Source organism: Halichoerus grypus, chromosome X (genome assembly GCF_964656455.1).
Source record: "Halichoerus grypus chromosome X, mHalGry1.hap1.1, whole genome shotgun sequence".
Taxonomy (NCBI): Eukaryota; Metazoa; Chordata; class Mammalia; order Carnivora; family Phocidae; genus Halichoerus; species Halichoerus grypus.
The window spans coordinates 38,019,380-38,091,468 of NC_135727.1; the positions used below are offsets into that span (position 1 = coordinate 38,019,380).

Sequence of the window (72,089 nt, forward strand, 5' to 3'; positions counted from 1 at the left end):
TATCTGACAGCTTAATCACCGTGTGTGTATTTATACGGGTGAGGCAAAGGTCACTGTACAAAAGAGACCCACTAGAAGAACAGGTGTTGATCTTCAATCTTCTAAATATATTAGTCAAAGCAGAATGTCCACAGCAGGAAAAAACAGTCAGCATATCTATACAGAATCCTGCTTACACTACAATTTTAAGAACCAAATTTTAGTTTCTTTGTCAAACTTTAGGCCTTATTTTTGTAAGAAGGAACTGTCTGAATTTGGCACCCTGGTGTCCAGTGAAAGGTGATTTATAACTAAAATAGGCAAATGTCTTCATTTATTAAGGTCCTGAATAAAAAACCAAAGTGTTAGCTAATGAAGGAAATAATTGGCTCATTTGAAAGGTAAACAAAGGATAATTAATTTGCTGACTTATTTTCCATACTTGATAACTTCACATGTGACAGATATGTTTATTTATATTATATGGAGAAAGTGCATCTCACAAATTGTGTCTCTATTTATACAATGTACAGAAGCATCCAGGATAATATTGGAAGCCCAAGAGGAAAAACAACACTGGGAGGCAGTAGAGCCTAGTGGTTAAGAGCACAGACTTGTTTTTCAGTCAAGATCAAAGCCTAGGCTGTTGTAGGAAGTAATCCAATATCTCACCAATACACACAGACACAGACACACACACGTGCACCACAAACTCATACATTCCAGATATTAAAAATGCCAGATATTAAAGTATAAATGCATACTGGATCTTGAAAGGAAGAAAGGAAATCTCTACCTGGAGATCTTTGTACCAGAAACAAAGAAAACACCCAAAGTGGTAGGTAGGATTTGAAGACTTGTGTCTCAAAGGGATAAGTGAACCAGATACAGTTCTTAGGATCTGGAATTTTAATGCTCAAAAGAAGATAGAAGTCAGGGTTGCAAGTTCCGGGTATAGCAGAGTTAGATGTGATATAACTGGGGAAGATGAAAAACAGAGAAGTGGAAAAAGTATCTTCTTTGAAAAAAACCTAATCACCGGCCTGAGGATAGCAATTATGTGGTCCCCACCCCAAGTCATAGATAGAAACAAAGTCAACCTGAAAAACTCAAAGCCCTTAGACAATGTGACATGAAAGAGAAAGAAAAAAGCAAAGGAAAAGCATGGTAACCAGAAAACACAAAAGTAGTGTATCAATAGTCATAATAAATATAAATGGATTAGAAACACCTATTTGAGGACAGAGACACTCAGATTAGATATTAAAAATTCAGCTATATGTTGTCTATATGAAACAGACCTAAAACATCATGAATCAGAGAAGTTAAAATAAAAACGGGGGGGATGGAAAAAGACAGAATATGCAAAGTGGAATTTAAGGTGAAAAGCATTAATGAAGACAGAGAGACGCATCACTTAATGATTAACAAATAGTCATCCATTAAAAGAAAACAATTTCAGTACATCTAAAAATAGCTCCAAAATGTATGAAGTGGAAGTTGACAGAATTCAAACGAGAAATAACCAAATCCATAATCATAGTGAGAGATTTTAACACATCTCATTCAGGAACTGACAAAGTAGACAAAAGTTACAAGGGATAAACACATAAGATTTGAATAAGACAATAAAATTGAGCTATTAAGTAGATATGTAAAAAACACTGGCCAATCTGATAAGGCCACATACTGTATGATTTCAACCATGACATCCTTGAAAAGACAAAATTCTGGAGACAGTAAAAAGATCAGTGGTTGCCAGGGGATTGAAGAAAAGGAGGAATGAATAGGTGGAGCGCAAGGGATTTTTATGGCAGGGAACATTTTCTGTACAATACTATAATGGTAAACACATGTCATTATACATTGTCAAAACCCATAGAAATTGTGACACCAAGAGTGACCTCTAATATAAACTATGGACTTTGGGTGCTAATGTGTCAAAGTCGGTTCACTGAATGTAACAAATTTAACACTCTGGTGCAGGTTGTTGGTGTTGGGGGAGGCTATGTGTGTCAGCAGGAGGGAGTATATGGGAATTCGCTGTACATTCTACTTAAATTGCTGTGAACCTAAAACTTCTATAGAACATAAAAGTTATATTTAAAAAAAATCCTGCATCTACCAAATGAAAAACAAATACTTTTTAAGCACATAGGGGAAACTTGCAAAAACTGAACACATTCTAGGCCACAAAAATCTCAAAAAACAAAATATGAATATCATATTTCATTCTTCAACCATAATGCAATAAAATGAGAAATCAATAACCAAAAGAAGCCCCTCAAAAAGGCATAGGCTTCAAAGCTATAAATATGCACTTCTGAATTTTCATATGTTAGCAAATAAACATTCTTGAAAATTATCAAATATTTATAACTGATTGATAAAAGAAATACCACGTATCAAAAGCTATGGCATACAGCTTATTAGCAATTGACCAGAACTGCTTTATACCAGCTCCTAAACCTTGGTTTTAAATATTCAGGAATTTTGCCAGCCAGTTGTTACATAGCTTGAAATCAGCCATGGTGGGAGCATTTATACCATGAAAATCAGCAAATGCTACAAATCAAGGCTTCTTTTTTTCCTTTATCTTTTTTTTTTAGAGTCTGGCTAAAGTGGTAATTAGAAAGAAATATAAAGATATAAAGGCATTTATTACAAAAACAAGAAACCCTGAAAATTAATAAGTAAAATGGTCACCTCCAGAAGGTAGAAGAATAAGACAATCAAGCAGCCCTGTGCTGGTAAATGTTTAACAATCAGATTTTTTAGAGTGGTTTCACCATGAATGTTGGTTGATATTTTCATTTATGCTAATGAGTAAGACAAAAGTGAAGCAACAGAAACTGTTGTAGGAACTTCACTTACTTGTCAGTAATATGAGTAACTTTGCTGACTCAGAGAATAGTTTTCAAATACTGGAAGAATATTTCCTCCATATTTTGTGCAATTCAAAAATGCAATAGCTACAGACACAGCACAGTTTTTTAAAAAATTTTATTATGTTATGTTAGTCACCATACAATACATCATTAGTTTTTGATGTGGTGATCCACGATCCATTGTTCTCGTATAACACCCAGCGCTCCATGCAGTACGTGCCCTCCTTAATACCCATCACCAGGCTAAACCATCCCCCCACCCCCCTCCCCTCTAAAACCCTGTTTGTTTCTCAGAGTCCATAGTCTCTCATGGTTCATCTCTCCCTCCGATTTCCCTCCCTTCATTTTTCCCTTCCTTCTCCTAATGTCCTCCATGCTATTCCTTATGTTCCACAAATAAGTGAAACCATATGATAATTGACTTTCTCTGCTTGACTTATTTCATTTAGCATAATCTCCTCCACTCCCATCCATGTTGATGTAAAAGTTGGGTATTCATCCTTTCTGATGGCTGAGTAATATTCCATTGTATATATGGACCACATCTTCTTTTTTTTTTTTTTTTAATTTTATTATGTTATGTTAGCCACCATACAATACATCATTAGTTTTTGAGGTAGTGATCCACGATCCATTGTTTTCATATAACACCCAGTGCTCCATGCATTACGTGCCCCCCTTAATACCCATCACCGGGCTACATCTTCTTTATCCATTCGTCTGTTGAAGGGCATCTCGGCTCTTTCCACAGTTTGGCTATTGCGGACATCGCTGCTATGAACATTGGGGTGCATATGGCCCTTCTTTTCACTACATCTGTGTCTTTGGGGTAAATACCCAGGAGTGCAATTGCTGGGTCATAGGGTAGCTCTATTTTTAATTTTTTGAGGAACCTCCACACTGGTTTCTAAAGTGGCTGTACCAACTTGCATTCCCACCAACAGTGTAAGAAGGTTCCCCTTTCTCCCCATCCTCGCCAACATTTGTTGTTTCTTTCCCTGTCCATTTTTGCCATTCTAACTGGTGTAAGGTGGTATCTCAATGTGGTTTTGATTTGAATTTCCCTGATGGCTAATGATGATGAACATTTTTTCATGTGTCTGTTAGCCATTTGTATGTCTTCTTCAGAGAAGTGTCTGTCTTCTGCCCATTTTTTGACTTGATTATTTGTTTTTTGGGTGTTGAGTTTGAGAAGTTCTTTATAGATCTTGGATACCAGCCCTTTATCTGTAGTGTCATTTGCGAATATCTTCTCCCATTCTGTGGGTTGCCTCTTTGTTTTGTTGACTGTTTCCTTTGCTGTGCAGAAGCTTTTTATCTTGATGAAGTCCCAAAAGTTCAGACACAGCACAGTTTTAAATTCAACCTGCATTATTAAAATTTTCTTCAACACTTTCTTCAGTCTAGACAATCACCAACACAATAAGTCAAACCCTGATTTACAGCATATACAAATTTCGGTGGTTTAAATTGTGGTCAATTTCAAGCTGGGAATATAACATCACTGGGAAAAGATGCATAGTAGTAGCACGCCATTATACAGCATTTCCTTCATTCACATACAATAGAAGTAAATAGCCTCAAGAGCATACATAATAGTAAAATGTAGTAAACTAATTAAGAAGTAACAAGTTTTGAATGTTTATTAACTTTATTTTAATGTAATTTATTTAATTGTAATTTTATATAATTTAATTTTTAATAATGGCTGTTTTTAACAACCAGGTGGCAAATTTCATGAAAATGTAACAATTAGTTCTCATTAGCTGACATGAGCTGCTCCAGCACACCACTGGTAAACTCAAAGAATGTAGAAGGAAAGAAATAATGAAGGTGAAAGCAGAAATTAATAAAATATCAAATAGACAACTCTCGAGATGATTAACAAAACAAAAAGCTGGTTGTTGGCAAAGGTTAATGTGACAGTCAAATATTTGGTAAGACCAATAAAGAAAAAAGAAAAGGTCCAAATAGACAATATTAGGAATGTAAAATTGGACAAGTGTATACATATAGAGAGTTTTTAATCATTAAAGAATACTATGTATATTAATGGTTTATGCCAATGATTAGAAGGAATGGATAATTGTCTACAAAAATATAATTTAACCCAATTGACTCAAGAAGAAATAAAAAATATAAACAAAAAATACAAATACATCAACAACCATGAAAGAAATTGAAGTTGCAATTGAAAATATATCTCGGAAAAAAAAGATCTGTCCAGACAGTTTTTGTAGTTTTCATATGTGAATGAAGGTACTAAACCCTTAAGGAACTGGTAATTCCATCTTTACAAATTCTTCTATGGAATAGGAAAAGAGGGGAAGGTATGCATCTCATTTTATTAGTTGGTATAACTTTGATACTAAAACTGAACAAAAACGAGTAAGAAAATGTTGATCTGTCTCACAAAGAGAAATGAAAAACAAAATCCTAAATTAAGAAAAAATCTGCAAATCAAATCCATCAGTAGGAACACACAACAATCATCGTGACCAAGTTTATCCAGGAATACAAGGATAACTCGACATTAGGAAATCTGTCAAGTCTCTGCATTAGCAAATTCACTGAGCATTTACCTTTGTAGTTGCCATGTTGATCAGCTATCTTTACTAGAGCAGATTAATGTGGCCTCAGGTATAAGCTATGTGGCCAATGATTTAAAAAATGTGCTTTTTTCTATTTCATTCAGAAAAGGGTATCAGAAACAGATTACATTCATGTAGATTGGACAAAACATATATTTATATTATATATATTTACATATATCCACAGGTTTATGTGAACTCTTCTGCTCTCTGTCCTTAGACAATTTGAAGCGTATGCACCTTTCAGGACATCACACAGAAATATGGCATTGTTGACATCATGCTGATTAGGCAGGATAAACAGAGGTGACTAATATACTCAAGGACTTGTCAAGACATGTACTACATGCCATGAAAGACAAATCCTAGAAAGATTCAGAGACTTGCCAATTTTTAGGGGGTCAGTGATAAAGAACATGCTGGGATATCCCTTCCATAGCAAAAGAAATATGTAGCACCTTGCATTCTTTATCACAACACTTGATAGGTTTTTTTGGGCTCTAGAGCCAGCACATTCCACAGTGGCCCACACAGTTGGTGACATAAAAGGCTGACAGCTTTGAGTGGAGCTAGGAGAAAAATAAGGCTCTGCAGCAGGTCAAGGCTGAAAGACCCTATGTTACTGGAGATGCCAATGGTGGGAAAGGTTTATGGCAAATTCCAATGGCAAAACCACAGCGCAGGGCTCTGAGGTTCTGGAGGAAGACCATGCCACCTGTATTAATTAAACATTTTGAGAAACATCTCTTAGCATTATGCTGGATCCTGGTAGAGATGGAATGCTTAACTATGGGACATCAAGTGACAATGTATCCAGAACTGCTCATGAGCTGAGTTCTGTCATATTCACTGAGTCATAAAGTCAGTAAGTTCCAGCAGTTGTCCATCATAAGATAGAAATTGTCTTCTGGAATGGAGACAAAACAGGACTAGGGGACACAATTAAGCTGCATTAGCAGGCGGAGCAGACCCCTATGTCACCAACCAGGGTTGCGGTATTACTCCCCCTTCAGCTTGCTCCCATGACAGGCTGGGTATAGATACCTTAATAATAAAGAGATCACAATATGTACAACATCTCTGTGCAAAATCTTATAAAACTTTTTTGAAGGACATAAATTATCTAAATAAATCAGAAGATACATGACAGTTCTCTCAAGACTCATCCACAAATATAAATCAATGCCAAACAAAATTCCAATGGTACTTTTTGCTATCACTTGACAAATTTATTCTAAAATTTGTATGGAAAGATAAATGTCCAAAAATAGCCAAGAAAATCCTAGACTACCAAAGAACTTGCCAACAAAATAGCATGAATTTTTATAAAACCAAAGCAATTAAAACAATGTAGTTTGGCACAGGAATAGTCAAATAGATCAATAGAACAGAAAAGAAAGCCTAGTAATAGATTCATGTGTATACCAGAATTTCCTGTATGATACAGATGACTTTCCAGACCTGAGAAAGGACAAACTGTAAATGGGATTCAGATAATTGGTTTTACATATGGAAAAAATCAACTAGACTCCTTTCACCATACAGGGAAATAAATTCTAGATATATTTAAAATCCACATATGAAAGACAAAATTTTAATGTTAACTAATTGGTACTAAAACAAAAACTTAAAAAAAAAGAAAAACAAAATTTTAATTTATTAAAATAAAATATGAATAGATGAAAAGATGAATACTGTTATGACCTCAGGATTGCTTAAAACACAGAAAACTCCACAGATTAAGGAAATATTGATAGATTTGACCAATCAAATTTAAAAACTTCTATATAGTAATAGATAGCACATACTAAATAAAATGTCAAACAACAAACAGGAAAAGGTATTTGCAACATATGTAATAAAGAATTAGTATCCATAATATATAAAGAACTTCTGATCACCCAGAAAAATACAAGTATCGCAATAGAAAAAAAGGATGAACAAAGGTTATGAATAGGTAGTTCACTTGAGAGGAAATCTGACTGGCAAGAAGGAGGAGGAGAGGAAGAGAAATTCAAATTTATTTGTTATCAGGTAAAATAAATTTTAAAAAAGCATAAACGGGATGCCATTTAACACCCATCAGATTGATAAAGCTTTAAAAGTCTGGTAATACAAAGAGGATGAGAATGTAAGGCAATGCAGCCACTTTGAAGTACAATTTGGCATTGTCTAGTAAAATTTTAAAATATGCATGCCTTACAAATCAGCAATTCCACTTCTGCAAACATAACCTAGAGAAACTCTGGTACATATGCACCAGAAAAAAATGTAAAAGGATGTCTACTTCAGCACCATTTTTAATAGTGAAAAATAAGGGAAAAAACCTTATCATATATCAATATAGGAATCCAAGTATGAATTGTGGTATATTCATACAATAAAATGAATGAGTTAGATCTGTGTATATCGACATGTACAGATCTCAAAAACATAGTGTAGAAACTAACAATATCACTATTATATCAATTACATTTTTTTTTAATTTTAAGGTAAAATTTACATAACATAAAACAATCTTTTTCTTTTCTTTTTTTTTTATTATGTTATGTTAGTCACCATACAGTACTTCATTAGTTCCCGCTGTAGTGCAATCATTTTTTTTTTAAGATTTTATGTATTTAATTGAGAGAGAGAGAGAAAGCATGAGCAGGGGAAGTGGCAGAGAGAGAGGGAGAAGCAGGCTCCCCACTGAACAGGGAGCCCAACACAGGGCTCGATCCCAGGACCCTGAGATCACGACCTGAGCCGAAGGCAGATGTTTAACCAATTGAGCCACCAGGTGCCCCAAAATCAATCATTTTTAAGTGTACAAATGACATTTAGTATATTCTCAAAGTTGTGCAATTATAACCTCATTCTAGCTCCAAAATATTTTTATAACCCCAAAGGGAAGCCCATACTCATTAAGCAGTCACTCCTCCTCCCACCAGACCCCTGACAACCACTTATTGACTTTCTGACTCTATGTATTTGCCTATTCTGGACATTTCATATACATGGAATCATATAATATATGACCTTTTGTGTCTGGCTTCTTTCACTTCACATAACGTTTTCCAGGTTCATCCATGGTATAGCACGTATCATTTTGATTCCTTTTTATGGATGAATAATATTGCATTGTATAGATATACCACTTTTGCTTATCCATTCATTAGTTGATGGCTATTTAGGTTGTTTCCACATTTGGGCTATTTCAAATAGTGCTCTTATGAACATTCATGTACAACTGTTTGAACACCTATTATCAATTCTTTTCGATATATACCTAGGAATGGAATTGCCGGATCATGTTGTAATTCTATGTTGGACTTTGTAAGGAACCAAACTTATTTCCACAGTGGCTGCACCACTTTGCATTCCCACTAGCAACGTACAAGGGTTCCAATTTTCTCCAAAGTCTTGTTAACACTTATTATTCCCCCTTCCTTTTTTCTTATTATAGACTTCCTAGTAGGTGTGAAGAGATAGCACATAGTGGTTTCAATTTGTATTTTCCCAATGACTAATGATATTAACTTTTCATGTGATTTTTGGCCATTTTTCTATCTTCTTTGGAGAAATGTCTATTCAAGTCCTTTACCCAGTTTTTAAGTGAGTTGTTTGGATTTTTTTGTTGTTCAATTATATTTCTTCATATATTCTAGATATTAAACCCTCATCAGATATATGAGTTACAAATATTTTGTAACATTCTGTAGATTGTCTTTTCACTTTCTTTTTTTTACTATGTTCAGTTAGCCACTGTATGGTATACCATTAGTTTTTGATGTAGTGTTCAGTGATTCATTAGTTGAGTGTAACACCCAGTGCTCATCACCACACATGCCCTCCTTAATACCCATCACCTGGTTACCCCATCCCCCCACCCCCTCCCTTCTGAAACCCTCAGTTTGTTTCCTGGGGTCCAGGGTCTCTCATGGTTTGTCTCCCTCTCTGATTTCTCCCCCTTCAGATTTCCCTCCCTTCCCCTATGGTCCTCTGTGCCGTTGCTTCTGTTTCACAGATGAGTGAAACCATATGATAACTGTCTTTCTCTACTTGACTGACTTCATTAGCATAATCTCCCCCAGTTCCATCCATGTCGACGCAAATAGTGGGTATTCATCTTTTCTGACGGCCGAATAATATTTCATTTTATATATGTACCACATCTTCTTTATCCATTCATCTGTTGAAGGGCATCTCAGCTCCTTCCACAATTTGGCTATTGTGGACATTGCTGCTATGAACATTGGGGTTCATGTGCCCCTTCTTTTCACTACATCTGTATCTTTGGGGTAAATACCTAGTAGTGCAATTGCTGGGTCATAGGGTAGCTCTATTTTTAACATCTTGAGGAACCTCCATACTGTTTTCCAGAGTGGCTGTACCAGCTTCCATTCCCACCCACAGTGTAAGAGGGTTCCCCTTTCTCCACATCCTCACCAACATTTGTTGTCTCCTGTTTTGTTAATTTTTGCCATTCTAACTGGAGTAAGGTGGTATCTCATTGTGGTTTTGATTTGTATTTCCCTGATGGCTAGTGACGTTGAGCATTTTTTCATGTGTCTTTTAGCCATTTGTATGTCTTCTTTGGAGAAGTGTCTGTTCATGTCTTCTGCCCATTTTTTGACTGGGTTATTTGTTTTTTGAGTGTTGAGTTTGAGAAGTTCTTTATAGATCTTGGATATCAGCTCTTTTCACTTTCTAGGTAATGTCCTTTGATGTACAAAAGTTTTTAATTTTATGAAGTAAAATGTATCTACCTTTTCTTCATATCTGCTCCTTGTGCTTTGGAGGTCATATCTAAGAATCCATTGCCAAATCTAAGGTCATAAAAATTTATCTGTTTTCTTCTAAGAGTTTTAAAGTTTTAGCTCTTATACTTAGGCTGCTATTTTGAGTTACTTTTGTATATATTTTGAAGTAAGGATCCAACTTCATTATTTCGCATGTAGATACCCAATTGTCACAGCATCATTTGTTGAAAAAGCAATTACTGATATGAAATATAACAGTTATAACAGTATACTATACTAAAAGTTATGTAAATGTGGTCTCTCTCTCAGAATATCTTATTGTACTTTACTCACCCTTCTTGTGATGATATGAGATGGTAACATGCCCATGTGATGAGAGAAGTGAATGGCATAGGCATTGTGACACAGCATTAGGCTACTATTGACCTTCTGATGACACATCAAAAAGGGGATCATCTCCTGGTTCCTTAGTAACCTAGACCATGGGTAACTAAAAGCATAGAAAGCAAAACCAAAGGTAAGGGGTGGGGACTACCATATTTGAGTGTAATGTGCCTTAGTGTGGCTCTCTTTGAGTTTACCCTGCCTGGAGTTCATTGAGCTCTTATATATGTGTCTTCGTGTATTCGATTAAATCTGGGAAGTTTTTGGCCATTATTTCTTCAAATATTCTTTCTGCTGTCTTCTCTCTATCCTCTCCTTCTAGGGCTTCTATTACACAGATGTTGGTATACTTTATAGCATCCCATAGGTCTCTTAGGCTCTGGTCATTGTTCTTCATTCTTTTCCTCAGACTGGATAATTTTAATTGGCCTATCTTCAAGTTGGCTGATTCCTTCTTCTGTCACCTCAAATTTGCTGTTGAACTCCTGCAATAAATTTTTTGTGTCTTTTATTGTGACTTTCAGCTCTGAAATGTTGATTTGGTTGTTTTAAATAATTTTTATCTCTTTATCTTTAGTCTCTATTTGGTGAGACACTGTTATCCTGGTTTTCTTTAGTTCTTTTTCTATTATTTCCTCTAGCTTTTTGAGCATACTTAAAACAGTTGATTTGAGGTCTTTGTCTGTTAAGTCCTTTTGCCTGGGCCTCCTTTCAGACAGTTTCTATTAATTTCTTTATTTTTTCCTGTGAATGAGCATATTTTCTTTTTCTTTGCACGGTTCATAATTTTTTTTTGTTGAAACCTGGAAAATGTTTATGCTGGTAACAATATGAATCAACAAGAACACTCATTCATTGATGAAAGGAATGCAAAATGATGCAGCCATTTTGGAAGACAGTTTGTCAGTTTCTTACAAAGCTAAACCTACTCTTACAATACAATCCAGCAATCACTCTTCTTGGTATTTATCCAAATGAGTTGAAAGCTTATATCCACACAAAAACCTACACATAGATGCTTATAGCAGCTTTATTTATAATTTCCAAAATATGGAAGCAACCAAGTTGCCCTTCAGTAGGTGTGTGGATAAATGAACTATGGTACACCCAGACAATAGAACATTATTTAGCACGAAAAAGAAATGAGCGACCAACCCATGAAAAGAAATGGATGAACCTCAAATGCACATTATTAAGTGAAAGAAGCCAATCTGAAAAGGCTACATACTGTGTGATTCTAAATATATGACATTCCAGAAAAGGCAAAACTATGGGCACAGGAAAGGATCTGTGGTTGCCGGTGGTTGAAGACAGTGAGAGATGAACTGGTGGAGCACAGAATATTCTTAGGGCAGTAAAACTATTCTGTATAATACTGTAATGGTGGGTTCATAACATTATACATTTGTCCAAACCCACAAAATGTAAAACAAAGCTGGAATATAGAGTATGGACTTTGGGTGATAATGATATGTCGATGTAGAGTTATTGGTCATAAAAAATATACCACTCTGGTGGAAAATGTTAATAGTTAGAGAGGCTGTGTATACATGGCAGAAGGGGGTATATGGGAACTCTCTGTTCCCAACACTCAATTTTGGTGTGAACCTAAAACTGCTCTAAAAAATAAAGTCTATTTTTAAAAAACTTTAAAAATACAGAGAAAAGAATAAACAGCTTTGGAGACAGATAGGCCTAGAATTCCAGCTGAGTTAAATACTAGCTGTGTAACCTTGGACAATTTGCTTAAGTTCCTTGAGCCTCAGTTTTCGTATTTTGTAAATGAAGATACTTCATAGGTTTTCTGCAATAATTAAATAAGATAGCATCTGCACAGTACCTAGCACAAAGTACATTAGCAGTTATTGTTATTATCAGAGACTTATGGAGCTAAATGTGTCTTCAAATGGTTCAAAGACCTAGAACTACAATCTTTCCTGGTAACTTAATCCAGTATCTAGTTTCTCATCCAATTCAATGCTTTCTCTTTACAATGATGAAGCCTAATTACTCTAGCTTGGACCATTATAGAACTGAAGAACGAGTTTACCATCCTTGTAGTAACACCTCAAGAGCAGTGGGCTAGGTTCCTTTAGTAATTCATTTTTTAGTAATTTATTTTGCGTCTCCTGAAAGGATAATTCCTACCCTACCCCCCCACCTCCCAAGATTGCTGTAAAGACTGCATACAGTGATGTGCCTGATTATTGTTTGATAGCTTAAAGGGCTTTATAAATGTAAGGGATTCATAGTTACTTGAAGAAATGTATTAAATTATCTCTTCGCTGTCTGCATTCGAGCCTAATTAGTCTCTAACCCTGTCCATATTCCTCTGAAAATGTGGAGATCAGTAAAATATTATTTAATAAATTCCTTTATTTCACAAACATGAATTGAGGGCTGACTTCGTGTCAGGCACACTACTAGGTGCTAGGGGAACAAAGATTAATGAAGCATGGTCTCTGCCACCAAGAAACTTAAAGTCTAATAGCAAAACATGAAAAATAAATGTGTTATAATGTGGTAGGTGTTTGGGGACAGATATAGATATGCCAAAGGAACACAGATGAATAGAAAATTTATTCTAAGGGATGTTATGAAAGACTTCACAGAGAAACAGCATTAGTGCTGGACTTGGAATGAGATGGAGAAAAGAAGAATATTTTAGGCAGAGGGAGCCCTATAAGGAAATTCATGGAGGCATAAAATCACATGGCATGTATGGTGAAGATAATACTTAGGCTTGGTGGGACCTAAGGCAAATGAAGTAGACTAGGAAGGGGGAAGTAGTGAATTACATTTGGAAAATATCGACTTTAAGATGCCTATGGAACTTCTCTTTGAATGTTATAAACCAATAGGAACATAAATATAGAGAGATTTGAGAGTCATCAGTATCCAGGTATTAGCTAGATATGATGGGAGAGAGAGAGAGAGTGATCATGAATAATATTTGTGTTCTTCTTTGGGCAACTGGGTAGACAATGGTGCCCTCAGTGAGGTAAGGAACATGTAGGAGAAAGAGCAGAGGGAGCAGGAGATCATATGGTCTTTTGGACATGTTGATTTTCAGATACCCATGGGACATCCAAATGAGTATGTTCAGTTGGCATTTGGATATATAGATGTGATGTTCTAGGAGGAGATTTTGGTTGGAGATATAGAGGAAGTAGATAGAGTAATGGAAATGGGTGAAATTATTCAGGGATAGTGTGAAGATTCAGAATAGGTGTTAAGACAGAGCCACTGTGAATACCAACATTCAGCAACTAGGTGGAGGTAGGATATCCCACAAAATGGATCAAGGAAGAACTAGAGAGATATGATGAGAACCAGGAGAAGTGTCAGAAACCAAGAGAAGAGGATATTTCAAGGAGGGGAGGTCAACTGTGTGAAATGCCAAGGACTGAGAGATCAAGTAATATATGGACTGACAAGTGCCCATTGAATATTTATTGAATACCTAGTTTTCCCTTGCAATTTTCTGGGCACGAAAGACCCTGAAAATATCAAACCCGAAAGCTAGAAAAGACACTGACAGTCAGTGCCTTGTTTTTCACTCATGTGGTCACTAATATGCTTTCCCCAAGTTCACCAATTACTATGTGTGCCTCAACAGCTTGGTTTCCCCCTTGCCCCTGAACTGCCCAGACAAGGAAATCACCTGACTACTTGTTGGAACACTTGTAATCAATTCAAGCAAAATAAAGAAAAATCAAAAGCTTAGCCCCCTAATGGAACTGACCACATAGGCCTCCCCTGGGTGCAGAGGTTTATGTGCTGTGCCTGGACTACGTTAAAAAAAAAATTAAAACTGGGTTTGTAACAAAAGGGCTAAAGTGTCAAGTCACTAAAAGCAGAAAATTCCACTTGCAACACAGATGCCCTCTCTCACACTGGTTTATGATGAGAGAAAGTGAAAATTTATAATACGCTTTCCATAAAGTCGTGACAGCCATTGAGCTGGCACCTCTGGGGGCCAGCCTAAAGGTTCTACCTCATTATCCAGAGAGAGAGGGCAAAGGGAGAGAGTGCTTAGTCACAGAACAGGCTTTGTCTTTAAGAAGGCCACCTCTCACACCTGCACTTCTTGAGCTCTGTGACTTGGACTTTTTCAATATTTATAACAGAATTGAAGCAAAAAGTAAGTTGGTCTCTCAGCCCAAGTTCAACAGTTGTTATGTACCAACTGTGGATGAATTGTTTATAGTCCCTCTTCTGGCATCCTTGGAAGTTAAACAAGCTAGGATAAGCTGGATTATGCTGCAGTAAGAAGCAATCTCAAAATGTTAGTGGCTTATAGTAAACATTTATTTCTTGCTCATACTGCATGTCCAGAATAGGTTGGTAGGAGAGCAGTGAGAAGAATTCTACTCATTAGCAGATCTTAGTTGTCCTCACTCTGGGATCCTAGCTGATAGAGATGGGGCCATGTCAGATGTTGCCAATCAACACATCCTATGGAAAAGGGAAAGTGACAAAGCAAGCACTGGTTCTCCAAGCTTCCACCTAGAGGTAACACATACCCCTTATGTTCATATTTTATGCCTGATTTTAAAGGCATGGGGAGGCACAATTCTTCTGTAGTTAGAGACACTGCTGGGAGGGACACCAAATACAGGTGAGCAATATAAGAGTCTACCAGAGAAGCCATAATAAATATGTGTTAAACTTTGAATAGATTGCATAATAGGTACTCTCTGAACACAAAGGTATTGGTAGAAATTATCCACTGCCCCCAGCTGGTCACTGTGCCTTGGAATCCATCACTCAAGATTCATTCCCTGGGGTTCAAGGATTGCATTACCAGATGTCACAGGGTGGCAAAGTGCAAATGCCCGGGGTGGGACAGCACCATGATTTGTATCAAATTTAATATAGTATTCAGATTAGTTGGACTACAGCAAGCTGTTATTATTGGTAGCAGGGAGCACAGCAACCCTGAGGCATTTTATTCAATACCTACTATGTGGCAGGCACTATGCTAGGCTCTTTAACACACTGTATCTCCCTTTATCCCTGTGCCTATAGCAGTTTAAAGAGGGCACGTACTGCATGGAGCACTGGGTGTTATACGCAGACAATGAATCATGGAACACTACATCAAAAACTAATGATGTAATGTATGGTGAGTAACGTAACATAATAATAAAAAAAAGAAAAAAACAAGATAGTGCCAAAGGTCATAACCGTTTGTCCAGAAAGTGATAATGAGTGCCGGGGGAAGGTCCAGAACTTAAGGGTGCCACCTGGAGAGGACAATGAAGGGGGACAGCAGCAGGACACCAGGTGCTTGGGGTGAGGGGATGGTTTGCACCCCCTAAGGCAGGAGAAATCTACTCAAAGAAGAAATCCCAACCACAGGTTTGACCTACTTCACAATTACTCTGAGTCAACTCTTTATTATTCTGCACCAGAGATTGGGTGGTGGTCTTTTAAATGAGGGGAAGAAACAATCTGGCTTGCCAGAGCCGTGTCCTGGGAGCTGGAGAGGTTTCTTCTAGAAGACACTGTTAGTGGAATCTGGCCTGCCGATCAATCAGCCTTCTGCCCGTGGCTACGGGCACCCTTGTTTGATTATGGATTTATTGAATTATAAAGCCTGCCAGCATGTATTACACTGGCTGACTTTTAGCTTTGTATGCTGAATAGTGGATAACTCAGCAGGAAAATGATGTTTAAAAGCCATAAAGGTAGTGCAGTCTGATCCTGCCACACACAAGCACACACCCCAAACACGGATTGTAAAGTTAGTAAAGCTCAACAGGAGAATTTCTCTCCAAAGGGCAGCACCAGTGAGATATACTAAGCTGTTTAACAAATCCCACACCATGCATGCATTCATTTATTCATTCATTCGACGTATATTTATTGAGCACCTACTGTATTCCCAGCACAAAAAGACTTGACCCCCACTATCAGGGAGCTGGTGGAAGACGGACATTAATAAACACACAAGTTGATACATTATCACAAGTTAGGGTGAGTGCTGTGAAGAAACAAACGGAGGTGCCATGAGAGCAAAAGAGGAAGGTTCAATTTAGATAGGGGTGGTCAAGGAAGGCATCTCTGAGGAGCTGACATTAGGTTGAGACTTGAAGGATTTGAAGGAACCAACATGATAAATAGTAAGATATTTATGTGGTCTCAAAGTAGCTCTCCATAGGGGCGCCAGGGTGGCTCAGTTGTTAAGTGGCTGCCTTCGGCTCAGGTCATGATCCCAGGGTCCTGGGATCGAGCCCCGCGTTGGGCTCCCTGCTCAGCGGGGAGCCTGCTTCTTCCTCTCCCTCTGCCCCTCCCCCCGACTTGTGCTCGCTCTCACATGCACACTCTCCCTCTCTCAAATAAATAAATAAAATCTTAAAAAAAACTCTCCACAGATTGCATATTAGTTGCTAAGGAAAAGGTGGTAAATTTACAGTGGAGAAACCAGACATTTTGATCAGGTGATAAAATTATCATCACCAATGAGGAGCAGATTAACATTGTGTGCCCCCATATATGGTATCCCAAGGACACAACATCACTTACGTAGTATTCTGGCATAATCTGAATTTAATAATGAGGAAATATCCAACAAACCCCAAATGAGGCATATGTTATTTTTGAAAGGGGGTGTATTAGTGTGTTCAGGCTGCCATACAAAATGCCATAGACTTAGTGGCTTAGACAGCCGACATTTACCTTCTCACAGTTCTAGAGGCTAGAAGTCCAAGATCAAGGTGCCATCAGGGTTAATTTCTGGTGAGGCCTTTCTTCCTGGCTTGTAGATAGCCACTTTCTTGCTATGACCTCACATGGGCTTTCTTCTGTGCTCATGCAGAGAGAGAATTCTCTGGTATCTTTTCTTCTTTTTAAAAAAAAATTTTATTGAGGTATAATGTAATCAATTATATATAATATATTAATTTCAGGTGTATGACATAATGATTTGATATTTGTATATGCGGTGAAATGATCACCACAATAAGTCTAGTGACCATTGTCACCATACATAGTTCCAAATTCTTTTCTTTTGATGAGAACTTTTAAGATTTGCTCTTTTAGCAACTTTCAAATATGCAGTACAGTATTGTGAACTCTAGTCACCATGCTGTACATTACCTCCCCATGACTTATTTACTTTACACCTGGAAATGTGTACCTTTTGACTCCCTTCACCCATATCACTCATCCATGCCCCTTCTCTGGCAACCACCAATCTGTTCTCTGTATCTGTGAGCTTGGTATTTTGTTTTGTTTTTAGATTCCCCATATGAGTGAAATCATATGGTATTGTTCTCTCTCTGCCTGACTTATTTCTCTTATTTCTCCAAGGGCCATCCATGTTGCTGTAAATGGTAAGATTCTATTCTTTTTTTGTGGCTGAGTAATAGTCCTGTGTGTGTGTGTGTGTGTGTGTGTGTGTGTTTTCCATCTTCTTTATCCATTCATCCATCTATGGACACCTAGGTTGTTTCCATATTTTGGCTATTGTAAATACTGCTGTAATGAACATTTTCTTTCTCTTCTTATAAGGACACCGATCCTACTGGACTAGGGCTGTACCCTTATGATCTCATTTAATCTTAATTACTTTTTTATAGGCCATCCCCAAATATAGTCACATTGGTGGTTTGGGCTCCAGTATATATGAATTTGTTGGGGGTGGGGCACAATTCAGTCCATAGCAGGAGGCCTGTATTCTTCAAAATTGTCAATATCATAAAAGACAGAGAAAGGCTGAGAAATGATTTCAGAGTAGCAAAGAGACATGGCAATGAATTCAATGTGTGATTATAGACTGGATCCTGTACTGAAGGAGGGAAAATTCTATAAAGGACATTTTTGGGGGCGCCTGGGTGGCTCAGTTGTTAAGCGTCTGCCTTCGGCTCAGGTCATGATCCCAGGGTCCTGGGATCAAGCCCCGCATCGGGCTCCCTGCTCCGCGGGAAGCCTGCTTCTCCCTCTCCCACTCCCCCTGCTTGTGTTCCCTCTCTCACTGTGTCTCTCTCTGTCAAATAAATAAATAAAATCTTAAACAAAAAAAAGGACGTTTTTGGGTCAACTGACAAATTTGAGTACAGAGAGCAGATTAGATAAAAGAATCGCATCAATGTTAAATCCTTGTGATTAATAACTATAATGTGGGGGCACCTGTGTGGTACAGGCGGTTAAGCGCCTGACTCTTGGTTTTGGCTCAGGTCTTGATTTCAGGTCCCCGAGTCAGGCCCCCGCACTCAGCATGGAGTCTGCTTGAGATTCTCTCTCTCCCTCTCCCTCTTCCCCTCCCACTCCTACGCTTGCTCTCTCCCTCTTTCTCTCTCAAATAAATAAATAAATAAACAAATAAATAAATAAATAAATCGTTAAAAAAAGAGAAAGAAAAAAGAAACTAATCACATTTAAAAAAATAACTGTAGGGGCGCCTGGGTGGCTCAGTCATTAAGCATCTTCCTTCGGCTCAGGTCATGGTCCCAGGGTCCTGGGATCGAGCCCCGCATCGGGCTCCCTGCTCTGCGGGAAGCCTGCTTCTCCCTCTCCCACTCCTCCTGCTCGTGTTCCCTCTCTCACTGTGTCTCTCTCTGTCAGATAAATAAATAAAATCTTTAAAAAAATAACTATAATGTGATTATATAAGAGAATATCCCAATACTTTGGAAATACATGCTGAAGTGTTTAGGGGTAAAGGGCTATAAAATATGCAACTTACTTTCCAATGATTTTTTTTTAAATTTTAACATAAAGGGAGCAAATGATAAAATAAATGGGGGCAAAATGGCAACGTGAGGGGAATCTGACTAAAGGGTATATTATTCCATGAATCTGAAATTATTTTCCAATAAAAAGCTAAAAAACAAAAGGAGCCAACCATGTACAATGGGGTTAAGAACTTTCTTCCTTATAACATTCGTCCTTTTTCTTTAGGGTACTTAAGATAATTTGTAATTAGATATTTATTAGTGATTGACTATTTGCTAACTGCTCTAGAAGACTGTACGCTTCATAAAGGTCTCATCAGCCTGGACCACCACTGGATCTCCAGCGCTCAACACAGTGAATTGCAGGCTCTCTTACCCTGTCGGACTGCTATAACAAAAATACCATAAACGGGGCAGCTTATAAATAACAAACATTTATTCCTCACGGTTCTGGAAGCTGGGAAGTCTAAGATCAAGGCGCTGGCAGATTTGGTGTCTCGTGAGGAGCTGTTCCCTGAACACCTTCTTTTTGCCATGTCCTTCCGTGGTGGAAGGGGCAAGAGAGCTCTGTGGGGTCTCTTTTATAAGAGCACTAATCCCGTTCATAGGGGCTCCGCCCTTATGACCTAAGCACCTCCCAAAAGCTCCACCTCCTAATACACCACCTTGGACATTAGATTTCAACATACGAATTGAAGGGGGGAGGCACAAACATTCAGTCTGTTGCACAGGCAAAGAACACAGCAGGTGTGATGGTCCTGAAGGCAGGTAGGATGGGAGCAGTGTGGTGTGCATTTACATTCTGAAAGGACGCTCTATCACAAAAAGAAAGAGATAAGAAACACTAGCTTTTTGAAGAAATTACTCTTTCCCTCATCTAAAAATCGCAGATTTTTCTAAGCCAATGAGTAGTATATGGAAAATATAAGAGGAGTTACAGCTATTAGGAAAATAACACATTTTAATGGCAACGATTTTTTTGTGAATAACTAATGCATCTCGACTGTCCAGAATGTTCCCTAAAGTTTTCCCAATCTTAACCACTCCTTACCCATGTTACATTGGACTTTTTAATTTGAAAAACCGCAAATATTAGACAATAATAATAAAGTTGCAATCAGAATGCCAAACAACAAAAGGCACTGAGCAAAGTACTTATTTACCTGGTTCAGAGGCTACTGCAACAGTCCAGGCAAGAGAGATTGGTGGCTTGGGTTAGGGTGGAGACAACAGAAATGGGGTGGGAGTAGGAAAGAGAGGGCTTTGAGAGGGATTTTGGAGGTGTATTTGTTGTACACCTTGATTTGCTCCCTTTCCTGCAGGGCAACTAAGGAAGTTTGTTAGCATTTGGGGCTACAGGGAGAGGTTGGGTTGGCTGGGGTAGGAACCTCTTAAAAAACCCTCCTTCTTTCTCTCAACCTATTGAATTTCTAGTTTATATCTTCGTGGGGTTGAAAGAGGAAATAAGCATTTTGGCTGGATTGCAGGGCAGGCCTCATGAGAGACTAAAGAGAAACAAAAACTAGTAAACAGTGCACGTGAAGTGCTTCATTATCTACTAACTGTACTTAAATATTTCACTGTAATTTGGATATTCCATCTGAAGATAACTGAGAGTTGACTATACCTGCAATGAATACATTAGCTCAATAATGTGGTGAAGGGCTTATAGGCCTGCAAGACTTACGCATGTAGTCTCTAAAATGCACAAGGGAGAATGCCGCACCTTTGCCTTCCACTTATATCTCCCAGGGTGTCCAGACTTGGGGATGACCCACTCATTTCCACAGTCAAGATCCTAGTGAAATTGTGACCATGCAAATGGTTGTCTGGGTCCTGGGCAGAGCACAGCAAACAAACCTATACTAGCTCTAGAGACCAACGATGAGATGGGCCCAGGTTGTAGCCAAGGGAGAAAAATCCATCAATCAAGCAGTTAGTCAAATATTTATTGGGCACCTACTGCATACTAGTGAGATAACCTGCTTGTGGTTCTCAACTAGGGAGCGAGCATGTCTCCCAAAGGGCAGGTAGAAATGTATAGAAACTTTTTTTGGTGCAAAGAAGGGGGATGTTAATGACACTACTGGAATTTAGTGGGTGGGAACGAGGAATGCTAAATATTCTGCAATGTGTGAGCTGATCCCACACAATGGAACTATCCTACATAAAATGTCCATAGTGCTCCCAGGGAGAAACACTGTGCTAGGCTGGGGCATAGGGAGTATTCTGATGTGAATATTCCATTCTTGCTCTCAAGAGCTAATTGGTGCCAGAGGGCAGCCAATCCTTCTCTGTTTACACTTGGCCTCCTTGTTCTTTCTTTGGGAAGGAAAAAATTGTAACTTCCATTTTAATGATGAGGAAAGAGACAGATTGGCTAGACGTCACACCAGTTAATAAGTGGCAAAGCTGAGACCCAGTGTTTTGACTCCACAATTTCATTATGGAGTTCCCCAATGGGCAACCATAAAACGGTTAAGTTTTATACTTATATTTCCAATTTAAATCAGCTCTCAACTCTCAGCACTGCAGCAAATGAGTAATGTGGTTTTGGGTGACACTACTCCCTAGAGAATAAATAATAGTGTTAAGATTCATAAATGTTAGCTTTTTAATTGAAATTTTTGAGATAATCGTAGATTTACAGGCAGTTATAAGTAATAATGCAGAGAGATCCCATGTACATTTTACCCAGTTTTCCTGAGTGTTAACATCTTGAAAACCTATAGTATAAAATCAAAACCAGGATACTGACATTGATACAATCAGCTAATATTATTCATATTTTCCCTCATTCATATGTTTATATGTGTGTATGCATGTGCATTAAGTTCTATACAATTTTAGCATATGTATAGGGGTTTGTGTATCCAGCACCACAGTCAAGATACTGCAAGTTTTACCACGTCAAGGTTCCCTTCTGGTACCTATTTACAACCATGCCCAATACCCGTCCTCACCACTCCCTGTATCCTTAACCCCCAGAAACCTCCTATTTCTCCTCCAGTTTTAAAATTTGTCACATCAAAAATATTATACAAATGGAATCACATACTATGTAACTTTGGGGGATTGGCTTTATTCATTCAGCACAATTCCCTGGAGATTCATCCAAGTTGTTGCATGTAGTTCATTCCTTTATATTGCTGAGTAGTATTCCATGGTATGGATACACCACAGTTTGCTTAATCATTCACCTAATTAAAGACCTCTGAGATTATTTCAGTTTGTGGTGACTAAAAACAACGTTGCTATAAAGATTCATGTACAGGTTTTTATATTCATGCAATTTTTCATTTCTCTGGAATAAATGCTTAATAGTGCAATTGCTAGGTCATTGGTATGTTTGGTTTTTTAAGAAACTGTCCAACTGTTTTCAAGAGTGGCTATACCATTTTACATTTTCACCAGCAACGTATGGACGCTCCAGTCTCTCCACATCCTCCCCCCTATTTTTTTTCACTGTTTTTTTTTTTTTTTTGTATTCTCATAGATTTTTGTAGTGGCACCTCATTGTGGTCTTACTGGCATTTCCCTGATGGCTAATGATATCGAACATCTTTTAATGTACTTAGTTGACATCTGTATTTCTTCTTTGGTGAAATGTTTCTTCATGTCCTTTGCCCATTTTCCAATTGGATTGTCTGCTTTTTAATGTTGAGCTTTTAAGAGTTCTTTATATATTCTAGACACAAGTCCTTTGTGGCAAGTGTGGTTTGCAATTATTTTCTTCCAGTCTGTTGCTTGTCTTTCCATTCTTGTCATGTGTACTTTCACAGAACAAAAGCTTTTAATTTTGATGAGGTCCAATTCATCAATTTTCCCTTTTATGGATCATGTTTTGGTGTCAAGTCTGAGAACTCTTTGCCTAGCCCTAGATCCTAAAGATCTTTTCCCATTTTTTCCCTAAAAGTTTTATATTTTACTTTTAAGACTATGATCCATTTTGAGTTAATTTTTTATAAGGAATAAGTTTTAGGTCAAGGTTCATTTTTTTTTGCCTATGGATGTCCAGTGGCTCTGGCACCATTTGCTGAAAAGACTATTCTTCTTCAATTGAACTGCTTTTGTACCTTTGTTAACAATATATTGAGCTTAATTGCGTGGGTTGCTTATTCTGTTGCATTGGTCTATATTCCACCTATCCATGCATCAGCACCACACTATCTTGATTACTATGACCATATAGAAAATCTTAATATTGGATAGAATAATTCTTCCCACTTTATTCTACTTTTTAAAATTGTTTTAACCATGGGACGCCTGGGTAGCTCAGTCAGTTAAGCATCTGCTTTTGGCTCAGGTCATGATCCCAGGGTCCTGGGATCGAGTCCCGCATCGGGCTCCCTGCTCTGCGGGGAGCCTGCTTCTCCCTCTGCCTCTGCCTCTCTCTCTCTGTCTCTCATGAATAAATAAATAAAATCTTAAAAAAAATTGTTTTAACCACTCTAGGGCCTCTATCTTTCTATATAAATTTTAGAATAAGCTTTTTTATGTCTACAAAAAATCTTTTTGGGATTTTGATAAGATTTGCATAAAACATATAGGTAAATTTGAAGGGGATTGACATTTTTACTCTGTTGAGTCTTCCAATCCCTGAATATAGCATGTATTTCTATTTATGTAGGTCTTCTTTATTTCTTTCATTTGTGTTTTGTAATTTTAGCATATGAGTATTCTACATGTTTTGTTAATTTATGCTAAGTATTTAATTTTCTTTGGAGTGACTATACATAGTTTATGTTTTTAATTTAATTTTCTGCACGTTCATTTGTTAGTATGTAGAAATGCAATTGATTTATGGATGTTGATTTTTATGCTGCAACCTTGCCAAATTCACTTATTAGTTCTATGGAGTTTTTTTGTAGACTACTTGGGATTTTCTGCAAAGACAATTCAGTCACCTGTAAATAAGGGCAATTTTATTTCTTCCTTCCCAGTATGTATGCTTTTTATTTATTTTTTCTTGTTTTATTGCAGTGGCTAGAACTTCCAGTATGATGGTGAACAAGGGTGTTTATTGTGGAAAACTGACCTCTGCTCCAGAGCCAAAATATGTAATGCCAAGACAGAGTTTGGGTAAAAGGAAGAAAGATAGTTTATTACTTTGCCAGGCAGAGGAGGCTACAGCAGGCTAATGTCTCCAAGACTGCAAGCTGGTCTGGGGTAAAAGGCTAAGGGCTTTTACAGGAAAATATAGGATCTGGGCAGTTTCAGTAGGAATCTGGTATGTGTTGCCAGCTGAGTATGTCATGTCTTCAAGGTGGTCTCATGACTAGCACTGGCACCAGCCATCTGAGTCTTGTTACTAAGTAAACATTAGGTCAGCAAGATATTGATATTGGTACTGAGTTCCTGGAACAAAGGGTTCTGCAGAAGAACAAATGAAGGGAAGGGGGAGGCTTTAAGAATGAGGAAGAGAAAAATTTGTTGTTTAAAGTCAAGTCTTGCTAAAGCATTAGTGTGTTCATCTTAATTTCCATCCGTGTTTACATTTCTATAGCAGTTTCATGCTGGGACTAGAAATCCTTGCTTTGTTTCCAATCCTAGAAGGAAAGCATTCAATCTTTCATTATTAAGTATGATGTTAGTTGTAGATTTTGTGTGTAGATGTGTAGCTTTCTTTATTTGTTTTGCTTTGTTTCATAGATGCTCCTTATCAGGTTGAGGTAATTCTCCTTTATTCTTAACTTGCTGAGAGTTTTTACCATGAAATGTGTTGGATTTTGTCAAATGTTTTTTCTGCATCAATTGGTATGATCATATGATTTTTCTTCTTTAGCTTGTTGACCTGGTGGATTGTATAGATCGATTTTGAATATAGTTATTTTATGATTATTATGCCTAATAGCTATTGAACACTTACATTCCTATCTCATTTGAACCTTGCAACAGTCACGTGGAACAGATACTATTATTATCAGCCTGATTGTACACATGGAAAAATAAGCTCAGAGAGGTTAAGTGACTTGGGGCAAAGAGGGGAATTGAAACCAGGACTGTTTCATACCATTTCTCCTGTCTTCTCAGTCGGCTAGCCTCCCTATAGGTGCTGATCAGAAATCCCTTAGCATATGAGCTTCTACCATTGTGTAAGTAAACAGGGGAACTTGACTATACTAAGTGGGCTTTTAAAAAAGATAAAGATCCTCTCTCTCCTTTCCTGTTCTTAAACTTGAACAATAGTCTTCTTCTTGGAAGTCATCAAAACTCGTGTTGAATCAGGGCCAAAGCTCTTGGAAATGCCTTCTTGGGAACCATGGGGTGGGTGGGGGTAGCAGAAGGTGTAATGATCAAGCTCAATTGTTCTAAGTTCCAAAATCAGCATTGTAAGGGCGGCTGTCAGAGCCTCCCACCCCAGAAATGATACTGCCTATCAAGCTGCTCTTAAAAGTATTAATGTGTATGCAAAATCCATCTGACATTCTCCTTTAGTGACACACTGGAATCATGGACTCTCTGGTGACTCAGACGGGACTTTCACAGCAGAGTAAGAAAAGCTACTTCATGCAATTGTTTTCCCCAAATGGTTAAATTAAACATCTTTCCTTGTTGTTGGGGTTTTTTTCATTTTTTTCAAGTAAACAACCCCAGGATTTTTTTTCTCTAATCTCGTTATTACTATACCACAGACAAGAAAGGCATTTGACACAAACACTTTGGGAACAGAATTTACAGTGTTTATTAGATTTCCTTTTGTTTTCTTGGTTAATCCAAATAAACATTTCTCTCCTCTTTTAAAGGAAAAAAGTGTCTGGGGCCAACTTTTTTAGATTCTCTCTCTGTCTCTCTCTCTTTCAATCTCATTCTCTCTCCCTCCTTCCTACTCCCCCTCTCTTTTTTTCTCTCTCTTCCCAACATCTGACCCCTACCTCCAGCATCTCACAAGTTCTGCTCCCCTAACTCAGTGGGGTTTTTTTTCTTTTTAACTTTCAGATAGAAATTTCAGAGAAAACCACATTTCAGCTTCTTCAGTTCTTTTTTTCCCCAAAATTCCTCTAATGACTATGATTTGTGCTGTATTGCTCAGTAGATTCAAGTTTTGTACTTACCTTCCTTCTCCAGAAAACCTATGACCTCCACCAATTCAATAGCGGTAAGTGGTCATTTCACCCACAAGGGTCAGAGAAAGGGGTCATTTCTTGGTTTTTCCCTTCAGTGAGTCCAAAGCCTGAGAGATTTTCCTTGAATTATCTGAGAACCAAGGAAAATCTGCATCTGAGGGCCTCAGTCAGTTGAACAAGCTTCCATATGTTTACCTAAAGCAGAATTAAGAAAAATAAATAGATCAGGCTCCAGTATCCAGTTGTCTGTGATCCAAATTCTGTGGAAGTAAAAGGACCCTTTTCTGGAAAAATAATTGGGTCAGAGCTACCATCAAGCATTGGCAAAGCAAACCCAGCTGCCTTTCAGAGACTAATAGCCACCTCCCCTACTTACTCATTGAGTCAGATCTTTAGATCCCTTTTTCTCCCAATCACAAAAGTCTGACGGGGAAATTTGGGAGGAATAGGAAAGCACATCGACTGTCATTTTCCTAGGAGTGGAAACAACCTGAGCAGGTGTGGCCAAGGGAAGTAGGGGAGAGACCTTAGGGGCACAGGTCTTTGGGCCCTTGCAAGGGATGGGTGAAAAATCACCTTGTAGCAAGAGGAAGACCTCAGGGAAGGGAGACTGAGGCTTCTCAGAGTCTAATGTGGCCATATTACAAAATTGATTCAGATTCACCTTAGGCAGTCTCTAATCCTAAATATTGTGTCTTCCTTGGCCAAATGCTACTGCCCGCCATATACAGGCGATTCTCCAGACCTGTTTAGAAGTATTGGTATATCCTGGCCTACATACCTACTACAGATTCTATTTTTATCACAGAGAAGAGGTCTGTATGGAACAGCAATATGTGATTGAGTGGACCTTTAGCTGCTGGGACATTCTGAAAGACAAGAACACATTTCCCAGTCACCATTAGTCAGTATCCTCTTTATTGCTGGAAGACACAGAGATTTATTGTTGTGTGTCTCCAAGTGCTGATGGCTAAAGCACAATGGCTAGTCTGAACTGGGCTGAACTGGGATGGATTAGATTAAGCTAGAGCAGAGATAAGCATTATAAGGTATTCATAACACTAATGTTGGCTAGGATATCATCATCTCCTCCATTCCATTCACCTCTATCCCTCCAATTATAAAAATAATGGGGCAGAAGGTAACTAAATACACTTGAAGCTGGCAAAGAAAAAGCTAAGATGCAAAAATGGAGTGTTTCTAGAAAGGGGAAGAAAAAATAGAGAGAATGACAGGCCATCACATAGGAAGAGCCTCAGGACTTAAGAAATTAATTGTCCTTGGCTAGACAGGAATTGGCACCTAGGTTCCAAGAAGCCTGAGTAACAGATAAATCTGGTGATTGGAGAATGTTGGCTCAAAGACCAAGAGGAAAAGGGCCAACCTGATCAGGAGCATGAGTTGTCCTTAGGAGGTGAATTATACCAAAGGTTCTCCCAGAGCAGAAATACCCCTGGGATACTGCAATTTCTTTCTTTCTTTTTTTTTTAACATTTTATTTATTTATTAAAAAGAGAGAAAGAGAGAGCACAAGCAGGGGGAGAGGCAGAGGGAGAGGGAGAAGCAGACTCCCCGCTGAGCTGGGAGCCCAATGCGGGGCTCAATCCTAGGACCTGGAGATCATGACCTGAGCCGAAGGCAGGCGCATAACCATCTGAGCCACCCAGGCGCCCCTGCAATTTCAATAATGACCAGCCAACATTTATTGAGCTCCTACTATGTGCCAATGCTTGATTGAGGTAATAAGATACTAGACCATGAAATCATGATCCAGTGGTGGAATTTCGATCACAGTCCAAGGTAGTCACCACCTCCTAGTCACTGTGCTCAGTCCTAGGGATTTAGCAGTGAATAAAGCATTATGGCCTCTAAAGACAGCTATGTGTTTACCAAAAGCCTTTCCTTCTTTTTCTCATGCACATAACTAGCCTACACTTCCCTTCTTTATGGTTAGAGGTGGTGATGTGATTGAGTTCCAGCAAACAGAAAGTGAACAGAAGTGATATGTGCCACTTAACAAACCTAGCTCATAGAAAGCACCTAAGGTGTATGATCTTCTTTCTCCTCCCCCATTAATGGGCTGGATATGGACTCTCAAGAGGACATTGGAAGCCACATGTTAAAGATGCTAGTGCCTCCATCAGCGTGGTCCTGAATGACTTCATGAAACAGAATACATAACACTGATCCCCACCCTCCCAGCATCAATTGGACTTTATATGAGTGAGAAATAAACTACTTTGTTAAATGATTGAGACTGAGATTTGGGGACTTGTCTCTTACTGAAGTTAGCATTATATCAATTCCCAAATCAGTGGTCCTTGCCTCTGTGGAGCTTGCACTCTAGTGGGTATAAAGTAGAGGAATGTCCAGAGTTCTATGGAAACAGAGGAGGGAATGATCAACTTGGTCAAGAGTAATAGCAGAAGACATCACATAGACTGTAACATTTGAGATGAGTGCTGAAGGGGAAAAAGATTCCCCACAAGAGACAGTGAGTCAAGTTAAGGGCAGCATATGCGAAGGCCCCCCAAATGAGAGAACTTAAGTTGAATATGGCTGAAGAGTAGAAAGCAAGAGGGTTAGGGGAGGTCCATGGGGGTTCAAACACTGGTGAGAAATGAAAAAATGCCAGGCCACTATGTGGTCTATGCGATACCTGGCATCAGTATATTTGGAAACATACAGACGTTTAGAGTGGGCTAGCATGAGACAGTCTCCTTCGTAATATCAGTCCCAGGCAATTCCCAGACAAGAAGACAAAGGGCCAAGAAATGAAGGCTGCAACCTCAGTTCTTATTATTGGTAGGTCTGGATTTCTTGACTCCTATTCTGTACCCCATCCTTCAACATTCTTACCCCTATCCACTAGAGAAGGAGCCCAGTGAGTGGTCTTGCCTTCACCCCTCTCATTCACAAAAGTTGCTCTTCTGGGCAATAATCCACAGGCTGTCCTCTGCAGCTGCAACCCATGAACACCTTCCAGGAGGCGAGATCCCAAGAGCCAGGAGTCGAAGGGAAAGAGCAACCACCTGCATGTTTGGTTGTGTCTGACTAATTTCAAACGAATATTCCAATGCTTCATATCTTCCTGGATAGCTCTCCAACATTCTGCAATTAGCCTTAAATGGATATGCTCCACACAGGAAGATGAAATGAGAGTGACTCTGATCTGAGGGTGTAGACAAACAAGTGAAACTATAGACTGAACTGGAAGGGACTTTTAAGATCACCCCGGTTCAAATGCCTTGTGTAACAGATGAGAAAACTGAGGTTCAAGGAGGGGTCATGGCCTGCCTTACATCACAGAGTGAGTCAGTAGCACAGACAGGACCTCCAGGTCTCAACTCCCAGCCCAGTGCTCGTTCCAGCATACTCATCGAGCATTTAGACCAGTTGGAAGAAGTATGCTGAAAGTTACTGTTTAAGGAAATAGTGGGTGGATCCAAGGCAAGGAAGCTTAACATCCGGCCAAAATGTTACAGACAAGGGTCAGTCACATGCTTTTCTTGTATAGTCTTTCCACTGGGTTGCATGAGTCTGGGAACAACAGGCCAAGGAAAAATTAATTTGAACCTGTGCCTGGTCCACTCTGTAGTGGAAAGAGACAGTTGTCCCTGCGATCTGATTTGAGGGAGTGCTGAGGAGGCTCTCCTGTCCCAGGTGATCTTCCCCATCAGGCTGCTATTTCAGCTAAGTATTGCCTTTTCTGTAGGCTGCCTTTTAACAAGCCCTGAAGAGAAAATACTGGAGACTGTTTCCAGCCACTAAAATCTTAGTATGTATTAAGAATATATTTGATTTCCACAGTGTCTATCCATTCGTATTGAGGAAAGCAACAAATTACGTAAGCCAGGGCCTTGACCAATAGATCACAGAGTGGATTTCTTTAGAACTCTCCTTTTTTTTTTTTTTTTTTTAAAGCATTTCTGCTTTGGAAATTAATTGCAGTAAGAAAATGGCCCAGAAACCTGGATGGGGCCTAGAAATCCAGGTTTCCTCATACTGCAAGCTCCAGGGAGCTAAGTTGTATGCACACTTCACTCCTAATTACTGCCATCGAAAGGTCTCACTAATCATGCCCTTGAACTCGACACACAAGGAGTCCTCCCTTTACCTCTTTCCACACCTGGATTCACGACAATCACTCCTGCTCCTGGTGCCTGAGGTTGGTATAGTTGGTGGCAGCTGATAAAACTCTCTCCCTGTAACTTGTAAGGCAGGTAAAAACAGTCTCATGCTCCTCATTTTACAAGTGGGCAACCTGTGGCCCAGAGAGATTAAATGACTCGCTTGAAATCACATGAACAAGAGAGTTGTCTGGAATGCGAGTGCTTTTTCTCAAAATCATGCCTTCTTTCTCTACATTGGTATTTCCCAAAGTGTTCTCCACAGAGCACAAGTTCATTGAGAATTATGTTAATGGAAAGAGGTGTTCCATGATCTAATAAAGCATTTACTTCTTTTTCTACTTCTCTTATGGTGATACACTAGGAACATCAGCCGATTAGAGACTCTGAGATGTGATCTGTATAATCCAGGGTTTCCAAAAGGTATTTATGAATAAGAAGAGTTCACATTAATTGAGTACTTACAGTGCCAGGCCTCATGCTCAGTATTTTACAAGCAGTAGCTTATTCTATCCACCAACCATTCTTATGATCTTTGTATTGTGCTTATCCACATTTCACCAATGATGAAACCAAGGCCCAGAGAGAGAAAATGACTTTCCCAAGTTTACACAGTAAACACATGACCAAGAAATTTTAAACCCAGCCGTCTGACTATATGCAATATTTAGCCACCGAAATGTTCTCCCTACAAGCCCTCTTTACCACCCCCCCCACAGAACTAGCCTCTTGAAGAATCCATTTGGGGAATGTAGTTCCCCCATTCACCCATCTCTTAACCATAACCTTGCCTTTTTCTTACTACCTCAGCTCTCAACACCCAGAAAAAGGTGTTACTTTCAACCACTGTGTAAAGAAACTTACTTGCTGGAAAATAAGACAGATATTTGGCTACAAGGGGAGAAAGAAAGGTGTAGGGAGCATGAACACCGTGCCAGGAAAGTAACCAGAGACAGGGCCCTGAAAGATGAGACAGGGGGACATAAACAACCAAATAGACTTTTTTCACAGTTATGCTCTATAAGCTCAGAGGAAGAATCATAACAGAATTCTCAGTTGAATCGATCAAACTCATCTCTCTATGCAAAACTTAGTGATTTAAAACAATCACCATTTATTTGGCTCATAATTCTGTGGGTCACCTGGTGGTTCGCTGGACTGGGATTAGAGTAAGGCAAGTGAGGTGCCTAGGGCACAAAATTTAAGGAGGCACTCACTCTTAGGGTCATGCAATTGTCAACCCTGTACTTGTATGATTCTGCACGTGAGTGCCTCCTTAAATTTTATGTCCTAGGCACTTCATTTGCCTCACCTCGGTGCCAGTTGTGATGATTCTTCTGAACTAAGCCTGTTGGGGTGATCTCTGCTGTGTTCTTTTATGCTATGCTATGGTGGTCAGGTCACGAGTCAACTTACAGTTTGATGATCTAGGAGAGCCTCACTCACGTGTCTGACATTTTGTAGGCTAATGACTGGGGCAAAGGGGTGGGTGTACTGGACCTCCATATAGCTCTTCATTCAGCAGCCTGGGCACAAGCTTCTACATCTGGTGTTCTTTATAAATTCCTATGAGCAGTGGTATACACCCACCATGAGGCGGCTAATTGCAATGGCAGGGAAATGGACCAAGGAAGGCCAGTTCAATGGAAGGCAACAACTGAAACCACCTAGTAGTGGTTCTGCTACTGGGCGTGCACACACACATACCCACACACACACAGGTGCACACACACAGATTCACAATGCCAAAAAGACTGGCTAACAAGGTCAATTCAGTCAACAACCAGTCAATTTAATGAAGAGGAAAAATCTAAGTCAAAGGACATACTTGACTAAATTGGTCAGTCAATTCACTCCATTCAGTCAGGAGAAAAGCTCCAATAGACACAGCTCAGTTGTCTTTGGGGAGATGGAGAGCAATAATGAGGCACAGAACCCAAGGAAAGGGAGGTGAATTGCAACACAAAGAATTAGGTTAAATGTAAGGGAAAGTTTTTGACAACAAAGAGATGTCCAAATGGCTCCTTGAAAGAAAGGAATTTCACAAGCAGAAGACAATGGAAATTTTTCAGTAGAGAAACAAACTGGGAGAAAAATATTTGCAATGCACGCAACAGGCTAAGAGTTGATATCCCTATTTTTAAAGGCTCTTACAATTTGACATGAAAAAGACAACACATGCAATAGAAAAACAGCAGAGGGGCGCCTGGGTGGCTCAGGCGTTAAGCATCTGCCTTCAGCTCAGGTCATGATCCCAGGGTCCTGGGATTGAGCCCTGTGTTGGGGGTCCCTGCTCAGTGGGAAGCCTGCTTCTCCCTCTCCCACTCCCCTTGCTTGTGTTCTCTCTCTCGCTGTCTCTTTGTCAAATAAATAAATAAAATCTTAAAAAAAAAAAAAGAAAAACAGCAAAGGTTATGAACAGGTGAATCATAGCAGAAAATCTCGACTTGCTCACTCAGATTCCCAACAGAAAGTGTCTCAGAATGCAAATGGCAAAGCTGTATGTGACAAGGCAAAGTACCCTCACTTAATATCACAAGAAAATACTTTTTACCTTTCAGAGTATAAAAAGAAAAACTTAAGCGATTGATAGTATTCAATATTGGTGAGTACCCTCATACACTGCCAGTGGGAGTGGGAATTGTTGGAACTTTTTGTATTCTGGCAGTGGTTCTAAAAATCTTAAATACACATGCCCTTCGACTCAGTATTCTCACTGTGGGCAATGTCCTCTATAGAATTGAAAGTACAAGCTTATATGGAATTTAAAGCAGCATTATGTATAATGGCATAAAAGATGGAAACAATATAATATCCATCAATAAGGGGACGGAAGAATAAAGTCAAGCACATCTCTTTAACAGAATACTCTGCAGCTATTTTTTGAATGCATTAGATCTACAGTACTGACCCAGAGGAGAAACGTCCATAAGGTATTGGCAAGTAGAAATTGATTGTAGAATAATGTATATAGTGTGGTCACAAAAGGGGGGAAGCCTGTGTGTTTATGTGTGTATGCGCATATAGAACTGTATGGAAATACACACATCAAGCTAATAATACTGACCACATTAGGAGGATAAAATTGGAGGAAGAGGAAGATGGGAAACAACTCTCTTTTTCCCTTCATACACCGCTTTGCTTTTTGTTACCATGGAACCTATTACGTTTTTGAAGTAAAAAATATCAGTGTTTTTATTTAATATGGAGGAAATATCACCTTTTTTTTGGTTAGCAGAAATTAAAGTAAAAATACTTAAAGGCATGTTCCACATTTAATACCCCAAGGTCTATTAGGAAACAACAGATGGCACTTTCCCACTCTTAGAACCATTCTGTGCAAATCCAAGAGAAAGAATCCTTTCTCCCCACTGATTAGAAAGTCTGTCACAGTGGAAGCTGGGCTCTTGGGAAACTATGTTGTGGAATCCAGGTCAAAGGCCAGTGCTGATGCCCGTAGTCAAATGGCAGGGCATATGTTCATGGCACGGGCTGTGTGACTACAACTAAAAGATTAAAAAAAACCCAAAAAACAACTAGTTTCTTATGTGTCTCAAAACCAGTTCTAAAGGCATTTGCCAAAAAGGAAGTCTAGAAAGTTTGAGCAGTAGCGGCTTCTGTGGTGTAAGCGGGTAACCAAGTAAGGTCACGACTTAAAAGGCCAACACTCAACTGCTTCGAAGTTGTTCTCATCTGTCGGTGTAAGAGTGTTCTGGTGTGTTGATATAAAAAGCACTAAAGGCAGTCTAATTTTATGGGCACACCAGTTCTTTTCAGTGCAATAAATACCGAACCCTGGATATTTGTACTTTTATCTCTACCTTGGAGGAATGGCTTCAACTGTTGCCGGTGATGTAATGCAGAGCTATCCTGTTGGCACCTGCATTCTCAGGATCCTGAGCCCTGCATAGTGAAAACTGACCTCATATGGAAAGCCCAAAGGATGCTGTCATGCCTATTTCTACTACCCTCATTACCAAGAGAGGCCACCATTTTTGAGTGTCTCTTTACTGTGTGCCAGGCACTGTGTCAGGTGACAACAAAATCAACTCACCAAGAGCTTAAGTAAGTTGCCTAAGGCCATAGGGCTAGTATGATTAAGAGTTAGAGACTGAAACCCCTCTGATTCCAAAGCCCTTTGCTCTTAAGCTCTTTATTATATACCCTAAAGGGCCACAGTGGTCCTCCAGCTTCAGCTCTCAGTCCCATTTATGTCTTGATTCATCCATTAATTCATAGAATAATCCTACCAAATTTACTGAGCACCTACTATGTGTAAGGCAATGTACTGAGGATATAGAGAAAAATGAGATAGCATTCCCATCCTTGGGAAACTTACATTACGTTGTAGGATATAAATAAGAAGCCATGAGTGTAATGTAGTGGGACAATGTAATATACACAAGGAGTCAGGGATGCTTGGGAGCATGTATGAGAAAACCCCAGTCCTGGCTGGCAACAGGGGAAAGACAGCTGTTTTAGGTCCAGAGAAGGCTTGATTGGAAAGAGACCATCTCAACATGTCTAAAGGTCAGTCACAGATCCTGACATTTCTTTAGTACTTTAGTAAGATCTAGAAAGTATAAGATATAGGAAAGCCCCTAAAGGAGGAAAAGGTGGAGAAAGCCACGTGAAAAGAACACAATCTTCCTTTTCTTAAAAAAAAAAAAAAAAAGTGACAAAATGTTAAGTTCCAGAAATTAGTATGATGTGGTCACTCACTAGAAACTTCCACTAATGCAATTAGAAATAAAAGCAAAGCACTTGATGAATTGCCAGCAGGACAAAACCATCAGAGCATGGAAGTTGCTCGAACTGCTTGAAATATACGAACAGGGAACTGAGGGGTCAGCTTTTTGACATCTGAAGTATGTGAGAAAGATTCTCTATCAAACAGAGTAAGTACTCTCTAGGGTAGATTATTTGCAGTTTATTGTGATAAAAGGAACTAAGTGTATCTCCGAATGTATGGTTCCTTAAACCTTACTTCATATTACATCTTCTTAAGAAGACACAGAATATTGAAAGATAACAATTGATGCTGTTATTTTAATGAAGCGTTTTCTTTCATAGGATAAAGAGAGATTAGGTCATGTTAATCTAGCTTCTCTTAGTTTCACCTTAGAAGATGACCGTGGGGAGGGTCTAAATGCACAAAGCAGTCAAGTTGGCCCAGGAGGTTAATGAATGCTACTGAGGAGACCAAGGGTGTGGGTGTGGGCTCATTAGACACAGCGACATAGCCAGGTATAGGAAAACAAGAAAAAGGAGCCAGCTACATCCTGCGATCAGGTCAGCGGACACCAGCTTTGTGAAAATGGTACACCACTAACCCCTAGAATAAAGCATCCTGAGAACAAGTGATGCCTTGGATCTATAGCTCATGTGGAAAACTTTTTGTTCATCCACTGCATCAGGGGATCTACTCTGGAGGAGTTAATGACCAGATGGGATTTGCAGTTCAATTCCTTACAGGCTTATTTTGCCATTCTAAATAAAGGGGCGGGGGGAAGAATGTTCGAAGTAGTCAACATATACCAGTTATCTATTGCTGTGTAACAAATCATCCCAAAACTTAGTGATTTAAAACAACCACCATTTATTTGGCTCATAATTCTGTGGGTCACCTGGTGGTTCGCTGGACTGGGATTAGAGTAAGGCATGTGAGGTGCCTAGGGCACAAAATTTAAGGAGGCACTCACTCTTAGGGTCATGCAATTGTCAACCCTGTACTTGTATGATTCTGCAAGCGAGTGCCTCCTTAAATTTTATGTCCTAGGCACTTCATTTGCCTCACCTCGGTGCCAGTTGTGATGATTCTTCTGAACTAAGCCTGTTGGGGTGATCTCTGCTGTGTTCTTTTATGCTATGCTATGGTGGTCAGGTCATGAGTCAACTAACAGCTTGATGATCTAGGAGAGCCTCACTCATGTCTCTGACGTAGGCTAATAACTGGGGCAAAGGAGTGGGTGTACTGAGCCCCCATATACCTCTTCATTCGGCAGCCTGGGCAAAAGCTTCTTCATCTGGTGTTCTTTATAGATTCCTATAGGCAGTGAAAACGAGGAAGCCCCCACATGGGAGCAATTTTCAAGTCTCTGCTTGCACTACGTGTGCTACTGCCCAAATGGCCAAAGCAAATCACACAACCAACTCCAGAGTAAGTGCGGAAGGAGATTTTATGAGGGCATAGAACAGGGAGATATGAATAAATCAGGTGTCATTCCTATACCACAGTGCCCAAAGGTCAATTACAGAAATGGAAGAGAATGGTTGTATTGAACGTATCAACTGAGTAATTTGTAACCAGGAAAGGACCAGAGAAGGATTCTTTCCAGGCTGCATCAGCCAGTCAGCAAAGAACTCCCTCACTGAATAAGTGAAATTGGATCGATGTAATATATGCATGTTTCAAAAATGGGTTTCCCAAGGACATGTCCCATGTATGACGTGTGTCCTAAATCTCTACCTGGTAAGAAGCTTGAGAAGGACAACTTCAACACTCCTATAGGCACCACTGGAGAGATTAAGAATTCTATCCATGTAATTCCTCCTCTGAGAGAAGTTGGGAATCCTTGTTTTAGAGGAAAAGCAACCTTAACTCCTATCCCTAAATACATAAATACCATTTTGCCATTGGATGTAAGGACTACTTCTGTTTGAAACTCAACTGCTCTCCAAATCTGCATCTAATTGCATCAAGAAAGAAAAGCCACCATTTCCCTAATTGGTTATGGGTAGAATTTGGCAAATAAACTAATAAAAAGAAATATCTGGACATTTGCTACTCATTTGATCTCATCTCCTATTTATCTAACCCACTCTAATATCTATCTGGGACTTGGAGCCTGACACAGCCAACCACATTGTCCCAGGTCTGTCTCCAAGCAACTATACAGCCATTTTGAAAATGAGGAAAGATGCTTTGTTTCTGTCTTGGGAACTCTAAAGAGCAGAGTTCTGAAGAGCATGTTCCTTGCCTGCTAGGAGCTTTCATTCAAACACCAACAATACTGATGTGTGCAAATAGGAGGACAAGGGAACAGTGGGATGATTGTGGCATCGGTCACCTTACATGGTATACAAGCTTATCCCAAGACAAGTCAGTTGGAGCAAGTGTCAAAGACATCAGGTGTTTGTTCTGAAAAGTGTCAACAGTCTCGGTCACTCCTTCTTCCCTGGAAATCATTCCAGACACAAAGGATCTGAGAGGTTCATTTTAACTTGGTGGAATCCGGGAAGCACATTATTCACTGGTGAGATGAGCTGACTGTATTTAATTCATTGACAATGATTCCCCAGGCAGATCATCAAAATGCAGCTGTTGGGGTAATTATGGGACAATGCATTCACACACAGGTGAGATGGGTCATCTTCAGATGAAAGACCTTGCAGCTGAGTTAGGGCTTATTTGTGAGTAAGCACTGGAGGCTTGTTTGACGACACCCCCAAACTGTTGGCATGACAAAGGATCTGAAACAGTAATGGGAGCACTAGGGAATGTCTCAGACCTTACACCACACACAGCTTGCCCAATAGGTGGATCAATTCCACCAAGCGCCAGCTAATTCTCTAAAACACTGGGTAATTTCCTGCCATTATTTAGAAGCAACTTTTCCCTTTCACTGAATTTTTACTGTAAATGAGAAAGACAAATAGGCCCTTTCAAAACTGAAGGCAATTAAGTCCATCATCCAAAGTTTCCAGAAATGTTTCCATGACTTTCCCTATCATCCCTAACAACATTGCTCATTCCAGGGCAAAACATTCATTTAAGGAGCAATGTCCTACATCTGCTCTTTGGGTGCTCACACTGATTTAATAGGCTTTGGTGGAGTTGCTACTCAATTTTTTTTTAAAGATTTTATTTTATTTATTTGAGAGAGAGACCGAGATAGAGAGAGCATGAGGGGGGGAGGGTCAGAGGCAGAGGGAGAAGCAGACTCCCTGCTGAGCAGGGAGCCCGATGTGGGACTCGATCCCGGGACTCCAGGATCATGACCTGAGCCGAAGGCAGTCGCTTAACCAACTGAGCCACCCAGGTGCCCCGCTACTCAGTTTTTGAAATGCAATTGGTTTTGGTCCCAGTTGGGTGTGGAGGAAGGCGACACTACTAGGACATTAGACTTTAGCAGGATAATGGTCTTTTAGCCTACTCTTTGGGAAGAAGAAAAGTCATTGGATTGTAGCATGACTACATGAGGGCAGATGATGTAGGGTTTGAGGATTAGGCAGAGGAGTTTGGGCTGAGCTTACCCCTCCCAGACATACTCTCTACTCCATTTATACTGATTATCCCATTGTTGCCCCAACTCCAGTGTTTCTCACTCTTATATTTTCTAGGCTATTTCTCTACCTGGAAATATTTGCCTATCAAAATCCTAATAAGGGGGCAACTGGGTGGCTCAGTCAGTTAAATGACTGCCCTCAGCTCAGGTCATGATCCCAGGGTCCTGGGATTGAGTCCCATGTTGGGCTCTCTGCTCGGTGGGGAACCTGCTTCTCCCTTTCCCTCTGCCCTGCTGCTCCACCTGCTTGTTCTCCCTCTCTCTCTCTGTCAAATAAATAAATAAAATCTTTAAAAAAAATCAAAATCCTAAGAAGTTTTTGAAGCCTAGATCAAGTCCCATATTTTCTGATAAGTTTTCATTGCACAGACTAAGGATATCTGTCCCTCTTCATAATCGGGAGCACCCACACCAGCATTTGGCTATACACCTCTTGTTTTGCTTTATGTATGTCTTTCAAGTATTAGCCTTGCCTCCCTAATTGGATTGTAAGATCTTCAAAGGCAGAAACCATGTATGCTTTGTTGCTCATGAACTACTTTCCCTTCTATACACACACAGTGCCCAGAGGAGCATCTTGTACATAGCAGACAATAAATGTTAATTATCTATGTGCCAGTAGAGGTCATCGGAGAGTCTTGAGTAGGTAGGTAGGCTTTTAATGAGAGCAAAGTCCTCAGAATTGTTCTGAGGCAAACTGAAGGAAACAAAGTATATCAGGTTGCTTCTCTCGCTAATAAATCATATTCTAGCACAATTAGCTAAATTGGTTCACCCTACATGGAGCAATTGTAGAGAGGTTGCTACTTTGAGGGAAGGGTGAAGACTTCTGTTTTGTTTGTCTACATGTACATGTAGTCATTTTGGTCAGATAATCAACTAAGTGACTGGGGTTTATGGACTATTATTTCCTGCTTTTCAACCAGTGGTTATAACATCAGACAGATATAACCCCTGTGGTGAGACAGCCATAGAGCCCAGCTACCCAGGGAGGATGATTAGTGTCACCACGGTCAAGATGATGAAGTGGGGAGATGAAAAGAACCCTGAACTAAGGAATCAGGAAAGCCAAGTTCAAGTTTAGTCCCAGATCTAACTGGGTGATTGATGAATTGGCCACTTCATCTCTTTGATTCTGAGTTTCCTCATCTATAAAAAGATGATCAATAGCTCAAAAAGGCTGTAAGACGATAAAGAATCATTGCATCTTAAAACTGGCTGAGACACGGTCTGAACAGACAGCAGGAAAATTTCTCCACCAGTTCTGGGCTTCACCAAAGCTATAGGCCACTAGGTGTAGCCGATAGGCATCGGGAACAGTCTGTGGCCGTAAGTTTGTCCATCTGACAAGGCCAGGCACACTGTGCTTTATGAACCCAAGCTGTGTTGAAACCCAAGCCAGTGTTTAACTTCTCACTATCTTCAGTTCACCCACATGTCATCCAAGTCTCATGGAAGGGAATGTTCTTTTCAAGCAAGGAATTTTATTGAATGTCATAAATATGAGCTGTTACCCTACCTCAGAGCTTTCAGGTTTGTGTTGCTTAAAACACTTCTCTTTTAGGGAGAAATTCAGATGCTCTTCAATTGCACAAACTGTGTTTTATCACTGTTCATGTGTTGGGGAAACAGAGGGATGAAGATGAATTACTTTGGTCAGAAAAGAGTATTCACACACACACACACACACACACACGGAAAAACCACTACTAACAACCTACAGACAATGTTAACTGAATGCATGGGTTGAGCCAGCATTGTAAAAACTCACACTGTTATTCATTTAACAAATGCTTTCATGAGTAGATACTCTATCAGGAATTGTGCTACGTGCTGCTTCCAGAGGAAACAAAGTAGGGTTCTTTCTCCCCTCTGCATCCAGGACTCTCTCTCATTCAAACTGTCTCTGCCGGATGCCATGGTGAAGTTGCTGGGGGAGATTAGGGCTGTAGTTTAACCTCTTTGGGCCTCTAAGTCAAAACCTCACAATTCATGCCAGGGTAACTCATCCTAGAGGGTCAATCATCACACTGCAGTCTTCACCCAATTTCTCAGTCATCAGAGGCAAGGTGCACAAATTATGAAAAAGACGCAAGTTAAAAACAAAGTGGGAAAAGTACATGAAAATGATACTAAGAATGTAAACAGGGAAGGACAAAAAATAGCCATGAAAATCACATTAGTCAGCCTCAAAAAGGTCAGATCAGTCAAATATTCCATGAGCTTTCATCGACTATATGATACTTCTTTCCCCAGCCAAGGTTGGTGTTCTTGGACCTCCAAGGCTCTAATCCACCATGGGGAGGCCCAGGGGGAACCATCAGGGAGAAAGAAACTCCCAAATTGAATCAGTATTGTTTTCCAAGAACAAGAGAGGGAATCTTCAGCATGGATGCAGTAATTATTCGTTTGTTGGTCCAGCAGTAGGCACTGGGGGGATCTAAAATGAAATAATGTTTTCCCCTAGACTGGACAGAGTATAACAACCGGTTATCCAAAAGTAGGTGACACTTGGAAATCCAGATAGGAAGTCAATATCCAGGAAGTATGTTGGCAGATGGCAGGGCCCCAACCATTGGGTTTGGGGTTTATGACAGGATTCCTGTCCCAAGAAGATACAGACAAAGTAGAACTGGAGGTATGAGATTATGAAGCAAGACAAAATGAATAATTGGAAAATAAGGCTGCAGGGCCCTAAGAGCTGGAACACAAAGTCAGGGCTTGCCTAAAACAAGGTTAATCTAATGTCTTTTCCCAGAGTATTAGACAAGGAGACAGTTAATTCTTCTTGACCAAGGCTAGGTTTGGTCCTTGAGAGTAGATGTAGCTGAAGCCTGCAGAAGGGAATTAAGTAGCTTCAGCTCTGGGCAAAGAATATCTAGGCTCAGAAGCAGATAGCCATTTGATACTTAGAGTCCTGCCCTCTGGTAGGAAACTAGTAAAAAGAATTAAACCAAGATTTTATTGGATGTGTCAACCTTTTCCAGAGCACATTTACATTTTAACCCCAAGTAAGAAATAAGTAGAGCGCCCACGTAGATATGTTTCTGGTGGAGTTGGGGGTAGGAAGTGCAGAGAGCAAGAAGAAACCTAGTGTACCCAAATGTCACCTGGTCTAGGGGTCCCAGAGATACAAATTGCCTCCGTTGTATGAAGGAGGCATCTGAATTTTTCACCTGGATTGCGTTTTGAGACTATAGGCTGAGAAGATAGACCTTTGTAGAGTTGAATCTACCTGCCTGTCTCTATATCTGAAAGAAAGGGAAAGCATGAAGCAGAGAGGGTAAGGCCTACCCACAGAATTAAAAGCAATCACCTGAAGCCCATTTGGATTCGGATTTTTCATTTTAGGAGTCAGAAACAATTGACCAGAAACCATTACATAAGAAGTCGTAAATTTTACAACTTGGTTCCATTTTGTTATTTGTGCCCATTCTCCTGTAGTGATCAGCCTTTAAACCCCTGGAGCAGGGGTCAGAAAACTTCTTCTGCAAAATACCAGATAGTAAATATCTCAGGCATTGCAGGCCATATATTGACTCTTGTCACAACTACTCACCTCTGCCATTAGAGTGCAAAAGCAGTCATAGACAGTATGTAAACCAATGGATGTGCTGGATTCCAATAAAACTGTATTTACAGAAACAGACAGGAGCCCCAGGTTTGGACAGGGAAATAGAGTTTGCCAACCCCCACTGTAGGCTGCTCTAGACCCTCAAATGACCCATGGGCTTATCATTAGAAACATCCACAGAGGCAAGGAGCCAAGGGAGATTGCAACCAACTCTGCAACCAGGTTTAGGGAGAAAGAGTCCAAGTTGGGCAAAGAAGCAAAGACGTTGGGCCTTGCTACTGCAAGGAAAGACAGGATCTCATAAGGCAGACCTGGCAAGTAGATGAGACACTAAGGTTGAGCAGTGGAATTCCTTGCGTGGCTTTCTCTAGTGGTACCTCCCACAGTACCTCTCAAATCACAACACACAACTACCTCCTCTACTTGTCCATGTGGCCACTTCTAGAAAGGAAAAAAATGTAAACCAAAGAAAAGTGAAAGGAAGAAAATGAGCTCAAGGGAGCTTGGAAGCAAAGAAGTCTGACTTCTCATTGAAACAGCTCGGGCAAGGAAAAGTCTGAGAGTGCCTGTGATCCTGGCATAGGGCTTTTAGACCTATAGAGAGATTTGAAAAATGCAGGTCACAGTTCTAGCAGTTAAAGGAGTAACTAATAGTCATTAAAAGAACTCTTCTTGAGGTCTGAGTCGGACTGAGGAGTTTTTCTTAAACTTTTTTGAGTGTACAAATGTTACATTCTGTCCTTTGGGACTCTCAGGGATGAACAAGTGTGGGGACCAACTCTAAACTACACTTAAAATGTAAAATAGATTTATGTGGGTGAAGCAACATGTACATATGCTTTGAGATAGTCTATTGGGACATTTTTCTCAACTGTGCCCTGCAAATAACAACCGGATCCTAGACACATAGCCAAATTTTGTAGAATCCAACAGTAATTCCCATGGGAACAAAAATGTCTGTTTCTCACTGTGTCTTCTGACATCCTTGCAGACACTTAAAGGTGTGTGAGGGCACTTAGAACACAAAAGATTTATTATCCCAAGGACAAAGGGTTACAATGGGATAACAACCCCAACTGTAGTCTGCTCCAGGTCAAAACGATCTGATCCCGCTTCTTCTGAACTCCCTCCAGAAAGAGAAAGGCACACCCAGGAACACTGTTCCAACTTAGTCACAACCATGGGGTAAGCCAACTAAGTAACTTCGGAGAAGGGGGGAAGGGAGGTTTACAAAAACACACCCTCAAGCATGTGTGTTCACTCTAGAGCCAAAATGAATCTGAAGAAGAAACAACTCTTTATTTTCCACTTAGTTCTCATTAGGTTTTCTCTCTTTTGTTGTGTGAGCAGAAGACAGTCTCCTTGGTGAATAAGGCTTGAAACAGAATCTAGACAGAACTCATGAATCAGACATGATGGAAAATCAGTGACTCCAATTCATTAACCCAGGACCATGACCCCTCAGTGGCAGAGACCCAGAAATTCTGCTCTCTTGGTTAATGGGCCATCTGATTAAGATGGGACAATTTAGAAACTGAACCTTTTCAAATACACTCAGCTCCATCATGTGCCCATAGATTTGTCCTCATTCTAAAGAGACTCCATCTACTGCAAGCTTGTTTGCACAATCAGAGACATGCTTGTTTATGTTATAAACCGTATTTCAAATATGGCTCTCCTTACACCAAGACCCTATCCACAAAAACAGTCAACTGTTTCAATTAAATTGACCAGAAACAATTTAGATCTATTCTACCCGCTAATTGAGATTTGACTTGTAGTACTGACCTAAAGTAAAAAGTATTCAATGATAATAACCAATTCAATGACAATTTATCATAAGGTCTGCATTTTAAGTCAAAACACACGTCCTCTCCTCCTTCTTCTCTTTCCTCTTCTTTCCTCTGCCAAAAAACTAACAAACCAGAATGGGTAACCAAGTTTCAGACATTAATGTTGATAATTAACTTTGATATCAATTACAAACTGGTGACTTTAATCAAAGAGTGTTCTAGTTTATTAGTGGGAATTATGTTGGTAGTTGTGATTTCCCTCTGTCAGATTGGCATAGGGTCAGAATTGGGGCACGGCCTGTAACATGTAGTTGGGAAAAACAGGCAAATGTCTCTCTCTTAGTCGATATGTGTCAAGGCTCCTCATATCATGGCTGATCTGATTTCCTCAAGGAGAGTCAACCCTTTATCTTCTGGATTGACTGGTCAGGAAAAATTTGCTTATCATTTTCTGTTCATTGACCATCCTCAGGGCTGTTCTGGTGACTGTCTCTATGGAAGCCTCCACTAGGCTTTGACCCTTTTACGTGACTTTGGGTTCTCAGACTAAGTTTTAGATCATGGCTTAAGGAACTCTGACTCCTAACTGGGTGGGCCCCTGGACTGATTTCTCCTGGAAGCTTCCTTGGATGTGCTAATTTCTAACCTGAAACTATGGCTCTAACATTGGCTCACAGATCTCTACCTTATCCCTGATATCTTCATTGGGAGAAAGATTTATCTTCTAAGATTTAGCGTGAGAAAAGTGTTTGGATCTATGTCGAAATGAGGCCAATATGTTAATTCCCAGTTTTCTTGAGCACAGAAGAAAACATCATGCTCTTAAGTTACTATTAAAAGTATAAAAAAAAATAAAATAAAAGTATACAGTGTTATAAGGTGTTACTCCAGAAGAGGAAGTAAGCCTAATTTGTGGCAAGAGAGATTTGGTCCTGACAACAAAAGCTCTTTCTACTATAGTCTGGAGTTCCTCAACTATAAAGTGGGGATTGGAATGCCTATTTTGCTTGGTTGTGGTTAAGATTAAAGCCAAGTGAGACCATTGCATAGACTGTGGCTGAATACATGTTTCAAATCAATCAATATTTATTGAAAGCCTACCATATGCCAGACACTGGGAGTTACGGGGATAGAAAGAAGAAGTCTTGGGTTGGTGGGTGAAGTATCTACATACACAGTGTGATCAACAGAGTGCTGTGAGAACCCAGAGGAGAAAGAACAACTAATAACCTGGGGAAGTTAGAGGCGGGCTTGGATGCATATAATTTTGGTAGCTAGAGAGGAAGTGGGGTGGGCTACTCTAAGAAGGTGGGGGTTACCTCAGGAGTGTATTCCAAACACTAGAAACACTTTGAAGCAGGGCAAGGCCGGATTAAAATCTTTAATGACACTAAGCACTTGAAAAACATATAGCCTCCCTCCATATGTAATTCAAAATAAAAATGATGTGTAAGGAAGTAAAACTAAATTCTGCATTTCTCCAAGAAATAATAAATAATAATAAACATTTACATAGTGCTTACTGTGTTCCAGGCACTGTTGTAAGCACTTTACTTAACTCCTGCAATCTTTAGGACAATCCTATGGGACAGATAAGCATTATTATGTCTCATTTTATGGATGAAAAAACTGGAGAACATAGAGGTTAAGTAAGTTGCCCAAGGTCCCACTGTTGATAAGTAACAGAGTCAGGATTTTGAACCCGACTTATGTCCTTAATTGCTATGCTCTATAGCCTCTTCAAGATGACACTTCTCTCTCTCTCTTTCTGTCCTTCTGTCTCTCTCCCTCCATCCTTCTTTCCTTCCTTCCTTCTTTCTTTCCTTCCTTTCTTTCTTCTGAGACATCAAATATCAGCAATCAAAAATCAGCAATATTCGTCCTTATAGTGGTTTTGCTTTTCCTAACATAACTTTAGGCTTCATACAAATGTATGCTTGCTTCTCAAACTGGAATAAGTGTCATTTAGCTACTGAAGGTATATGAATTTAGAAGCCAAACAAGGTCCATCTTCTTGGAGCATCGATTTTAGTCAGGCATATATAATTATATGGAACTAGAATTTACTGAGCCCTTAATATGAGTCGAGGATTTAGTCCACAATACAACTACATAAGGGGGTAATATTATTATCCTCACTTTAGTGATGAGGAAAGCGAGGCTTATAGAGACAAAGTAACTTGTCCAAGGTCATAGTTAATAAGCAGTGGAGACAGCCTAATTTGAAGGCTAACTTGAACTGATGCCAAGTGCTCTTCGGTACCGTGTTCCACTTCTTTAAAGCACAGATATAGTAGAAAGTGAAATTCACCTACATAACATTTTGAAGAAGTGTCAAACTTGAAGCCAACTGTTTTAGGTTACAAAGTTTGATCCCTCTGATAGGGTAAAAATTCACTGTCCTCAGCCACTATGACTGCTATGAAAATGAGAAGTCCTCCCCAAAGTGTACACAACTGGAATTGGATGAGACTGGCAGATCCAATGGGCCCCATTCATATTGACTAATGGAGACCATCTCATGAGCATCTAATTCTGGTTGCCTGTCACAGTCAGGGTCTCAACAAGAAACAGATGGCACATTCAAATTAGGAAAATTTGAGAGATGTTGAATTAAGGGGCTATTCCCCCCACCAGCCCCAGCATCACTGAGATATAATTGACACATAAAAGGGGCTATTTAAGAGCTACCATATGACCCAGCAATTGCACTACTGGGTATTTATCCCAAAGATACAAATGTAGGGATCCAAAGGGGTACGTGCACCCCACTGTTTATAGCAGCAATGTCCACAATAGCCAAACTGTGGAAAGAGCCAAGATGTCCATCAACAGATGAATGGATAAAGAAGATGTGGTATACACACACACACACACACACACACACACACACACACACACACACACAGGAATATTATGCAGCCATCAAAACGAATGAAATCTTGCCATTTGCAACAACATGGATGGAGCTGGAGGGTATTATGGTGAGCAAAATAAGTCAATCAGAGAAAGACATGTATCATATGACCTCACTGATATGAGGAGTTCTTAATCTCAGGAAACGAACTGAGGGTTGCTGGAGTGGTGGGGGGTGGGAGGGATGGGGTGGCTGGGTGATAGACATTGGGGAGGGTATGTGCTATGGTGAGCACTGTGAATTGTGTAAGACTGTTGAATCACAGACCTGTACCTCTGAAACAAATAATACATTATATGTTAAAAAATAAAAGAAGATAGTAGGAAGGGAAAAATAAAGGGGGGGGAATCGGAGGGGGAGACAGAACAATGAGAGACTATGGACTCTGAGAAACAAACTGAGGGTTCTAGAGGGGAGGGGCGTGGGGGGATGGGTTAGCCTAGTGGTGGGTATTAAAGAGGGCACGTACTGCATGGAGCACTGGGTGTTATACGCAAACAATGAATCATGGAACACTACATCAAAAACTAATGATGTAACGTATGGTGATTAACATAACATAATAAAAAAGGGGGGCTATTTATATAAAAGTGGATGAGATATAGGGGACCCATAATGGATAGCACCGTAGCCCAGAGCTAGAAGCAGGAAAGCTATCACCAGCCCTAGGCCTGAAGACACAAGATGAAGGGTGGTTTCTGGAAGGCAGAGGAGGGAGCGTGGTGTGGAGAAGGCTGCTTTGAGAGCAGCAGTGACCTTTGGTTGAGGGACACAGCCACCCCCAGGAAACTTCACAACGAGAGAGCTAAGGGAATCAAGACTCTGACCTCACGCTCCTCATTCCCTCTGACCTCCTGGGGGAGCTTCCTATGAGCCAAACCCTGCCAGATGCCAGAGGGCAAGAGGGCTGCTTGATGTAATCCATACAGCTCAGATTACAGAGGGCAGAGAGCAGGGAAGGAAAGGGTGGAAAGGAGACTTGGAAAGGGCAAATAGAAGACATCCAGCACAGTTCCCCGGTGACAGAGCTGTGGCCGCGGAGACCTACCAGAAGGTCGTGTTACCCCTCTCTGCGGGCACCATGCAGACTCCACAGAGGTGGCCTTCCAGAGATCAGTCTAGCCCTTAGATACTAAAATTCACAGTGTATCAGTTAAGATATGGCTAGCTTCTCTAATACATTAAGCTCCAGACTCTGGGTGGCCTATCAAAGTAAAAGTATTTCACAGGTCAATGGGAGTGTTCTGGTTGTGCAAGTGTTCCACGGAGGGCTTCGCTCCCTTCATCTCATGCTTCTGCCCTCCCCTGGGCCTTCGGAATTCCCTCCACTCAGCCAGTAGACAGGGAGATAGACTAAAGTTGCCGCTTCTTAACCACTTTGGCCTAAAAATGACACAAAACAATTCCTCTAACATTGAATTGGTGAGATGACCCCACCTCAATGTGAGGTGGGGCTGGAAATGCAGCCCCTGGTGGAGAGCCACTACCCAAAAGCAACCCTCCCATATGGAATGGGAACAGGAGTCTTTGGGGACCATGTAGACATCTTTACCAGACAGTTCTGCAGACTGATGCAAACTTAAATCCTTTATACAGAACGGACAACTATCCTACTGACCATTTGATCAAGCGGTCATTGTAGGCTCTTACATGGTAAGCACTGTGTGGAAGAGAAACGATGTATCAAGCATGGTAAGTGCCCTTAAAAGACTCAGAGTATTTGCAGAGGCATCCAGGTAAAATAGCTAAATTGAATCCATCATTCAGCTGTTTCCCCCATTCCTCATGCTTGATGCCATGGAAACATAAATATATGGAAGGTTGATTTAGGTTATTTCCTTTTTTTTTTTTTTTTTCATCTAGATTGTGCTCTCTCCATACAGACTCAGATACTCTAATTCTGTCATTCTGGCTAAAACTGGTCCATCACTTCTGTTAAACCACCAGTAAACTATTTGACTCTTCAGAAAATATAGTTGAGCATTTTGTTTGTAGCTGTAGCAACAGACTTGGGTCCCCTAATCACTACAGACGAGCCCCGTCCTCCCCTCTCAATATCCTCAGGCCATTCATTTAATCCCAAGGAATAGTTATTAAGGAGCCTAATTTTATTATCTCGTGAAAAGAAAAGAATTCCAATTAGTTACGTGTAATTTTACCCCAAGGTTCCAACCTCTTATTCAATTTCTATTGACTTAAGCTTTTCCTTTTTTCCTTCCATATGTCCTTTAAGGGCACCTTCATTATTTTATTTTTTGAGATTGAATTTTGTTAAAAAGGGCAGTGACACACAGGTCAGGTTTGTTTTGTAAAAAGCAAAAGCCCGCCTGGCAGAACAATTAGCAAGGACTGTGAGAAAGGCTGGAATCCGCAGATACAGACAAACATCTGCATTCCTGACACGCCGATCTAATGTTTTTTCTGGGGGGGAGAAAAAGTGACACTTCTAATGGTGTGAATATGTGAAATTTTTCTTTCTCCTTTAGATCAAGAACCAGCTGTAATGGTTTGTGGGTTTTTTTTTAGTTTTAATTTTTTTAAATTTTTTTCCTTTTTCAAATTTTCATTTCAAATCCAGTTGGTTAACATGAAGTGTAATATTAGTTTTGGGTGTAGAATCTAGTGATCCATCACTTCCATACAACACCCGGTGCTCATCATGACAAGTGCCCTCCTTCATATTCATCACCTTACTGGGGGGTGGGGGGATGGGGTAACCAGGTGATGGGTATTAATGACGGCACGTGTTGTGATGAGCACTGGGTGTTATACACAACTAATGAATCATTGAACACTACATCAAAAACTAATGATGTACTATATGTTGGCTAACTGAACATAATAAAAATAAATTAAATAAACAAATAAAAATAAAATAAAATAAAATAAATAAAATAAAATAAAATAAGATACATAAAGCAGCGGCTACTGCCCAATCTGCCAATGAAGACGCGGAGAAGAGCTACATAAAGAGCACAGATCATCGAAGTCCAGTTATTTTAAGACCTTAAAATTGTTCTGCCACATTTTCAACCTCCTCCTCTACCGAACCAAGAGTTGCTCACAAGAAGCCAGATCGGCTCCTTTAAATTTCACCTCCTTTTCCTGGCCCACACTTAAGAGATACTAAGGAGCAGTGAAGGCGTTGTACATTTATGATAGAAAGAAGAGGAGATTGGAGTGAGCTACAAGCCCTAGATTACGGAGCGATTATCATTGCTACAGCAGATGTAGAGATGGGGTTCACACTGGTCCAGCAGCCAGTCTTGTGCTTGCATAGAACAGTGGCCATTTAGGGAGTAGAGTTTCAGTGTTCTAGGAAGATCCCTTTGTCCGAACTATCTAGTCTTCTTTATTTCTGTGTCTGAAATCCTCTTAAGAAAGCCAAAGATCTTTCTTTCACAAACAGATATAAAATGAAAATATTAACCCAATAAGAGTGCCTGGAATGCAGACATCTGCCAGATCTCTAGAGGATGAGATTAAAAGAAAAAGAAGCTTCTAGAAGCTCAGTGACCATGCTCTTCAGATTTCCCCTTCAAGCTCATCAGTTTCTCTGAGGAGGAGACAGTCAAAAGAAGTTTCAGGTAGTGAGAAAGGCAACCTGGGAAAGAATCAGCAAGGGCACTTAAAATCCTAAAGTGCTGCTAGAGCCAATGTTTTGAAACCTGATAGTGATGTGGCTAAAAGTTAATTCATTTTTATTTCTCCAACGAAAACAGGGCATTTTCATTCATTTATTTCTCTTCATAAGGAAATTGGATTTCAGTGGACATCTTCACATTTGTCAGTGTTCCATTCTGGAAAATTCTCAGCCACTAAAATTATGCCTCCTTGTTATCTCTGTTTTCTCTTCCTGGAACTCCCATTAGATAAATGTTGTAACCTGTTCTTTTACCTTTCATTTTTCTCTCTCTTTAGCTCTCTGTCCTGCATTCTGGGTGATTTCCTCATTGAGAGATCTCATTGAATAAAATCTCTCATTCAGTTCAGCAATTCTCCCTTCAGTGATGTCTAGTCTATTGCTGTATGTATCTACTAAAGTTTTACATTCAATATTTTTTACAAATTAACTTTATTGAGGTATACTGTCCATGCATTAAAGTGTGTCCATTTAAATGTGTGATTTGATGACAAATGTATATACTCATATAACGATCCCACCAATTAAGCTTTGGAACATTTCCATTACACAGGAAAGTTCCCTTATGCTCCTTTGCAGTCCATCTCCCTCAAGTCTAAAATAACTGGTAGTGTTATTTAGATATCATAGATTAGTTTAGGCTGATGTAGAATATGCTATATATGGAGGCATACAGTATGTATTCTTTTGTGTCTTGTTTCTTTTATTCAGCATACTGCTTTTGAAATTCACCTGTGCTGTTGCCAGTATCCAAAGGTTATTCCTTTTCATTGCCAAATAGTATTCCATTTATGGATATGCCACAGTTTATCTATTCACTAGTTTATGGGCATTTAGATCGTTTCCAGCTTCCAGCTATTATGAATAAAGCTGCTATGAACATTTGTACACAAGTCTTTGGACACATGTTTTAATTTCTATTGGATAAATACTTCCAAGTGGCATTGCTGAGTCATGGATAGATGCATGTTTAACTTCATAAGAAACTGCCAAACTATTTTACAAAGTGGCCGTGCCATTTCAATACCCACCAGTAATGTATGAGAGTTCCAGTTGTCCTACAACCTCATCTACATGTGTTATTGTAGTCTCTCCAATATTATTCATTCTAGTGGCTGTGAAATGGTATCTCATTGTGATTTTAATTTGCATTTCCCTAGTGACTAATTATTTTAGACACCTTTTCAGGTACATATAGGCCAATTAGCCATTCATATATATTCTTTGATGAAGTGTCTGTTCAAGTCATTTGCCCATTTTTAAAAATTGAGCTGTTTGGTTTCTTATTATTGAATTGTAAGAGCTCTTTATAATGCCAAATAAAGATCTTTAAGAATATTTTCTCCCAAAGTCTGTTATGTCTTCTCATTTTCTTAACTATGTCACTTGAAAACCAGTTTTTTGTTATTAAAAGTACTGTGATAGTTAATTTTACATGTCATCTTGACTGGGCCATGGAGAGCCCAGACATTTGGTCAAACATTATTCCAGGTGTGTCTGTGAAGGTATTTTTTTTAAGACTTTATTTATTTGCAAGAGAGAGAGCACAAGCAGGGGGAAGGATAGAGGAGAGGGAGAAGCAGACTCCCTGCTGAGCACCCAACCCAACATGGTGCTCAATCCCAGGACCCTGAGATCATGACTTGAGCCAAAGTCAGACACTTAACCAACTGAGCCACCCAGACACCCCAAGGTATTTTTGAATGAGATTGGTATTTGAGTCAGTAGACTGAGTAAAACGGGTTCCTTTCCCTGATGTGGATGAGCCTCATCCAATCAGTTGAAGACCTAGAAAGAACAATAAGAATGACCCTCCCTTGAGTAAGAGGGAATTCCTCTTGCCTGACTGCCTTGAGCTAGGACATCAGTTTCTCCTTTCCTTCACTCTCAAACTGAAATATCACCTCTTCCTGGGTTTTAGCCTGTTGACCTTAAGGCTGGAACTACACTATCAACTCTCCGGGTTTGCAGGTCCTCAGACTCAGACTGGAACTACAGGACTGCTTCTCCTGGGTCTCCAGCTTGCTGACTGCAGATATTGGGACTCCATAATCACATGAGCTAAATCCTTATAATAAATCCATATCCATACACACACAGACACACACACACACACACACAGACACACACACACACACACACAGACACACACACACACACATCCTAGTGGTTCTGTTTCTCTGGAAAACTTGACTAATGTAGATTTTGCTGCCAAGAGTGATTCTAGGAGAACAGAATTTTAAGGATGAGTTTTCTGAATTGGTTCTGGGGTTTCTGGAATTATCTGTCTAATCTGATTAGATTTAAAGACACCAATGACTCTATTTGCAGTAATAAAGAGAGCACAGATAGTCTGTGGTATGATCTGGTAATATAGATACGCAAAATATCACCATTGGATGCTTCTCATCTTCCACTTATAAGAAGCAAGGACGTGAGTGATTATGTATATGCCAGTTTCAAGCATTTTGGTCAAATTAATGAATATAAGGAGATTGGCTGGTTTGGCTTCATGTCATTAGACAAAGTAGGAAAACAAAAGGATGAGTTCAGGGACTTGAATTCCCAGCTCAGGTGCCACATAAATGCCCTGAAGGCTTCCATGGGCGCCCTGAAGAAGACTTTTATCTCCTATAGCTGTGGGGCTGAAACTGCTGAAAATCAAACACAGAATCTCACCCTGTGACAGGCTGAATTACAATTCAAATTGAACTCCCAGCCTCCTAGTGTATCTACCGTTAAAACAAGGGCATTGATTAGAAGGAATGAGATCCTGAAATTTGGAAAGAGGATGTGTGGGGAAGACACTGATGAAGCTAGGGGAAAAAGTCCCTAAATATCGATGAGTCTTCTTTGTCTATGGAAGACGCCTCTCCACAATTGGTGGAAGGAGCCTCCTTGCTCCCAGTAGAAGCGGCTCCTTTACCCCTTTCTGGGGGACTAACCTTGCATTGCCTGAGGGAAGTTTAATGGCCTCCCCTGAGGCAGTTACCATGCAAGACAATGCCAAATCTCCTCATGACCCACCCCTCTCCCCTACTTCACTTTTAGACCCTATAACTAGATTCAAGTTCCAGCAGAAGCCTAAAGGTGAGGTGCAGAGTGACCCATGAGGAGGCACACTTCAATCCAAAAGAACAACCTGAGTGTTCTAATGTATACAGACAAAAACGCAGGGAACGTGTGTGGGAATGGATAGTAGGAGTGTGGGATAGTGGTAGAAAGAACATGAAGTTGGGTCAGGCAAAATCTGATATAGACTCACTAAGCAGAGATTCTGCATTTAATGCTGCAGCTTGGGGAGTTAGAAAGGGCTCTAACCCTTTGGTTGGCTGGTTGGCTGAAACCCTTTTGTGGCCAACTGTGAGCAAGTTACGAATGCTGGACCTGCCTTGGTTTAATGTAGAGGAAGGGATTCAAAGGCTTATGGAGATTGGGATGTTAGAGTGGATTTGTCATATAAAAACTACTCAGCCACGCTGAGGGGGTCCAGAAGACACACCTTTTACCAGTACTGTGACAAATAAATTTGTGAGGGGAGCTCTGGCATCCTTGGAAAGCTGTATGATAATTATTTTCTGTACACCAGACCTTAACAAGGGGAATTATGGTCACTGAACTGGGACACCTAAATAAAATGAAAGTAGTTGAATCCCAGGATAGCAGGGGTCAAATGGCAGCACTCAATCATGAAAGGCAACATGGACATGTTGACCAAAATGGGTAGCAGAATAAAAGCAGCAATCAAAATAGTCTGGCTCGGGGTGCCTGGGTGGCTCAGTCGTTGGGCGTCTGCCTTCGGCTCAGGTCATGATCCCGGGGTCCTGGGATGGAGCCCCGCATCGGGCTCCCTGCTCTGGGGGAAGCCTGCTTCTCCCTCTCTCACTCCCCCTGCTTGTGTTCCCTCTCTCACTGAGTCTCTCTCTGTCAGATAAATGAATAAAATCTTAAAATAGTCTGGCTCATGTAGTCCTCTGGCACTGACTAATTGATCATGGTGTTCTTAGAAGTGAAATAGATAAGAAGTCTACTAAATTCTTACTTGATCTGTATAAGCAGAGTTGTAGGTCAAGTGAACGAAAGTCTAACCTGAATCTTAATAACAAAAGCCATAGCCCCTCAATCAATTCCCAGACTTGAACCAGTTTAGAGACCCAGAACCCCTTGAATGAAAGGGAGGCTGGGTCCCCTTGAGGAAGGACCCTGGTACGCTACTGAAAATGTATACTGTTAGTCTTTCTCTCAGCCTGCCTCAAAGGGACCCATGGCCTTTTACCAGGGTAATTGTTCATTGAGGAATGGAAATAATCCAATCTTTCTGGGACTACCAGATATTGGCTCTGAACTGTCACTAATTCCAGGAGACCCAAAACATCACTGTGGCCCACCAGTCAGAGTAGGGGCTCATGGAGGTGATCAATGGTGTTGTAGCTCCAGTCCATCTCATAGTGGGTCCAGTGGGTTATTCATTCCGTGGTTATTTCCCCAGTTCCAGAATGCCTAATTAGAATAAACTTACTAAGCAGCTGGCAGAATCTCCACATTGATTCCCTGACTGGTGGAGTGAGAGCTATTATAGTAGGAAAGGCCAAGCGGAAGTCATTAGAACTGCTGGTAGAGAGTTTTAGAAAAATAGTAAATCAAAAGCAATACTGCATTCCTGTAGAAATTGTGGAGATTAGTGCCACTATCAAGGTTTTGAAAGATGCAGAGGTGGTGATTCCCACCACATCCCCAATTCAACTCTCCTATTTGGTTTATGCAGAAGACAGATGGATCTTTGAGAATGGCAGTGGATTGTCTTATGCTTCACCAGGCGGTGACTCTAATTTGCACCTGCTCTACCAGATATGGTTTCCTTGCTTGAGCATATGCACATGTCCTCTGGTGCTTGGTATGCAGCAATTATTTGACAAATGTCTTTTACCAGAAGCAGTTTTAGCTGGCGAGGGCAGCAATACACCTTCACTGTCTTACCTCAGGGGTATATCAACTCTCCAAGACCTATGTCATAATTTAGTTCATAGGGGTCTTGATCAACTTGCACAAATTATCACACGGGTCCATTACATTGATGACATTAGGCTGATTGTACTTAATAAACAAGAAGTAGCAACTACACTAGCCTTATTAGTATGCCATTTGCCTATCAGAGGGTAAGAAATACATCTAACAGAAATTCAGGGACCTTCTACTTTAGTGAAATTTCTAGGGATCCAGTGGTATGGGGCATGCTGAAATATCCCTTTTAAAGCAAAAGATAAGTTGTTGCCTCTGGCACCTTCTACAACCAAGAGAGAGTCACAACACCCTGTGGGAAATCATTCCTGGATTTTGAAGGCAACATATTCCCCCATTTGGATGTGTTATGCTAGCCTATTATTGAGTGACCCCGAAAGCTGCCTTTTTGAGGGGGAGCCCAGAACAAGAAAAGGGTCTGCCACAAGTCCAGGCACTGCTGTGCCACTTGGGACAGATAATCAAGCAGATCCAATAGTACTTGAAGGTGTCAGTGATGGATGCAGATGCTGTTTGGAGCCTTTGACAGGCCTCTATATACCATCACCCCACCTCTGCCCTCCACAAGTGCGACATCCCTCCTCCAACCTAATCAGAGCTGATTTACATAATTTCTAACAAGCACTGAGCACTTGCTATGTGCCAGGCATTGAGATTGACACAGTATTTTTAGTTTATTTAATCATCACATCTACCCTTTGAAGTAGGTTCTAATACTATATATATATATGTGTGTCTGTGTGTGTGTATATATATAAAAATATATATTCTAATATTATATATATTCTAAATATTCTAATACTATATATACATGTCTGTGTGTGTGTGTGTGTGTATGTATGTATATATTCTATATATGATGACTTTAAGCATCAGAGAAGTTAATTGACCTTCAGTCATATAGGTAATAAGTGGTAGAACCAGCTTTGAAATCAGGTATGTCTAATGCATCGTGTGTATTTGTAACTATAATGCTATGTTGCCTCATTTAGTGAATGCTAAAGATTATACTTTAATTTGCTTGGACTTAGTGAATGCTCAAGATTAGAGTGACCAGTTTTAGAACGCCCCAGTTTGCCCCAGACAGTCCTAGTTTTAGCACTGAAAGTCCCACTTTCTGGGAATCCCCTCTGTCCTGTGCAAATCCAGACCATGGTCACCCTAGTTCAGCCGGTGATAATTTGCTAGTCACAACCTATATGGTTATTGCTTTCCAGGAAATGACTGGCAACAAACTTAGGATTCACTTGATCCACGGTGATAGCTGAGACCAGGCCCATCACCTTTCCCTAAAACCATGCACTGTGGCTCATCTAAAAGGTGGTAAAATCACCAGATCCTAGCAGGACTGGTTATTGGGCTTCACCAGTATGTTTGAGAACAACTTTCTGCCACCATAAGCGAAGACACAGGCCCAAGCTTCTTCAATCACCTTGTCATTCCTGAAGATCATCGCAACACAGGCTCTTGCTATGCTCCCTTGAGACCCTACTAATTGGAACCCACTAGCTAGATCTGACTTTGTCAAATGGCCCCTCCATAAGATCATGAAAGAGGAACTGGAAGTCCCTGGTCTATTTGATCAGTGTAGGCAATCACCTCAGATAGATTGGTCCATCCGAGTGGAATTTAGGAAGCCAAAATTATTTGCTCGGCTTATGTTCACATTAGATATTCACAGTCTCAGCAGGCTAATTGCAGATCTTCCAGTAGTGTTGAGTAGGCCCAAGCCTAATGGCCTTTCTTTTTTTTTATTTTATTATGTTATGTTAATCACCATACGTTACATCATTAGTTTTTGATGTAGTGTTCCATGATTCATTGTTTGCCTATAACACCCAGTGCTCCATGCAGTACGTGCCCTCTTTAATACCCACCACCAGGCTAACCCATCCCCCACCCCCCTCCCCTCTAGAACCCTCAGTTTGTTTCTCAGAGTCCATAGTCTCTCATTGTTCTGTCTCCCCCTCCGATTCCCCCCCCTTTATTTTTCCCTTCCTACTATCTTCTTTTATTTTTTAACATATAATGTATTATTTGTTTCAGAGGTACAGGTCTGTGATTCAACAGTCTTACACAATTCACAGCGCTCACCATAGCACATACCCTCCCCAATGTCTATCACCCAGCCACCCCGTCCCTCCCACCCCGCACCACTCCAGCAACCCTCAGTTTGTTTCCTGAGATTAAAAATTCCTCATATCAGTGAGGTCATATGATACATGTCTTTCTCTGATTGACTTATTTTGCTCAGCATAATACCCTCCAGCTCCATCCACGTCATTGCAAATGTCAAGATTTCATTCCTTTTGATGGCTGCATAATATTCCATTGTATATATATACCACATCTTCTTTATCCATTCATCTGATGATGGACATTTTGGCTCTTTCCATAGTTTGGCTATTGTGGACATTGCTGCTATAAACATTGGGGTGCACGTACCCCTTTGGATCTATCTTTCTATCTATCTATCTATCTATCTATCTATCTATCTATCTATCTATCTTTCTATCTATCTACATTTCTATCTTTGGGGTAAATACCCAGTAGTACAATTGCTGGGTCGTATGGTAGCTCTATTTTCAACTTTTTGAGGAACCTCCATACTGTTTTCCAGAGTGGCTGCACCAGCTTGCATTCCCACCAACAGCGTAGGAGGGTTCCCCTTTCTCCACATTCCCGCCAACATCTGTCATTTCCTGACTTGTTAATTTTAGCCATTCTGACTGCTGTGAGGTGGTATCTCATTGAGGTTTTGATTTGGATTTCCCTGATGCCGAGTGATGTTGAACACTTTTTCATGTGTCTATTGGCCATTTGGATGTCTTCTTTGGAAAAATGTCTGTTCATGTCTTCTGCCCATTTCTTGATTGGATCATTTGTTCTTTGGGTGTTAAGTTTACTAAGTTCTTTATAGATTTTGGATACTAGCCCTTTATCTGATATGTCATTTGCAAATATCTTCTCCCATTCTGTCGGTTGTCTCTTGGTTTTGTTGACTGTTTCTTTTGCTGTGCAGAAGCTTTTTATCTTGATGAAGTCCCAATAGTTCATTTTTGCCCTTGTTTCCCTTGCCTTTGGTGATGTTTCTGGGAAGAAGTTGCTGCGGCTGAGGTCAAAGAGGTTGCTGCCTGTGTTCTCCTTTAGGATTTTGATGGACTCCTGTCTCACATTTAGGTCTTTCAACCATTTTGAGTCTATTTTTGTGTGTGGTGTAAGGAAATGGTCCAGTTTCATTCTTCTGCATGTGGATATCCAATTTTCCCAAGACCATTTGTTGAAGAGACTGTCTGTTTTCCATTGGACATTCTTTCCTGCTTTGTCGAAGATTACTTGACCATAGAGTTGAGGGTCCATTTCTGGGCTCTCTGTTCTGTTCCATTGATCTATGTGTCTGTTTTTGTGCCAGTACCATACTGTCTTGATGATGACAGCTTTGTAATAGAGCTTGAAGTCCAGAATTGTGATGCCACCAGCTTTGCTTTTCTTTTTCAGCATTCCTTTGGCTATTCAGGGTCTTTTCTGGTTCCATACAAATTTTAGGATTATATGTTCCATTTCTTTGAAAAAAAGTTGATGGTATTTTGATAGGGATTGCTTTAAATGTGTAGATTGCTCTAGGTAGCATTGACATCTTCACAATATTTGTTCTTCCAATCCATGAGCATGGAACGTTTTTCCATTTCTTTGTGTCTTCCTCAATTTCTTTCATGAGTATTTTATAGTTTTCTGAGTACAGATTCTCTGCCTCTTTGGTTAGATTTATTCCTAGGTATCTTATGGTTTTGGGTGCAATTGAAATGGGATCGACTCCTTAATTTCTCTTTCTTCTGTCTTGTTGTTGGTGTATAGGAATGCCACTGATTTCTGTGCATTGATTTTATATCCTTCCACTTTACTGAATTCTTGTATGAGTTCTAGCAGTTTTGGGGTGGAGTCTTTTGGGTTTTCCACATAAAGTATCATATCATCTGCAAAGAATGAGAGTTTGACTTCTTCTTTGTCGATTCGGATGCTTTTTATTTCTTTTTGATGTCTGAATGCTGTGGCTAGGACTTCTAATACTTTGTTGAATAGCAGTGGAGATAGTGGACATCCCTGCTGCGTTCCTGACCTTAGGGGGAAAGCTCTCAGTTTTTCCCCATTGAGAATGATATTTGCTGTGGGTTTTTCATAGATGGCTTTTATGATATTGAGGTATGTACCCTCTATCCCTATACTCTGAAGAGTTTTGATCAAGAAAGGATGCTGTACTTTGTCAAATCCATTTTCTGTATCTATTGAGAGGATCATATGGTTCTTGTTCTTTCTTTTATCAATGTATTGTATCACATTGATTGATTTGTGGATGTTGAACCAACCTTGCACCCAGGGATAAATCCCACTTGGTCATGGTGAATAATCTTTTTAATGTACTGTTGGATCCTATTGGCTAGTATTTTGGTGAGAATTTTTGCATTCATGTTCATCAAGGATATTGGTCTGTAATTCTCCTTTTTGATGGGGTCTTTGTCTGGTTTTGGGATCAAGGTAATGGTGGCCTCATAAAACGAGTTTGGAAGTTTTCCTTCCATTTCTATTTTTGGAACAGTTTCAGAAGAATAGGTATTAATTCTTCTTTAAATGTTTGGTAGAATTCCCCTGGGAAGCCATCTGTTTGTTGGGAGATTTTTGATGACTGCTTCAATTTCCTTAGTGGTTATAGGTCAGTTCAGGTTTTCTATTTCTTCCTGGTTCAGTTTTGGTAGTTTATACACCTCTAGGAATGCATCCATTTCTTCCAGATTATCTAATTTGCTGGCATAGAGTTGCTCATCATATGTTCTTATAATTGTTTGTATTTCTTTGGTGTTGGTTGTGATCTCTCCTCTTTCATTCATGATTTTATTTATTTGGGTCATTTCTCTTTTCTTTTTGATAAGTCTGGCCAGGGGTTTATCAATCTTATTAATCCTTTCAAAGAACCAGCTCCTAGTTTCGTTGATCTGTTCTACTGTTCTTTTGGTTTCTATTTCATTGATTTCTGCTCTGATCTTTATTATTGCTCTTCTCCTGCTGGGTTTAGGCTTTATTTGCTGTTCTTTCTCCAGCTCCTTTAGGTGTAGGGCTAGGTTGTGGATTTGAGACCTTTCTTGTTTCTTGAGAAAGGCTTGTATTGCTATATACTTTCCTCTTAAGACTGCCTTTGCTGCATCCCAAAGGTTTTGAACAGTTGTGTTTTCATTTTCATTTGTTTCCACGAATTTTTAAAATTCTTCTTTAATTTCCTGGTTGACTCATTCATTCTTTAGTAGCATGCTCTTTAGCCTCCATGTATTTGAGTTCTTTCTGACTTTCCTCTTGTGGTTGAGTTCTAGTTTCAAAGCACTGTGGTCTGAAAATATGCAGGGAATGATCCCAATCTTTTGGTATTGGTTGAGACCTGATTTGTGACCTAGGATGTGATCTATTCTGGAGAATGTTCCATGGGCACTAGAGAAGAATGTGTATTCTGTTGCTTTGGGGTGGAATGTTCTGAATATATCTGTGAAGTCCATTTGGTCCAGTGTGTGATTTAAAGTCTTTATTTCCTTGTGGATCTTTTGCTTAGATGATCTGTCCATTTCAGTGAGGGGGGTGTTAAAGTCCCCTACTATTATTGTATTGTCAATGTGTTTCTTTGCTTTTGTTATTAATTGGCTTATATAATTGGCTGCTCCCATGTTAGGGGCATAGATATTTACAATTGTTAGATCTTCTTGTTGGATAGACCCTTTAAGTATGATGTAGTGTCCTTCCTCATCTCTTATTATAGTCTCTGGTTTAAAATCTAATTTGTCTGATATAAGGATTGCCACCCAGCTTTCTTTTGGTGTCCATTAACATGGTAAATAGTTTTCCACCCCCTCACTTTCAATCTGGAGGTGTTTTTGGGTCTAAAATGAGTCTCTTGCCTAATGGCCTTTCTTATAACTCTGTCAGACCCTGAGTCTCTTGCCCCAAAGAGAGTATTTGATTTGGGGAAATAGGAACAAAAGTGACACTCAAACAGTTTAAAAAGTTCTCAACCAAACTGAGATAAGACATTTACCCGAAAGGAGGTTTTGTGTGAATTCCATGAACCATATTTCTCTCCAGCTGTGCAAGAAATTGTTCCCAGTACCCAGGCTGCATGTCTTTGCTTTCCAATGTATCTAACTTATGCTAAAAAGACGCAAGGGAGAATTTGAGGCCAGCATTTCCTAAGCTTTCTCAAGATAAGAAGTCTTACATAAGGATGTTAGATGAGTATGATTTTAAACACTAGCTATTTCTAAAAAGGCTCAAGGCTACTTGCAATTTTGCCTGTAGTGCCTCCTAACTAAAGGCTCCAATTTAAGCATGGTCATGAAGTTTTTCTTGACACTCAACTCTTAACTGTTTTATTTGGCTTTCTTGGTTCCTCTCAATTCACTTTGGTTGCTCTGAACTTCAGTGGCCTCAAAAATACAGCAAAATTGAACTTACTCCAGTCTCTGTCTTTAGTTGCATTTGGCTGTCCTGAAAATCAGGTCTTTTTCAAAATTTGGGTCTAAAAGTGTCTCTATTCCACAATCGTGAAACCAGAATGTGGTGGTATGTTTTTTTAAATCTAAGTAAATAATTGGAATTATTTCAAATTGGCAGAGGATCCAAAGAAGCAAAAGTGGGCAGCTTTTTTAATTTTCTTTTTAAAATTGATTCTACCTATGAGAGAATTTTTACTAAGCGAGTGTTTAAGACTCAATGGTAAGCTCTCGGCCAAGCTCTCACATAGGCCAAGCTCTCACATAGAAATCTTGCCCATTTCTTCCCCACAGCACAGACCCGCCAAATCTGCTCCTGTCTCTTCTGTCTTGGAGACCATCAGATGCCATTCTCCGCCAGACTTATTTGAATGCTTTGGCTTTGGTTTTCATGTCCATCCCCACTGCCACAACCTCAGTTTAGTCCCAAATTCTCTTCTGTCCAGACGGTAGCAATTGTCTCTTAACTAGTTTTTCTGTCTCCAGGTTAACACCTTTGAAGCCTACCCTCTGATTTGCTAACAAATTAATCTTTTCTAAGGCATAGCTCTAAGCATGTTGTGCTTCTATGCCGAAACTTTGAACAGTTTCCCATTTTGAATTAATCCCAAAACTCTCAGCTTGGTGTTCAAAACCATTCACAACTTAACTTTCCAGCCTTGACCCACATCACTGACCTACTCTACCCTGATATTTCAGCCTCTCTATGCTTTTTCAACTCCACTGCTTTGCCTACCTTATTCTCTTTGACTTGAATTCCTTTCTCCCTGCAAACAATTCCACATGTTCTAATCACACCTTCAAGATCCTTCTGTCACTAAATTGGATAATCATTCAAATACTCCTTTCCTTCTTAGAGTGATCCTCCCAGCAACTCTGGCTTTTGTTCAAATTTTCCCCCAGGATCAGATCTCAGTCCAAGGTTTAGGGCCTCTGCTGCATGTAAACAGACCTACTTCATGATGACCTAGCTGATTTTCAAGTACCATCCACCCTGAGTACCCTTCCTGCACTGTCCTAGTGAACAGACTTTGTCCTGGGTTCCAGCTCTCTCTCTTTCTTTGTCTATCCTATGTGGTCACCAAAAAACTTTATATCTTATGGTCAGAACCTAAAGTGGTGATGATGGCCTTGACTTCATTTACTACTTCTACCACTTTTCTTCCCCTCTGTCTTGCTTGATTGGTTAGTTGTTAAAACCATTACATGTAAGGAATTATACTCAGCCTTTTGTCTGTATAAAAGGGTGGTAGTAGTGTATGTGCAGAGCTGATCCTCAGTGCCAAAATTTAAAATTTCAGATGGACTGCCTTCCCCTACTCAACTCTGTCTGTGTCCTAGGCTGTCCAGAATCCAGGAAGCTTTCCAAAATCCACTGCACTGGTGTCAGCATTTAATTGGGCAACCCCATAAAAGTAATTCATGGTTTCTGCCCTATGGATAGAATAATTCTCATACCAGCGCCCACCCCATGTTTTCAACCACAGCCCTTGGTTTTGTGGTCCCCTAAAGCCACAACAGTTTTGAGTAGTAAATGTCAAATACTCATGATAAAATATGAAAAGACTCATAATATTATAATGGTAATGATGATGATGATGGTAACATTCATTGACTGTTACATGCCAAGCACTTTGGAGAAATGTCTGTTTATGTCTTCTGCCCATTTCTTGATTGGATTATTTGTTTTTTGGGTGTTGAGTTTGATTTTGGAGACTAGCCCTTTATCTGATACGTCATTTGTGAATATCTTGTCCCATTCTGTAGGTTGCCTTTTAGTTTTGTTGACTGTTTCCTTTGCTGTGCAAAAGTTTTTATCCTGATGAAGTCCCAATAGTTCATTTTTGCTTTTGTTTCTCTTGCCTTTGGAGACCTGTCTAGCAAGAAGTTGCTGCGGCCAAGGTCAAAGAGGTTGTTGCCTGCATTGTCCTCTAGGATTTGATGGATTCCTGTCTCACATTTAGGTCTTTCATCCATTTTGAGTTTATTTCTGTGTATGATATAATAAGAAAGTGGCCCAGTTTCATTCTTCTGCATGTGGATATCCAATTTTTTCAACACCATTTGTTGAAGAGACTGTCTGTTTTCCATTGGACATTCTTTCCTGCTTTGTCGAAGATTACTTGACCATAGAGTTGAGGGTCCATTTCTGGGCTCTCTATTCTGTTCCATTGACCGATGTGTCTGTTTTTGTGCCAGTACCATACTGTCTTGATGATTACAGCTTTGTAATAGAGCTTGAAGTCCGGCATTGTGATGCCACCAGCTTTGGTTTTCTTTTTCAACATTCCTCTGGCTATTTGGGATCTTTTCTGGTTCCATACAAAGTTTAAGATTATTTGTTCCAGCTCTGTGAAAAATGTCAATGGTATTTTGATAGAGATTGTATTGAATGTGTAGATTGCTCTGGGTAGCATAGTCATTTTAACAATATTTGTTCTTCCAATCCATGAGTATGCAATGTTTTTCCATTTCTTTGTGTCTTCCTCAATTTCTTCCATAAGTGTTCTGTAGTTTTTAGAGTACAGATCTTTTACCTCTTTGGTTAGGCTTATTCCTAAATATTTTATGGTTTTTGGTGCAACTGTAAATGGGATCGATTCCTTAATTTCTCTTTCTTCTGTCTCATTGTTTACAACTAATTTCTGTGTATTGATTTTATATCCTGCCACATTGCTGAATTACTGTATGAGTTCTAGCAATTTTAGGGTGGAGTCCTTTGGGTTTCCCACATAAAGTATCATGTATGAGACACAATTTTAGACACAATTTTGAGGATACCATAATGAGCAATTCTTGTTCTTGGAGGGGCTTACATCCTGATTAGGGGGACATGAACAAAATAAACAGGTTAGTGTCATAATATATTAGATGGCAGTGAGTGCTAAAGAGAAGATTAAAGCAGTGAAGAGAAATAGGGAGTATTTGGGGTGGGGGAATGGTGCAATTTTTAATATAGCAGGCAAGGTAGACTTCACTGAGAAGATGATATTTGACACAATTCTGATAAAGACCTGAATTGACCCACTTGGCATTTACCTCTAGATACATGCTAATTGAGCAGCAAACTAGGAGTAGGGGGAAGGAGTCAAGTAAAAGCTTTCAAACCAGTCTGACTCTTTAAATGTAGATAAACCCTTACAAACAGAGAAAATATGTACTATATCTTCATCACAGTTTCCACCATATTTTCTCCTTTTCCAAATTATTTGGGCTGTCCATAGTACAGCTTCACATTGAGAAGAAATAGAGCAGCCAGGACCTTGGTATTAGATCAGCCTGTGTTCCTGTCTCAACTCTGCCACTTGCCATGTGACTTTGAAGCAAATAACTTAAATCAGCTGCTTTTGCAAAACAGGGATGTAATAGCTGTCCTCTTGGCGGACCATTGTAAGGATTCAATGAGACAAGGCAAGCGATGTATTTCATATGGTGCTCACAAAAGTTGGGTTATTGTAGTAGTTGTTGCTGTTTGGTTTTATCAGGAGGGTATAAAGGAATTGGTGGCCACAACACCCTAAAACAGACATTGATTGTTTCCTGGTTTCTCAGCCTCTACCAGGAAAATTAATTCAGACATGTTTCCATGTTGAAAGCAGATTTTATAGTGGTTATTTGTTATGTTCATCTGTACATAGTGGCAAACAACTGTAGAGCAACAAATCAACCAAATTAGCTGGAGAAAAACAATAAAAACACTGCTTCAACTGAAAATGGTTATTTCGGGGGATATCTACTAAAGTGAACAGAGATTCTCTTTAGAAGGAAGGCCTTCAGCAAAGCTGGAATTGAGAGCTACATCGATATATGACTTTCTGCCAGAAATACTCTGTATCAATAAGAATGCATTGCTTGCTTGAGTGTATATTTTTCTATTTAGATGGCAATTGTTTGTGGGTGGAAAATATATAAAAAATATGTGTTTGATCTAGGGAAAAATGAGTCTTAATTTCAAACATATAAACAAACTCGTTTTGAATCTCAGTAAAAACAAATCTGTTTTGGAGTTAACACCTAATATTCTATATTACAGCCCAAAGTCTAGTTTTATACTCAAATAATACACCCATTAAGATAGAAGTACAGAACAGAAACATTGACATCCTCTTCACACTGAGCAAGTATGTGACCCAAAATTAGTGCTGAGTCCTGAGTTTCCATAAATCTTTCACATATTTACAATGGTGTTAAAATATTTTTCAAAAGGATTAAAAAAATAAAGTGAGTCAGGGAGAAAAAGAAAGGGACCTAGGTATTACATCCTAGTTCTAGCCAGTTGCCTCCTCTTCACCAATACAGAATACATATATACAGTTGACGCTTAACCACATGGGGGTTAGGGGTACCAACCCCCGACCCAACTGAAAATCCACATAAAACTTTTTTTTTTTTTAAGGATTTTATTTATTTATTTGACAGAGAGAGACACAGCGAGAGAGGGAGCACAAGCAGGGGGAGTGGGAGAGGGAGAAGCAGGCTTCCCGCAGAGCAGAGAGCCCGATGCGGGGCTCGATCCCAGGACGCTGGGATCATGACCTGAGCCGAAGGCAGACGCTTAACGACTGAGCCACCCAGGTGCCCCCACATAAAACTTTTAACTCCCCCAAAACTTAACTACTAATAGCCTGCTGTTCACCAAAAGCCTTCCTGATAACATTAACAGTTGATTAACACATATTTTGTATGTTGCATGTATTATATAATGTATTCCTACAATAAAGTAAGCTACAGAAAAGAAAATGTTATTAAGAAAATCATAAGGGGGGCGCCTGGGTGGCTCAGTTGGTTAAGCGACTGCCTTCGGCTCAGGTCATGATCCTGGAGTCCCGGGATCGAGTCCCACATCGGGCTCCCTGCTCGGCAGGGAGTCTGCTTCTCCCTCTGACCTTCCCCCTTCTCATGTGCTCTCTCTCTCTCTCACTCTCTCAAATAAATGAATAAATAAAATCTTAAAAAAAAAAAAAAAAGAAAATCATAAGGGGGGCGCCTTGGTGGCTCAGTCCATTAAGTGTCTGACTCTTGGTTTCGGCTCAGGTCATGATCTCATGGGTCATTGGATTGAGCCCTGTGTCTGGCTCTGTGCTCAGTGGGAAATCTGAAAGATTCTCTCCCTCTGCCCCTCCCCCCCACTTGCTCTCTCTCTCTTTCTTTCTCTCTCTCTAAAAATAAATCTTTACCCCAAAAAAGAAAATCATAAGGAAGAGGGGTGTCTGGCTGGTGCAGTCAGTTAAGCCTCCAACTCCTGGTTTCAGCTCAGGTCATGATCTCAGGGTCATGAAATTTAGCCTTGCATTGGGCTCCGCACTGAGTGTAGAGTCTGCTTACGACTCTCTCTCCATCTCCATCTGCCTCTCCCTGTCCCCTTCCACTCTCACTGTCTCAAATAAATAAATATTTTTTTAAAAAAGAAAATCATAAGGAAGAGAAAATACATTTACAGTACTGTACTGTATTTATTGAAAAAGACCCACATATAAGTGGACCTACACAGTTCAGACCCATGTTGTTCAAGGGTCAACTGTATATTGAAAGGTCAGATTATATCCTAATTACAGCATTCTAGAAGCAAACAAGTAGAACAAAAGCAAACAAAAAACCCTGCTCTTTAACATTTCCTATATGGGACATAACCATTTCATTGTTTTTGTACCATGTAGATCTTTTCTTTTTTGGAGACGTGTGGTAATGTGTCTTCTGGCAGAATCTCAATTTCCTTTGTTATGCTTTGGATCCAGGAACCAACAAAGAAATGGTTGGAGGGTAGTGATACTTTAGAGGAAAAGAATATATGCTTTGTGTTTTTGTTGCTTTCATTTTTTGTTATGCTTTTGTCTACACCATGGTGTTTCTCTACCCATATTATTTTTCCCAATCTGTCCACTCTTCAAATCTACATAGTCTTCTTCAAGAAACTCTTCTCCCAACTTTCTATCCCCTTATCATGGTCCTTTCAGCCCTAGGGTTTTTTTCTCTTCATATTCACTGATGCACATGACTCCCAATTCTGGCTCTAGCAGGAATCTCCCTGGAACAATGGCCTTATTTCTCTAACTCCCAACTCTACACCACCCATGTCAATGGTCCTCAGCCACCCCAAAATCAAGCTTATTCCAATTTTAACCCATTACTGTTTCCCCTAAATTGTTCCCCTTTTCTTCTGTCTCCCCAGTCATATAAACTTGAAATTTTGGAGTAAGTCATTTTGGATTCTTACCTTTACTTCCTTGGGCCATAGTCACCCAGTAGACAAGTCCTCTAGTCTTAGCTCCTACTGTTGATCATATGACTTAGAGGACTGCCCACTTCCCTCCCTCATGTCTCATTGAACAAAATTCATCCTTATGACCTTGTTTGGCTTCACATGTTGACGTTATTGATACCTCTGATATGTATTCCTTACACTACTTTCTATTACGCCAACACTGTAGTATAGGTTCTCATCACCTTAAGACAACATGGTCACTTTGGGGAGCCTGTTGTGTCTTCTCTAAGTTGGACACGTTGCCTCCTCATTCTCTCTGAGGTTGAGCTGGAATCACTGCTCAAGTGACATAGTAATGCTTAGTCTTAAAACTTATAATCAAATACTAAAGAACTGCAGAGAAATGCTACATCCACAGTATTATTTACATAAGAATGATTCATATGATTTAACAATGATAAAATATGAAATGGTTAGCAGACTTTATAACCATAATGAAATAAATAAAAAATAAAGGACAAGGGGAAACAAAAAGGAAGAAACATAATCAATTTTATAACTACACTTGAAACATTGGTTCTGATCTCATTCTCACATGTCATTTAGAGCTATTTTAAGAAAGCAGCTAAATTTTACTGATAATTCTTGATTGATTTTGACTCTCTACTCCATTATTTTGTAGTGAACTGTAGGTCTGGATTTCAGAACGACAATCACCACTTAATGGAGAGTCGAAAACTAAGCTCAATCTAAACACTCCCTTTTGGGCGCCTGGGTGGCTCAGTCGTTAAGCGTCTGCCTTCGGCTCAGGTCATGATCCCAGAGTCCTGGGATCGAGTCCCGCATCGGGCTCCCTGCTCAGCGGGAGGCCTGCTTCTCCCTCTCCCACTCCCCCTGCTTGTGTTCCTGCTCTCACTGTCTCTGTCAAATAAATAAATAAAATCTTTAATAAAAAATAAATAAATAAATAAACACTCCCTTTTGTGGCTCTTCCTGCTAAAATAGGTCTTCCTTTGAATTATTTTCTAGAGCAGGTCTGCACAGCAAGTCTTAAGCCAGAAAAAAACAGCCGTCTTATTTTCTGCCTGAGGTAAATCTCTCTGAACTGCCCCTTTTTTTCTGCATCTATAAACAACATGTGAGAGCAGGGAGGGAGTGGAGGTATGGCCCCCTGTTTCAACAGACTTGCCCTAAGCTCCTCAATGTGAAACCAAAGAATAATTTTACACTAAGGTGGTTTTCTGAAAGGCCAGACTTGAACTGGATTACCCAATAAATAGCCAAAACAGATGCACCAACAAAGTTGCCCCCAAAATTAGAATAAAAAGTTTCTGGGAAAAAAATGATACTGAATTTTCTTTAAAAAGAATCAAAGTAGTCACCATGGAGGAAAAAAAAAACACAACAAAACTTTCTTGAACTTCATTATACTTATTTTATAGTTTAGTGATACTTTTCTTTTAAATTTTAAATTGTGTATGGGGGTGCGTACGATCATCTTTTTGGCATTCCACTTAAAGCCTATAAAGGTCTTTATCTGACTTCTGGATGGATTTTTTAAGAATAAAAAGCCAATGTGTCACACAAAGATTGAATCAATGTCTTCTTTAAAAGAAATATCTTCACATGATTAAACGATCATAACAAACTCATAGACTCTTCAAAGCCAGACTATATTTCCCAGCCTCTCTTGCATTTAGGTGTGGCCATGTGACTGAGTACTGGCCAGTGAAATGTGAACAGGAGTAATGCATATGACTTCTTAGCCTGACCCATAAAAACCTCCTATACACACTGTTCCATTCTCTCTTTTCCCTTCCTCCAGCTGGATGGAAAGAATGCCAAGGACCTAGAGGAAGCAGAGCCATGAAATGGAAGGATCCTGGGTCCCTATATGATGGCATAAGTGGAAAGCTACTCAACCAGGAACACCCCCAGCAGATTATGAGTTGAACGAGAAACATTTATTATATTATAAACTACTGAGAATTGAGGGTTAATCTGTTATAGCAGTGGTACTTTAAATAATACCAACACCCCTAGCAGTCTGTCCCTGATTTGCTCCTACACTTGCTTCATACAGCTCCTCAACATTAATAATATCTATACTGTTCTCTGTCATACCACACTTATTTTCACCTCCCTGAACTTTACATATGCTGTTGCTTCTTCTTTGAATTTACTCATTCTTTCTCCAACTCCACAAATTATACTTATTTTTTTAAAAGATTTTATTTTTTTTATTTTGAGAGAGAGTTTGTGCACAAACACGGAGGGGGCAGAGGGGCAGAGAGGCAGGGAGAGTGAGAGAGAATCCAAAGCAGACTCCATGCTGAGTGTGGGCTAAAACCAAGAGTCGGAGGCCCAACCAACTGAGCCACCCAGGCACCCCCACAAATTATACTTATTTTTAATAGCCAAACTTAAATCCTTACTTTTTCATAACTACTCCAATCATTCCACACAACTGGGATTTCACCTTTGCTACTCCCCTAAATCACTTAACCGTTCATTTGAGCACTACTGCCCACATTATTACAAGCATTTCATAGGCATTATCTCATTTAATCCTAACATTCCTATGAGGTACATACTATAATTAGCCACATTTTAAGACTGAATCTTGGAGTGGTTAAGTAACTTGCATGAGGTCACAGAGCTAGTAAGTGAAAAATGGTATTTCTCTGCAGTAATAAAAATAACAATAGCAACAACTAACCTTAAGGAATAACTATATGCTTGGACTGTACATTAAAGACATTATCTTATTACCTGAAATGGAAGTATCATTGCTATTATTACACACTCATCTTAGAGATGAGAAATTGAGGCTCGGCGACATTATGACATCTCAAGTAAGTGACACATCTTGGTTCAAGGCGATGTCTGACTGACTCTGGAGCCCATATTCTTCACCATTACATTAAACTAATAAGTACGGGAAGAAAAACAAGAATACTGTGGGTAGAGGTGATGGCATGTAAGGAAGGACAAAGGCAAACCCAACATCATACCCAAGAGTGATACCAGTAAGATGGCAGACTAGGAAGCTATGGGTCCACATTTCCCCACAGAAACATTTGAAAAACAACTAGAGGCTGGCTAAAATAATGTTATAGGAGCTCTGGAAAAGAGTCAAAGGTCTACAGCAACCAAGTGAACACCCAATTAAAAAAAAAAAAGCCACATTCAAAGCAATAGGAAATTTTGTGGCATTTTTTTTAGAAAGAGAGAGAGAGCAGTGGGGGAGGGGCAGAGGGAGAAGGAGAGAGAGAATCTTAAGCAGGCTCCATTCCCAGCACGGAGCCCCAATACAGGGCTCAAATTTACCACCCTGAGATCATGACGTGAGCCAAAATGAAGGGTCAGATGCACTTAACTGAATGAGCCACCCAGGCGCCCCTATGTCATTTTTATTTACCCTTGCCCCTACTTCATCCTTAGTGCAGTATGGCAAGGTCTGAAGGAAGTGCTGGCCCAGTTCCTCATTTTCTTTCTTGAACTAGAGGGAACAGAGCACACATTATTTGCAACATCCTGCCCTATCTGAGGGATACCTGAGTGAGGACTCTCTTTTTCACCTAACTCAGATCTCAGACTGGAAAAAATCATGGAAATACACAGTGGGCATGGCTCATGAAAACTGCAGGAGGACTACAGG

General features: G+C 39.9%; 1 protein-coding gene across 1 annotated transcript; it reads left to right on the forward strand.

The window, feature by feature from the left end:
- Positions 1-36,906: 36,906 nt before the first annotated feature.
- On the forward strand, positions 36,907-56,291 carry LOC144380367 (uncharacterized). The gene is given in 11 exon segments (XM_078064001.1): positions 36,907-37,008; positions 54,856-54,976; positions 54,979-55,093; positions 55,095-55,142; positions 55,144-55,417; positions 55,419-55,511; positions 55,513-55,683; positions 55,685-55,999; positions 56,001-56,133; positions 56,136-56,185; positions 56,187-56,291. Coding segments are annotated over 11 exon segments (1,527 nt in total).
- Positions 56,292-72,089: the final 15,798 nt, after the last annotated feature.